The 69265-nt window shown below is 33.6% G+C and overlaps 8 protein-coding genes and 1 long non-coding RNA gene across 15 annotated transcripts; 7 read left to right on the top strand and 2 right to left on the bottom strand.

Moving 5' to 3' along the window:
* The first annotated feature begins 2345 nt into the window (after nucleotides 1–2345).
* On the top strand, nucleotides 2346–3795 carry LOC11435175 (zinc-finger homeodomain protein 2). Its single transcript, XM_003602896.4, has 2 exons — nucleotides 2346–2659; nucleotides 2753–3795. Exon 2 carries the CDS (start codon nucleotides 2765–2767, stop codon nucleotides 3587–3589), a length of 825 nt encoding a protein of 274 aa, XP_003602944.1. The 5' UTR covers nucleotides 2346–2659; nucleotides 2753–2764; the 3' UTR covers nucleotides 3590–3795.
* A 9612-nt stretch (nucleotides 3796–13407) lies between these two features.
* LOC11433379 (protein CutA 1, chloroplastic) lies at nucleotides 13408–16884 on the top strand. 2 transcript variants are annotated; one of them, XM_013606244.3, is made up of 6 exons: nucleotides 13408–13601; nucleotides 13711–13832; nucleotides 13933–13995; nucleotides 15984–16015; nucleotides 16235–16329; nucleotides 16578–16884. In XM_013606244.3, the coding sequence occupies exons 1-6, from the start codon at nucleotides 13471–13473 to the stop codon at nucleotides 16657–16659; spliced, it is 525 nt and encodes a 174-aa protein (XP_013461698.1). In that variant the 5' UTR covers nucleotides 13408–13470; the 3' UTR covers nucleotides 16660–16884. The 2 variants fall into 2 exon arrangements, with proteins under 2 accessions (XP_013461698.1, XP_003602942.2); XM_003602894.4 differs by having other exon boundaries at nucleotides 13412–13625.
* A 1772-nt stretch (nucleotides 16885–18656) lies between these two features.
* On the bottom strand, nucleotides 18657–21224 carry LOC11420882 (14-3-3-like protein B). Its single transcript, XM_003602893.4, has 4 exons — nucleotides 20667–21224; nucleotides 20466–20588; nucleotides 19052–19168; nucleotides 18657–18910 (listed from the first exon to the last, which is right to left on the bottom strand). The coding sequence occupies exons 1-4, from the start codon at nucleotides 21162–21164 to the stop codon at nucleotides 18890–18892; spliced, it is 759 nt and encodes a 252-aa protein (XP_003602941.1). The 5' UTR covers nucleotides 21165–21224; the 3' UTR covers nucleotides 18657–18889.
* Nucleotides 21225–25284: 4060 nt separating this feature from the next.
* Nucleotides 25285–35245, top strand: LOC120579455 (uncharacterized). The gene is made up of 3 exons (XR_005645318.1): nucleotides 25285–25423; nucleotides 32750–33923; nucleotides 34287–35245. It is a non-coding gene; the product is annotated as an uncharacterized lncRNA (long non-coding RNA).
* On the top strand, nucleotides 25418–27507 carry LOC11420881 (pentatricopeptide repeat-containing protein At5g18475). Its single transcript, XM_024779462.2, has one exon. It carries the CDS (start codon nucleotides 25765–25767, stop codon nucleotides 27301–27303), a length of 1539 nt encoding a protein of 512 aa, XP_024635230.1. The 5' UTR covers nucleotides 25418–25764; the 3' UTR covers nucleotides 27304–27507.
* Nucleotides 35246–37422: 2177 nt separating the features above from the next.
* Nucleotides 37423–47785, top strand: LOC11429663 (rho GTPase-activating protein REN1). Of its 6 annotated transcripts, none has more exons than XM_039831769.1 (23): nucleotides 37425–37521; nucleotides 37876–37956; nucleotides 38210–38246; nucleotides 39030–39106; nucleotides 39893–39963; nucleotides 40064–40142; nucleotides 40422–40515; nucleotides 40983–41102; nucleotides 41263–41340; nucleotides 41745–41800; nucleotides 41948–42017; nucleotides 42159–42243; nucleotides 42584–42827; nucleotides 42997–43197; nucleotides 43327–43644; nucleotides 43823–43872; nucleotides 44216–44276; nucleotides 44366–44449; nucleotides 44531–44587; nucleotides 44711–44880; nucleotides 45067–45121; nucleotides 46415–46528; nucleotides 46963–47785. In XM_039831769.1, exons 1-23 carry the CDS (start codon nucleotides 37492–37494, stop codon nucleotides 47347–47349), a joined length of 2619 nt encoding a protein of 872 aa, XP_039687703.1. In that variant the 5' UTR covers nucleotides 37425–37491; the 3' UTR covers nucleotides 47350–47785. The 6 variants fall into 6 exon arrangements, with proteins under 6 accessions (XP_039687706.1, XP_039687705.1, XP_039687703.1 ...); XM_039831768.1 differs by having other exon boundaries at nucleotides 40422–40566; nucleotides 43000–43197; XM_039831770.1 differs by having other exon boundaries at nucleotides 40422–40566; nucleotides 47017–47785.
* Nucleotides 47786–48856: 1071 nt separating this feature from the next.
* LOC11429662 (mitochondrial uncoupling protein 4) lies at nucleotides 48857–50078 on the bottom strand. The gene has a single exon (XM_003602888.4). It carries the CDS (start codon nucleotides 49941–49943, stop codon nucleotides 49002–49004), a length of 942 nt encoding a protein of 313 aa, XP_003602936.1. The 5' UTR covers nucleotides 49944–50078; the 3' UTR covers nucleotides 48857–49001.
* Nucleotides 50079–58375: 8297 nt separating this feature from the next.
* LOC11430603 (uncharacterized) lies at nucleotides 58376–59539 on the top strand. Its single transcript, XM_024777855.2, has one exon. The coding sequence runs from the start codon at nucleotides 58376–58378 to the stop codon at nucleotides 59537–59539; it is 1164 nt and encodes a 387-aa protein (XP_024633623.2).
* A 7635-nt stretch (nucleotides 59540–67174) lies between these two features.
* Nucleotides 67175–67759, top strand: LOC11434232 (serpin-ZXA). The gene has a single exon (XM_024779030.1). The coding sequence runs from the start codon at nucleotides 67175–67177 to the stop codon at nucleotides 67757–67759; it is 585 nt and encodes a 194-aa protein (XP_024634798.1).
* The last annotated feature ends 1506 nt before the right edge of the window (nucleotides 67760–69265 follow it).

Raw genomic sequence — 69265 nt, 5'->3', positions numbered from 1 at the left:
CTAACACGGACAAGTTTTTTTTTTTAGGCATGCTATACATCGCGATGGAATTTCACCCGAAATTTTCCCGATTGTTTTGTATATATTTCTTTCTTCTACATAATAACTTTTTTGATCAATTTTTCTTTATATAGCTACTAAGAAGGAAAAAAAAAAAAAAAAAAAAAAACACGTGCACAGGTGAAATATGTATCTCTATGACTTACGTGGCTTCAAAAGCTTTGAAATATTATGTATTCTTTGCAGGTGATGACACAGAGAATTTAGATTAACAAAATGGAAGCCAGTGCTTCAACATATAAGTTTGCAAGGCACATCCTCTAAAAAAAAGTTTACAGCGCTATTAGCAAGCAAAATTAAAAGTTTACAATGTTCGTGAAATATTCGGGATGAATTTTGTCGCAATATTAAGCATTTCTCTGTTTTTTATTTTATATACATAGCCAAAATTATATATTTCCTCGGTTCCAATTTATAAGAAAAAAATATCAATTCATATTTATTAAGAAAACTAAAACATAGTAATTTAAAATATAATTTTTTATGTTCTTCCTAAAAAAAGTTTCACAAAAAGATGTAAGAACAATTCTTATTAGTTAATGATTTTTGTCAAAAAAAAATTCTTATTGGTTAATGATTATGGAGAAAATAGGAAGAATAACAAATTAAATGCAATTTGCATTTAATTTTTCTTTAGAAAAGACTATTTTTTCCATATTATCCCTTGATGAATTGGGGGCCGTAATTTACCCCAATGACAAGTAGGATTCAATTATAGAACAAAGAAATGGAGATCACATGTTGAATAAAGAAGATGAAGAAGTTTGATGCTCTATAGATAAAAATGATATTTGATTGTAAGAAAATGATGAAAAAAAATAGATTTTTCTTTGATAGGAGTAAATTACTCCCAATTCATCAAGGAATAATGTAGAAAAAACCTGAATACGTATGTTAATTTGTTATTTTTTATGTAATTTACTTCGTCTTTATAATCAAACTCACTGATAATTTACTTGTGAGACTGACCTTGAAAGGGCATTTTCATATTTAAGTGTTTGCCTACGTATGTTGTTAGATATTTTTACTATATTTATTTTCCTTAACTAGGGTCAGATGGCATTGTTAGTAGGTGTGGCGAAACGAGTTTAGCCCGCCGGCCTAGCATGTTTAACCCACTATTTTTTGTGGGTTTAGTCAATGTTTTAAACTCGCTTTCTATAGTTGGCTCATTCGGCGTAACTCGTTGAAAAAACGGGGTGAGCCGTTTAATCTTTTTTTAAGACTTATTTTATCGTTTTAGATTTATTTTGGTTTTTGAATTTTTTTTACGATTTGTTTTATTTTGGCGAATTTTTCTTATTTTGCTATTAAATATGATGTTGAGTTTGGTAATTTGTTGACTACTATATTGTTATTACCCCAAATTTATTTTGTTGCCTATTCTTTTATATTTTTTTTATAATAAAACCAACATAGTTTTTTTGTAACAATTAAGTTGTAACCTATTTGAGTTGGTTTAGTGGCGTTGGTTTGAGACTTTGAAGCGTGCTACTCCTAAAAGTTTCATGTTCAATTTTCCTCGATATTAATTTGGTTGGGCTAATTTAAATTCTTTTAAAAAAATTAAGTTGTAAAAAAGATGCATTAAAAAAATTGTTTTTTCTCTCTAAAAACAAAGTTTTTTTGTTTAGCAAACCGACACGCCAACTCGTCTGTCCAACACTAAACTGAATAAGGTGAGATTTTAAACTCGATTACGTAATTTAACTCAATTCTGATCTCGTTCTATTATAAACACGCATAGACAAGGTGGGTCTAAACGGGGCAAACCGACCCCTAATTGTTAGCATTTGCCAGTAGAAAAATGGTTATGAGAATGACATCATATAATGTCGGAATAGGAGGGCACGTAGCAGCTCCCATAAGTGCCGACAGATTAATTTTCCCGATAATAATAGCAAGTCGGTGTTGGAAATTTATGGTTCCTCCCTCTTCCATTTCTGCAGCTAATATTTCTTGAATTAAGCACCATTCCATTCTTTTTTCTTTGTCCTCCTATTCCATAACACCTTTTTTTTTTAGTCATATATACACATCGGTAAGGTAACAAATGACAATGTAAGAGAGGAAGTAGGTAAATTTGTTAAACAAGTTTATTTTTTCCTGTTTATCTCTTCCATGCAATTATTGCATTATTAAGTTGTTTATGCGTTTCGAATATTACCACGTTAAAGTAAAAGATAAAAAAGGAAATAAAGTACAAGGATGGGGTAGTTAAAGTAAAAAAGTTAATATAAGATATACAATGAAATGTTATTGATGGTAAGTAATTGAGAGGCTTTCCAGAGTGAAACTGACATCTCTCTTTTTTGCAGAAGACGGGTTATTGATGACCACATCCTCTTCCCCTTCTCTTATCTTCAAAGCCATGTTCAAACAAATTAATTAATTATTACTATTATTATCTACACAAAATTAAATAGTAATTATTATGACACAATCTTAACTTGTTATTATCCTCCTATCGGTCAAATTTATCATGCTTTATTATGACTTTATATTTCAACAATTGACTCACCTCACCTCTCAGAGACATTGATTGTAGATCTTCTCTCAAAGTCCTACCTCATCTCTCAAGCAACCAAACTAGCTTAACGTACCCCAAAAACCAAATCCAAATAAAACAGGAAATTTATTTATTTATATATATTTTTATATTAATTTAATTTAATTATTTCTTGTTTAAAAGGTGGAAAGCAAAATGGAATTTGATGAACACGAAGACCTAGAGGAGGAGGAGGAGGAGGAGGAGGAAGAAGAAGAAGAAGAAGAAGAAGAAGAACAAATGGGGTTCCCTGTTACGCCGGTGGCATGTTACGACTCACTTGGAAACTCGGGAGTTAGGTCCAAAAATGGCGGTGGAATCGGTTCAGCGGACGGAGGAGCAGCGACCGCCACAGGCGGTGGTGTCAAAAGTGGGCTAGCAGGAACGGTCAGATACAAAGAATGTCAAAAGAATCACGCCGTCAGCATAGGCGGTCATGCCGTGGATGGATGTTGCGAGTTTTTAGCTGCCGGAGAGGAAGGAACACTGGAAGCGGTGATTTGTGCTGCTTGTGGCTGTCACCGGAACTTCCACCGCAAAGAAATCGACGGTGAATTCACTACCCAGCGGTCTCATCACCCTCAACACCACCACCATCAATTATCACCTTACTACCACCGTGCAGCTTTACCTCCTCCGCCTGGTTTTCACCACCACTCCGTAACTCCACCTATATCACAACATCGTCCATTAGCTTTGCCACCTGCTGCATCGAGTAGGGGATACAGTAGAGAAGAAGATAACGTGTCAAATCCAAGCAGCAGTGGTGGTGGTGGTAGTGGAACGAAGAAAAGGTTTAGAACAAAATTCACGCAGGAACAAAAGGATAAGATGCTTGCATTTGCGGAGAAAATTGGGTGGAGAATTCAGAAGGAAGATGAAGGTGCAATTGAACAATTCTGTGCTGAGAATTTTATCAAGAGACATGTGCTTAAGGTTTGGATGCACAATAACAAGCACACTCTTGGTAAGAAACCCTAACTTTTGTTCTTTCTCTTTCTTTTCTTTCAGTAATTTAATTTTGAGAACATTAATTAATTAATTAATTACTGGATTTCAGTGTCAATAGGACTAGTGTGGAACATGAGTTTATGATTTAATCCAAGAAAAGAACAATTTCATTTGTAATGTAAAATTTATTTATTTTTAATTAATGGAGATCTAGCTAGCTAGGGTTCTTACTCTTACTTCATTCCCTTTTTCCAAATTGAAAAGGAAAACCGAAGAAGATTGAAATTTCATTCATTGATCCATCGATAATGTGCAGATGAGCACAGACAACAAAGTCAAAAGTAATTCGAACTGAACAACGTACATGGCATGCAAAGACAAAGATGTTTTAATTTCAAGTTACATATTGTGTGTGATCATCATTCACATTTGTCATGTTTTCCTGTTTTTTCTCCTCATCACCGCTATTATTAATGTCGCCATTGGAACTCTTTCTCTCAAACCATGATCTTGATTCTAGACACACTCAAGCGTACGCAAGTTAAAATTCAATAACTATTCATTAATGATGAATCAAAGAAATTCATGTAGTATAGTCCAAAAAGAGAAGCTAGCTACACCGTTTTCTTTTGGTCTCATAATTGAGTCATGCATCACATACACTGATACACATAGTTATTTCAATTTTAATTAATTATTCTTCCTATAAATGCGTTGCGTTGGGTCACTGTTCAATTCTTTTTTCAAAGAAAATATCTTCACTTATTATTTAACGTTTCAATGATTAATCCCGTTTGTGTCTGGTATTTAGTTAGGTGTGAAATGAAAAGTGATAAAGTAACAACGTGATAATCAGAAAACAGTAATAATTAAGGGCAAGTATGAGTGGTTATTTCACGCGGCAAACTCGTACACTGTTTAATTATACTGTAGCTACACAGTGTTGCAGAACAGACATGCAGACTTTTTCTGATTTTGATGAAGACTGAACCACGTTAATTCTGCTATCTATCCACCTTTCCTTGTCTTTTTGTTATTACTCCATGTTCTTTCTTTTTCTCATTAACGTCTAATTCTATTTTGAAACACAAACTCATCAACAAATAATGAATGCGATGTATATTCCAGTGTTCTGTGTTCATGAGCACTGAATTAGTTTGCTCTAGCTAACTGCATTTTAGCATGCACTTGTGCTCTTAATTATTTTTTCAGTTGCAGTGTTTGATCCTTGTCCATTATAGTTTGAAAAAGCTCAATATGAAATAACTAGGGATTATTTAAATTGGTGCATTTTTCCTTCTTGATCTTTTCAGTGAAATTTTATCTTTTTGTTTGTGTATTTTATCTTTAATACATGTGCATATACTTACTTTATTCTTCAATCATAATAAAATTCAATTTTGATAACAAAACTAATAACATTAATTAGTTTAGTAATTCTAATAGGGAGTTGTAGCTAAAATGATTTGAGTTGAGAGTTAAGTGAATCGAAGGAGTAATCATTATACCTTGAATATTTTTAGTTTAACTCTCTAAATGAATTGAGAGTTATTTTGAGTTGGGATTCATCATTTGTTTTTGTGTGTCTATTTCTTTAAATGACATCTTCTATGTATTTTGAGAAATTAAAGAGTCTTAACTTGGTGTCTAAATAATGATAAGTCGATGATGTGATAAAAAAGAAATAGATAGAGATAAAATGAGGGCGTAGTGCTCAAGAAAAAAAAAATAGTAACAAACAATGAACCTTTTTCTTTTGTTGTTGAAATAACCGACACTATTGAGTTTTTTTTTTAAGGAAAGGTAAAGAGTGCCTTTAAGGCATTGGTTAAGAGGACAAATTTAGAAACGATGTATTGAAAAATGGTGAAAAATAATTTTGAAAAATAAAAAAATTGTTGAATTCAATGCAAACTTACTATTTTTTTATTTTTTATAAGCCTATTGAGCTTTGACCAATTGTTGATGTGGATTTGCAAACAAATTTGACTGAATAAACCATTGACCTAAACTTCAAAATAATCATTATATTTTCAAATTAATCCGTAATATTATTAATGTAATAAAGAAAAATCCTAACAAATGATTTGCGACACGTGCTAAAAAGTTTGAAATAGAAATTTTATCTTAGTAATTACGTATTTAACATATTGAAACATAAAAGGTATTTTTTTTTTCTACATAAAACTTATCAATTGTTTTCGTTTTTTAATCTTTACAAGTGCATCAAGACACTTTCTAGAATGAACCTATAATAAATAGTTCATAAAGTACAAGTACGAAATATGTCAATTTAGTCCCGAAAGTATATAAAAACATATTCAATTAGTCCTTATTATCATGATAGCAATGACTAAATTGGTGGATTTTATAAAGCTTTAATGTCTGCATATTATATTTATAAAGTTTTGGGACTAAATTGAAGAGAGAATAATCATTTGTGGTCTAAAATGATGGCTTATGATCAATTTGTGCAAATGGTCATGTAAATAGTGAATTTTGTAATGCAGTGGTTGTTGGATTGTTATGCGATAGCACCAAATACATCTATAAGGGTCTTCGTGAGTTTAGCTCAGTTGGTTTGGATAATGCATAATATATGCAATGTCCGAGGTTCAAACCCTGACCACTACAAAAAAAAAATACATCTATAAGGGGGACGAATAGATACTCAAAAAAGTTTTTGATTTTTTTAAAGTTGGTGCAACAAAAAAGTTATTTTTTTAGATTATAAAATTCTATGGTGAAGTCATGAAAATGACTTTTCTGGTGAAGTTAACACTATAACATCAAAAATATAGTGAGTAACACACCACTGTTTGTACAATGGCGTCAAAAGTTCAGTCCCCGTAGTATCATCAATTCATTAGATTAACAAAACTACACTTAATCAAACTTTATCCTACCTTGTTTTAAGTGTAACACCCCACAAAGTGTAACACTTAAGACTATCACATAATATCATCAACTCTGTTTGCATGTTAAAGATTCCAACGATAAAATAGTATTTGTAAGTCCAAGATGTTGCAAGCATTACTAGATGAATTACTATTGATCATTAATTAGTAATCAACAATTTAAAAATGAATCAAACATTAAGATCAAAATTAACTTTTTTAAAAAAGTCAGTTTTTTGACTGCACCGTAGAAGCTCCCTTATACTAATTATTCGAACTAAAAAAATGAAAAGTTGACTACTAATGAAGATCAATGCAAAACATACGATATCGAATAAGCGATAACCAATCAAATTAATCAATTAGATGATAGAGAGAATCACTTAATTTGATGATATTGATGATAAGCCAAAAACATATAATCATTTATTTGAAAAAAGCACTTAAGATTCAATTAGGTAACTAAGATGGTGGATTCTAAAAACCACTTCTCGATGCTCTTGGTTTTAACAAAGAATCAACACTTAATTGAGTTTCTTTTAAAATCAATCAAAGTTAGGTTTTTCAAAACCCACAATTGAATAAATATAAAAAATAAATTTAAAGAGTTAGGGTATATGGAGAAAGAGCACGACGACTTATAGAGGTTCACCCCCACACCTTCCTCGCTAGTGGACTAGTCTTCTCCCAAAGACATGATTTAGTGGAGTTTTGTTGGATTTTGAATACCAATTGTTTGTGAAATTGTTTACACCAGTATTGTTCCTTGAGACTTCAAAAACTTCCACGAACCCTAGTCTTTCAACAATTCTTGATGCAGCCCTTAAACTATGACATCCAAGATTTAAACCTTCAAATCTACTTGATAATCACTCTTTTAAAATAAATCTTAAAGTCACCTCAATCTTCACATGAGCTGCTTCAAAAATTTCTTTGGATCTCCTTCGCACTCAATCTTTGACTATCCTTTGATTGTTGAGAAATCGTCAATTGATCTTGCGATGTTGGATGAAGGAACCCCCCCTCCCCCAACTCCTAAGGTGGTGGAAAATCACTATCTTTCCTTTAAATTTCAATTGCCCCAATTGCAAAATCCTAGAAAATCACAATCTGACGTACAAAGAATTTATATCTAAGTAACTCACATTTTCTCAACTTTCACATTCTAAATCAAAGAGTACAAGAAAAAAGAAGATTTTGTGAAAAATTCATGTGCTTTAAGAAGTGATGAGGTGTTTCACTAATATAGGTTTTTGAATCAAGTGAGAAAATAAAAAAAAATATGTTGTTAAAATATCGGAGTGGATCGATTCATTTTCAGAAGTGAAACAATTTACTTTCAAAATCAAGAAAAATTGCATTTTTAAAACAAATGAAATGATTCACTTTTTGAAAACATGCAAATTTCAAAAACATGAATGCAATGTTTAAAACAATTGAACCTCGATAAGATTGTAAAATAAGATCATGTAAGCATCCTAGGGTACAGAAATTCTACTTACTCCATCCGTCCTAAAATATAAGCAAAAAAGATCAACTTTTATGCTATTTTTATGTTTTTTCAAACAAATCATCTTTTCCGATGTAAAATTAAATGCAAGTTGCATTTAATTTGTTCTCCTTTTTATTTTCTCCATAATTTTTAACCAATGAGAATTATTTTTACATCTTTCCATGAAACTTATTCCAAGGAGAACACAAAAAAATTATACCTCAAATCACTAACCGTTAGTTTTCTTAATAAGTGTGAATTAGTATTTTTTACTTATAAATTAGGACGGAGGGAGTATAAGTTTTGGCATCGATTCAAAATCATCAATTAACCTTAATTACATTAAATCAAACTAAGGATCAAATACACTCTAAAACTATGCAACATTCTTTGCAAAATTAACAGCTCTAGGTTCGAGATAAATTAACAGCTAAGATTAGTTTTTAAGCTTTTAAGGTTATTAATGCACAATTTTTAAAATTAATAAGAGAGAAGTTGAGTATAAACTTAATATTGTTTGGATGAAAAAAAAATGAAGAAAGAAATAGTAATTTTTTCACATGTTTGGATAAATACAAAAATGAATAGAGCTAAATTAATAATAATAGTAAAAGTTAAATTTATCCTTTATAATATAATTTAAATATATAAAATAAGTTGACATTTCAACAAAAATTGATAAACCACAAAATAGTACAACCACAAATAGGACAACTACATGGAATCTGTCACGAAGTTTGTTTCAAGAAAATTAAATTTTGAAAATTAAATTTTTAAACAAGTATGCAAAAAATCATTAAAAAATTTAAAATTTGGGTTAAATATATTTTTGGTCCCTATAAAATTGTGACCTTCTAAGTTTAATCCTTACTTAATTTTAATAGCTTTTTTAATCCCTACAAAAAAAAATTTACTTATAATTTTAGTCCCTCCTAAAATAAATTTTGCTTAATTATCCTTAAACTCTTAAATTTTTTAACGATTCTTTTTATACAAGTTTAGAACACTATGAAAGGTTCATTTACTAAAATCTATAATTTTTTAACATTAAATAAATTAAATATGAATTTTTTAAAACGACAAAAAGTTTAAGATATAAGTAACAAAAATATGGACGTAGAAATCAAATTTTTGCGATATTTTTTTCGGAGGACCTTTTAATAACGTTCTTAACACGTCTGTAAAAATTTGTTGAAAAACTTAAGAGTTTAAGCATAAATTAAACAAATTTGGATTGAGTAAGGACTAATATTGAATGCAGAATTTTTTTGTAAGGATTAAAAAAGCTATTAAAATTAAATAAGGACTAAACTTACAAGATCGCAATTTTGTAGGGACCGAAAACATAATTAACCCTTAAAATTTTAAACATAATTAAACAAATTTTAATTTAACAGGGACTAAAAAGACTAATGGAAAATTTTGTATGGACTAAAAAGTTTGATTTATTTTTATAGGGACTAAAAACAAAACTGCAGATATTTGTAGGGATTAAAAACTTAATTAACCCGTTATTATATAAGAAAAATTTCTTCTTAAAAAAGAGAAATTCTAATTTACCCATGAGCAAAAGGTGGATAGAGTTATCTCTATTGAGTTGACATCAATCAATTCATTTATCTTCAACTATTTATGTAACATAGATAATAGAAAATAGATAAACGATTTTGATTGATGTCGGCTCAACAAAGATAACTATTTTTATCTTTTATTGATGGATAATATAGTTGTCACTATTATATAATAATGACAATTATGATGAACAAGATACATGCTCTTTAAGCAATGAAATAATTCAATAAAAAAGTAAGAATTAGTTAAATGAAAGAAAGTATAATCATCAACTTAATATATACATTTAAAATAGGTAGCTCATTGTTGAGTGAAAACTGAAAAATATTTGGATGTCTTTAGGGCTGGAAATGAGTCGAGTCGAGTCGAACTCGTCTGAGCTCGGCTCGACGCAATAAGAATTGGTTCAGTTCGAAACTCGACTCGAGATTGACACGAACTCTTTTTTTAGCTCGAGTTCAGCTCGTTTAAGGTTCGCGAACAGTTCGGTTCGATTCGTTAGGTTCAGTTCGATTTCTCAACTCACATAAAGTCCAATTTTTTTATCAAAAAAAAAAAAATCAAAATTTATCGATCTTTGACCTAATTTATATTAATTTTTAAAAATAATAATAATTTTGAATTAAAATACAATAATTATAGTGGCATATCTCAGTATTTTCTGTGTAATATTCATCCTATGACATAAATCTTAGCAAGTGAATTAAAAGAAAGGAAAACTCACAATTTAGACGAAGAAAACATGAAAAATCATATTAAATTAAGAATAGAAATACATGTTACTGCATGGGAAATAGTTGATGAAAAACCATCAAGGCCTTTGAAATCTCATATATGAGTTTAACTTCAAACGCATCACTGGCATAATCCTTAGAAACTTGAGGAACCTTTGGAATCTGTTTCCTTACAAAGATGTTATCAGCGTTCAAAGATTTTAACATAAAGTTCATATAAGAGAGACAATCATTCTTAAAATTTGTCAACATGTCAGCAACACAATCATTCTTCAATAAGAGAGACAAACTAAGAAAAGTAACATAAAACAAAAGTATAGCCACAAGAGGAGAGGAATGACTTTATCTTTTGATTGAGCCATGCCCCTTGCTGAATTTGCCTATCGCCATCGGAGAAGAAGAGAAAACGTTTTATATTTTGGTGGAATTGGAAAATGGAATAATTATTAAAGGATTTAAGGAAATGAAGACTTTGGGCAGTTGGACTAATAAGTGAAATTCCTACTCCATAGATAGTGAAACGGATGGGTAAAAGAAAAGGAGAAATGTAACGACAACAATTAAGTAGTTTATATATATATATATATATAAGTCATCTCATGAACCAAACGAATCGAACTATTTATAGTTTAAGTTCAACTCATTTAATTAACGAACTTAATTTTCAGCTCAAGTTCGGCTCATTTGGTTCATGAACCAAATTCAATTGACCAATTGTCAAGTCGAATTTTGAACTATATTCGAGTTGATTCGGTTCATTGTCAGCCCTAGATATCTCGCATCATCGGTTCAAAGGTTATTCCCACTCCCATGGAGGACCTAAAGGTCTAGTTGCCGGGGTTACTTTGAAGAGCCTGTTAGAAATCAAATACCTTAATTAACCTTAATAATGATGATTAGCGAATAAAGTATATACTCTGAAAATCAACTGGATGACAAAACAACATTTTTTTGTTTGTTAAGAAACAACATTTTTATTAAGACAAAACAACATTATATATGCAAGGTTATGGTTCAATGGAGGTATAAAAATATAATTGGTTCATAAATATGAAATTAGAGAGAAAAGGATGTTCATAAATTATAGGTAAAATTATACTTTTAGTCTCTTAATTTAATTTCAGGTAATAGTTTGGTCCTTTATCTTTTTTTCATTTCAATTTGGTCTTTTTTGTCCATTTTCATATGAATTTTTAAGCTTGAAATTCATGATTTTATTTTCTTATGGTCTTTCAATCTTCAAATATATGATCCTCGTCTATGTTTGCATAAGAATATTAGATTTGAAGCTTGAAAATGTATATAAAAATGGACAAAAAGGATCAAATTGAAATGAAAAAAAGATAAAGGACCAAACTGTTACCTGAAATTAAGTTAAGGAACTAAAAGTGTAATTTTGCCTAAATTATACATGCAACATTTTGTTATTTACCTATCACCGGTTGAAATTTTTTTACGTTCAACCACGATTAATATGGAGAGCAAAGGAAGTTAAAACGATGCCAAGTGCAATGAAAAACAAAGTTAGAAAGAAAGAAAAAGAGAGGGAATCATCTTCTATATTGAACAACAAGTTAGTATGAAGGATCACAAATGTCATGTTCATTCTCGCTATAAGTCTCGTCTAGATCCTCTACTATCGTTATCTTCATCTGTCTTTTATGTCTCTATCTCTCTCATTCTCATCTCATCATTTTTCATTTTCAATTTCTCTCTCCTCAGTCGTAAAAAACCACATGGTTGCACTTATGTAGTTGGAGTGGAGGTGATCCAGTTCTGTCCCGCCTCATGAGAAAATACAATTTTTTTTTTTAAATTTTATTCCTCTCTTTTATAAATAAATCTATATATAGTTATATACAAACACAGTGTAAGATCTATTTTTCCTTTGAAGGAAGTGTAAGACAAATTATTTGTTCAATTAAAAGATTTATCACTTTAAAATTGTAGTTCTGTTTTATAATTTTAACATCTTATAATGAAGTTCTTAAAGATAATAAAATGTAACTTATTATAAATTCAAAATTCAAAGAACATGGTTCTACAAGTTAAAATAGATCCGGTAAGTAGGGTGGTTAAACAGCTAAAGTTCATCGTTCCGATCAGTTTAACCTACTATTTTAGATGGAATGAGTCAAAATGTATTGAATATTCGTTAAAAATCAAAGTGGTTACATATGGGGCGGACCTACCTGTGAGTTTTAGTTTTGAAAAACTATTTTATTTAATCGTTTTTATTGGAAAATCATACGAATTACAACATCAAATCATCAATTCATTGCCATTAATCATGTTATTTTAAGAGTTTTTTTGTTGTTGTTAATAACAACAAATCATATGAATAATTAAAAAAAGAAATATGAACTTTTATGATTAATGTGAATAAAAAAAATAGTTTGACGAGTTGGCTTGCTAGCATGCTTAAGATGAGGGGACAATTTAAACTTGACGACCAAAATTATCATGTCTTAGTTTTCGGTTAAATATGTTTTTGATCCATGTAAATATGTTGACTTTTCGTTTTAATCACTTTAAAAAATTTCTTCATCTTTTAGTTCTCAAAAAGTTTTTCATCTTCACTTTTGATCCCTCATTTAAAGTAAACTCATACGTAGAATTCATATTTTTCAATAAAATTTTGCAGAAAAATTTATAATATTATAAGGTTCTTTCCTAAAAAAATTAGAATTTTTTAACAAAACATGAATTAAATATGAAATTTTATCTTTTTGGAGGTTGAAAATTCATATTTAATTTATGTTTTGTTAAAAAGTTATAATTTTTTTTTTGTGGTGATTTTTGCAATATTCTACACGTTTCTGCACAATTTCAATAAAAAATACAAAAATTTACTTAAAAATAGGGATCAAAATAATGATCGAAAATTTTACAGAAACTAAAAGTTGAAGGAAAACTTTCAAAGATTAAAATAAAAAGTTGGTATATTAATAGGAAACTAAAACATATTCAACCCTAAAAGTTATTTATGCTTAAATTGGGTTGGTCTGCTTTATCATCCTACTCGCAAGTACACTCTTCGATCACAAATATAAGCAAAAATCATGTTTTAGATTCTTCTAAAATATGAATTTTTGTTTATATTTGTAATCCGAGGGTGTATGAGGTAAGTGTCACAACAGAGATGAAAAGGAGCGCATCAAGTAAAGGAGCAGAATGAGAGTTAATAGAGAGGCATAACACCTTATTATAATAAAGATGTTCTCAACTAAAATGGCTTCTTCCACTTCCAGAATCTTCTCCTCGCCCTCTACGCTACGACGTCGTTTACCCATTGTAGGCGCGTTTTGCATGCTCACTTTGGGACTCACCAATTTCTACACACCCTTGTATTCCTCTGCCCTCAAAACAGAGTGCGTGCGTGCGTTCAATCTCAAATTCTATTCATTTCTATCTGTCTATATGTTTTGTTGAATTGCTTCTGTTGTTTTGTTTCAGATCCAAATTGAGTAGCAGGTTTTCAACAAAGAGTAGCAATTTCATCAGAATGGAAGGGAATACCAATAACACCACTGTTCCAAGTATCGTTGTATATGTAACTGTTCCCAACAAAGAAGCAGGTCGCGTGATTGTTTTAATATCTTCTAAGCTTTATGTGTTTAATTAATTTAATTGTGTGATTGTTTGTTTGATTTGATGCATGTTATTGGTTTTGTGCAGGTAAGAAATTGGCTGAAAGCATTGTCACTGAGAAACTTGCAGCTTGTGTCAATAGGGTACCAGGTAACAATTCTTACGCCCTTTGTTTTGTTCACTCTAGTTATTACTATTAGAATTAGGTTGATGTTTGTTATAGGTAGTTACAAGTTGGTTAAGATTAGTTGCAAATTACTTAAGCTTTAGTTATGACTTATGATCACTATATAAAGTGTATACACTTGTTACGATCAGCTTTTCTCATTCCATTAATTCCAAATAATCAATCTTTATCTCAAATTATTTTTCTCTTTGTTAGCCAGCCTCTACCATATGCTTATTTTGGCGTGTTAAGTTTCCGAATAATTTGTTATTTTTTTGTTTGTTCTTTTCCATTCCTCATGATTACCAAAAGGAGGATGAACTACAAATAAGATTATATTTGCATTGTGATTCAATGTATCTTGGATTAGGAAGGGGTTATTTCTGCTTTGTAAGACAGGGTGGGAGTTACTTTTCTTGCATGTATGATCTATCTGTATCATGAACATGTTGGCAAATTTTGACCATTCTTTTTTGAATTTTTGTTGGACTTTGTTTACATGATTAACTAGAGTAGAATATGGTTCTATTAATTTAATGGGTTAATTAAGTTTTCAGTTCCTATAAATATTCACAGTTTTGTTTTTAGTCCATACAAAATAAAATCACACTTTTTAGTCCCTGTGACATTTTCCTTAAGCATTTTAGGGACCAAAAATGTTGATGGAAAAATTTTATAGGGACTAAAAATGCTGATGGAACTTAGAACTTGGAAGTTATGGGGACAACCTCTACCATTTCTGAGCATACCGTGTGACTTGGAACTTGGAAGTTATGGGCTCAAATCAATCTTGAAAACAACCTCTGTACTTGTGGGGGCATTTACTCTCGAGACGAATTTACCATTTCTCGATGTACCTTGTGCGTTGGCTACCCTTAACCATTTCTTAACATACAATTGCTAAATCGTAGACGAAAAACGAATTTCCCTTGAGGCATTGTCATAACTGCTTTTTTGCATCCTTTGTCGTGGCTTTGGCCTCATGTGAGCATGCTGTTAACTTAATCTTGAATGAGCTTGATAAGTATTCAAGCCCTTGGGGGGGAAGACCAAGCCATTTAAATACTCCATCGACTATCGAGCATCCCACAACTCAATGTGGGACTTGGGCACCCCATAATATTCAAGACCTTATTATCACACCACCCCTAAGAGCCGACATCCTGGCGGTTGACACTCTACAACACTTTATTCGGCCTTTTCAGTCAGCCCTATATAGGTAGCCCTTTGTGAGTCACCAACAACCATATCTTATACCAATCGGTAAGAATTCATGCCCTTGGGGAACCCTCCCTTAAAAGCTAGCTATTCGGTTGACACTCTACAACACTTTATTTGGCCTTTCCAGTCAGCCCTCTATAGGCAGCCCTTTGTGAGCCACCAACAACCATATTTTATACCAATCGGTAAGAATTCATGCCCTTGGGGAACCCTCCCTTAGGTAGCCCTGGCGGTTGACATTCTACAACACTTTATTCGGCCTTTCCAGTCAGCCCTTTGTGAGCCACCAACAACCATATCTTATACCAATCGGTAACAATTCATGCCCTTGGGGAACCTTCCCTTAAAAGCTAGCTATTCGGTTGACACTCTACTACACTTTATTCGGCCTTTCCAGTCAGCCCTCTATAAGCAGCCCTTTGTGAGCCACCAACAACCATATCTTATACCAATCGGTAAGAATTCATGCCCTTGGGGAACCTTCCCTTAAAAGCTAGCTATTAAGGGAAAAGAACCAAGCCACTTAAATACTCCACCGAGCATCCCATACTAATCGATGTGGGACTTGGACTCCCCTTAATACCCAAGTCCCTATTAGAACTCCACTCATTGACATCTATCTTCACTTTTGAGTTTCTTTTTAACTTATGATGTCACCGCCTCGAGTAATTTGTTTTCTAACAAGTTAATTATATAGTTCTTGCATCCCATGTCTGACTTTAAAAAACTATGTGTATCATGTATTGTGCAGGTATAGAATCAGTATACCAGTGGGAGGGAAAGGTATGGTGTACAATATTCCTGTTGCTGAAGAATTACTAATATGAACTGAAACTTCTGTTTAAAAACGCCACTGTCTTAACAATCTGTTTAAAAACGCCACTGTCCTAACAATAAAAGTTCTTGTTTTCTAGTGCAAGTTAATGACCTTTTGGAGTTGTTTTAAAATTGAAAGTATTGTTGTAGCTTTGACTTTGCCAGATTTGTGTTGCAATCTGACAGATCCAAACTGATTCTGAGGAACTTCTTATAATCAAGACTAGGCAATCCCTTTTGGAAGCACTGACAGACCACGTCAAAGCAAATCATGAATATGAGTAAGCCTGATATACATCTAGAAAACAATCTTGCATGAAATTCAAAATTTGCTTTGCGTAATGTTGTCTGAGTTGCATATTTCACTTGATCATGATAGAAAAGCTTGAAAAAAAAGGAAAACTTAAACTATAAATCTGCCAAGACTCAAGAACTTAGGCACTGAATCCATATTGAAATGAATTGAGGTGTAATTATGGACAACAGGGCATTCACATGGTTCTTACCACTTACTTTTATCCTTTTTCAGTGTGCCAGAGGTGATCTCCTTACCCATCACTGGGGGCAATCTCAAATATTTAGAATGGTTAAAAGAGAGCACAAGGGAGTGACTATCAAGTTTATAACCTGATGGTGGGGTTCAAGTCTCGAGTTCTTCTGCCTTTGTGTGTCAAATAAACCTTGCATGTAATATAACTAGTCAATGGTGTCTGAACATACTAGATAAAGGATGAGAATCAATGTTGTATTACTGCTGATGGCAGCAATGGGATGAATATGATTTGATGTGAGTGGACATTTTGTGATTTTATGCACAAGGGGTCTTTTTTTTCGTAGGTTGGTTTGTGTGTGTGCGTGCGCTTTATTTGAATCAAAACAAATTCAATTCATCTTATTGATAAGTAACTGACCCGGCATTATAGGCATCTGTTTAAAAATATGGGGACTGGCAGAAGAAATAGACGTCCTTGCAAGTGTAAGCTACTCTATTCGCTTGTCTCTGAACATAAACCACAAAGCAACTAATATTTTTTCAAGAAAGCTTCTTACAAGAATCAATAATTAACTCATACTCAGTGAAGTTCAGTGTTGCTATGAATGGCATGAACAACTTGTTGACAGTCTAGCCTCAAACACAAACTTTCTCTTCACCTCTACTCTCTAGAAAGCATCCCATGAATATCTTGTAAGAGAGCAACAACTTCACACCTTTATTTGTGTATATCCGGTTTGGAGCCCGGGATGTTCTCGTGGCAAAAGAACTCCTTGATAGTCTCAAACACAATACCCAACCCTCGACATTAAAATCCTAAAACTATCGATACCAAATTCCTTTACCCATTAATCTTCTTCCTCCTATTTGCCCTTTGTTTGCCGTTTTGGCTTTAAATCTCATTTTATCATTTTTTAGGTATTTACCATATCTAAAATTTAAAGATTTTGAAATTAAATTATGTTCTCCATCATCGTGAAATCTAAAGTTTGGAATAAATTTGTAGCTTTTCTTTACAAATAGTTTTCATAATAAGTGTCCAGGAAATCATTTTTAGATTTTTTGTTTCCTCGTTTTCTGTATATGATTGGCTCTTATTATCTTATATGGTTCACATATCAGTAGAAACAAAATATGATTGGTGGAAAAGACATTGAACATCATGACAAATGGTCACAACATCAAGCATACTTCTTTGGAATTTTTCAAAATAATGTTTGATTACTATAGCACATAATTGATATTTTATGTATGCAAACAAAACATCCATCAGCATCATCATGTACGACAGATATGATATATTGGCCATCATAGTTATTATGAATAATATTTCCTCTATGAGAATAATAACCACACTCCTTACAGGACCACATCCTTGAATGGCGACTGATCAATCCTTTAAAGCAGGACCACTTGTTTTGTATTCTAGTTGTGGCTACTTTCTAGTTGTGACCCTATGTAGTCTAATTGAGAAATTGAGAAGTGACATTTCTGGAAACACATTCAATGTTTATCTGTAGCGTAATGGTTTAATTGTGCGGGGTGGAGGCTACCTTATGCAAGGACTAAGACATAATGGTCACTATAGATTCAATATAAAAGGTATCTACCCTAATCAAAGGTACCTTCATTCCCTATTACCTGTCATAATAAATGAACAGAACAAAATACCAGAAAGCTAGTACCCAATCCCCACTCCACAGTCCAACCAACAGAACAACGTCAACAATTACAAAAAGAAATGTAACTAGTTTGGTCTAAAGTCCCCAAATATATCAACTAACGCATACATTGACACAGTTAAAGCCCGTCAACTCTACCACGAGTCTGGTGGGAAGAGCCCGCTATGGCCGTTGGGCGGAACGCACAACTTATAGTGGAAACATGGCAGAGCTACCTCGACGAGTATCCTGAGACTGATTTTAGCATTAAAGTATCATTTGAAGATACCTTCCCCCGAATCAGTCCCACTGCCACATAGGTCACCCACAATAGTAGATGTACAGGTTCACTCGTGTTTTCCGACGACAACATATTTTTCAAGAAATTACTTTTGACCAGGTATGAGGATTAACCTTTGATGTTGTACTCTATATAAAATTGTCAAGAAAACCGTACGAAAAAAGAAGATTGTACCAGATATAATTTAATTGGATCTCCCATTCAGACAATATATCCAAATCACGAGACATAAAAAACAAACATAAAAAAGTATGGTCCATACGGCACTATATCACAGATTGCCAATCAATTTATAAATTAGGGCGATTCTTAATTGACGCACAAATGACATTCGTAGCCCACCTCCTTCAGAGGAAGAATACGACCCATCAACCTATAAGGGATAATCAAGGCTCATCTAGCTGGTCCTGCAGAATCCAAATATAGCTTAACTCAGATTATGATCAATTTGGAGCAATATTAGGAAGAGAGACCAATGATTATTAATTAAAATGCTTTGACAGAAAAATGTTCTGAAAAGGGCGGCTTTTATATTAAAAACATTTTACCTGGACATCAGAAGTCCAAAGGGTGAGGTTGTCTCTCAAAAGTTGCATTATAAGTGTGCTGTCTTTGTAGGATTCTTCTCCCAATGTGTCCAGTTCAGCAATTGCTTCCTCAAAAGCCTATCCAGAAGGAAAAGAATATTGTTTCAGTTCAGTAGATTTTAGAAAAGAAAAGAGAAACACAGAAGGAATAACTTATGTCAATATTTCTAATAGACAATTTTTGGGGGAAGACAGATCAATATTGGGTTAAACTTAATAAGTATGGTAAACAACTCTTTAGCATTATACAATTAAAAAGAGGGGGGAAAAGGTATAAATTTGTTGCAGATGGATAATCCTTTTTTTTCTAGCAAGTGAACTCGAAGTTATCTATAATATCATTGCAGATAAATAACAATATTTCATCGCCAAAGAGAAAAGAGAGAATTCTTGAGAAAGTATGTTTGTTAAGTTCCTTGCAAATGAATGACAATATCTCAGCACCAAAGAAAAAAAGAGAGAATTCTTGAGAAAGTATGTTTGTTATGTTCCTTCCATGTGCAATTTCCCCGTTCTGAGTTAAATTCACTCATTCAAGTAAAACAATACCCAGCTTCACGAGCAAACTTTTAAAACCAATAGAGATTTATTCAATGCAGCATAACTCTCACCAACACAAACCTTTTTTTTTTACAAGACCAACACAACTTTTTTAAAAAAATTATAAGTTTTCCTCACAATAACTTAACCATGAAACTACCAATATCCAGATATTGGCAGTTAGACTACTATGGGTTCATTGTTCATCCAGGTCAGCTACACCAGCCATGTAAAAGAAAGAAGATATCTATCTTACAGATCTAAATTTTCTGCAGTTAGAATTTCATGCATTCGACGCCAACACAGTGTGTAAATCAAAATCATTGGATAAACATTGTATGATTTATATTTTAAGCTAGGTAACTAAGTTTAAAAGAAAGAAAGAAAAAAAAACTCAGAATTTGAATTGTTAGATCTTCATTCAACTACTATGACAGACCAACTCAACCAAGAAAGATTTTGACAGGAGGGAAACTATAAACATGATTTGTCAAGAACTTCACACCATATATAGGGAAAACAGACTACTACCGCAGAGAGAGAAACACAAAAAATTTCAGCTTTCACAGATCTTTTCATAAGATACATAGACACAAACATCAAAGTCAAACATATTTCTTACTAGTCAAAATCTAGTCCAAACATGTCAATTGACCTAAAATTTTCAATGTAATAAACATATCACAAATTAAAGGAAGCATATAGGTACTAGTAATTTAATATAACTTCATAAATCAGAAAAATTAAATTATGACATTACAGATAATAGTATAACATTCATAACTCAACATGAACGAGTAATTTTAAACCAAAACAAGATCAGATTAACACAAACCTGTTTGGCCATGTCACAAGCTTTGTCAGATTGATTGAGAATTTCGTAATAGAAAACAGAGAAATTGAGAGCCAAACCCAATCTTATAGGATGAGTTGATGGAAGATCCGCAGCAGCAATATCCTTAAACACAAAACAATAACAATTAATTAATCAATCTTTCAAACACAAAATAAAACAAAATAATGAAAAAACAAAAACCTGTGCAGCTTTGTAAGACAACATAGTATCCTCAGCAGCAGATTTTTTCTCATCACCAATCTTAAACTCAGCCAAATACCTATGATAATCACCTTTCATCTTATAATAAAAAACCTTACTTTCACTCGAAGAAGCTGAAGGTATAAGATTCGAATCCAACAACTCCAGAATACTACCACAAACATTCGTCAACTCTGATTCAACTTTGGATCTGTAATCCTTCACAAGCACAACATGATCTTCATTCTTTCTACCTTCTTCCTTCTGTTCAATCGAAGAAACGATTCTCCACGCAGCACGTAGCGATCCGATCACGTTCTTGTAAGCGACGGATATGAGGTTCCTCTCTTCGACGCTAAGCTCTGATGATGGTGTGGACCCCACTACAAGCTTCTGCATGAAGGAGACCATCTCCTCGTAGCGTTCAGCTTGTTCTGCGAGTTTTGCTAGGTACACATACTGTTCTCTGTTTAGGTTTTCTGGAATCGCACCACCCATGATTCTTTTTCTCTTTTCTGTTTTGTTGTTTTGTTCTTTCAGTGTTTGTGTCAATGTTTGAGTCACGATGCTGATATTTATACTCGACTGAGTGAACAGAAATCCAATAATTTTTCGTATTAGATAAATTTTTATTTGAATAACATATTTAATTCACTTTTTTTAAAATCAATAAGTGCGTAGATCAATTTTTATTTTTAATAACTTAGTAGATAGAATTCACATTTTTTTAAGATGAATAAGTGCGGTGTTGGGAGTTCAAACCCCGACCTCTATATAATAATGCATGTCCTTACCAACTGAACTATGCTCATGAGAATAAATAAATATTTATTAAAAGGAAAAAACAATTATAAGATAATATAATTTGGTTTTTTAATATGTGATATACTCAACAATCATGTGAAGAACAAAACAATCATGTGTGGGATTGAGCTGTTCCTTTTAGTTTCTTAAGTTTTTGAATATTGTTTGTAAGTTTTTTTATTTGTTTTTAGAGAACTTAAATTGACGAACATATTCTAACTGGTATTTAACTATCACTTACTTGTCTACGATAGTTAAATATCGTGGCTAGAATAATAGTTAATTCTCTTATGCATCTACAGTAGTTATCTATCAATTCCAAGGAGAAAACACATTTTCAAGTAAGAACACAAACAAACAGGTATTCAAATACCATTTAATGCATTTTTAAATTACATGGACAAAGGGGTATTCAGAGATGAAATAATGCTTCTAATCAAAATTGAATAATACCACTCGATGTTCATGCAAAACAACAACAAGAACATACATTTGACATAATTTCAACAACATAATCCATCAACGTAAAACAACATAATAGACTATGGATCTACCAAATTAATTTCTCCATCTAGTTCCTCCATGTAAGCCCTTATTTCTTCGTCGGTACTGGGTTGAATCAAACTTTTCTGAATATCTTCAAAAAGATATGACTAAGGAAGCATCCAACTCGATTGCTCCTTTGGTATTGTACTGACCAAATATCGAGAACATGATTCTCATGTCATCGTTGTTCCTAAGCTTCATCTGGGTTAGCTGAAGGTTGCCATCTGAGTCGGCCCATGGACAACTATCTCAACATTGACCACTGTCATCGTGTCTCTATGATTGAGTCGACGGTTAATTTGGTCCAGTTGATCATTCAAGCCAAAGAGTGTGACATCAACCTGAACCTGTAACAAATTGGGTTTTCCCACTTTTGTAGTAAATTGCAGCTAACTTGGTTTTCACTCATCTACTAGATAAACGTACATGGTTCTTTGTTGTGTTTTACAGCAAATGAACCAGACATCGTCAATTTATATAAGTTTTCGTGCTTCGAGGATAACAAAAATTGTCGATGAAACCTGAACCACACAAAAAATCCCTGCAACAACAGTTAATTGTTGCTCCTATCAATTACAGAGGCTAAACTACACATTTTGCCAAAAACTTGATTTTATGTTTTTTTTTTCATTACTTTATTCAATGATACATTTAATCATTAATACATAAAATCAAACACAATCTATTGAAAAGCAAGTACGTTCATTCATAAATTGTTTAGGTATCAGTGACATTAAACCAGATGCAAATGCAACCAAATAAAAAACAAATTCATCATTTACAACTAAACTAAATAAAAACAATGATCTCAGTCACAGTGCTCGGTGCTCTGGACTGCCTTAACTGCCTCCTTCTTTTGGAAATCATGTATGTAGTGGTTGGGAACATCTCATCCCTAATATCCAATAAAACATTATGCACGTATTCGTATGTTTGACCATCATGCAACCCCGCATCCACCATGTTTATGCAACTTTTGATGATCATCAATGAATTAGGACTACGTCTAGCATGTTCATGCTCAATGATTACCTCTTCATTAGCTATATTATGGGACTCTCCCTCGATAGGTCATAGTACCTTCAGGTGAGATACCTGATAGAACCATACCCACGTATCCTGGTGCATAATGCCATGTATCCCTCACATATAGACCCCTACCAATCTCATGTATGATGTGCAGTAAAAATTCTAAGAAAACCTAAGCTACCTGGGCCACACCAAGAGCAGACATATCTGATAGATGTCTGGAAATGTCATGCACATGTTCATATTGCCTCTTCACCAATCTTGCAAGTGGTGGTACACCTCCCCTCATTCACACATAATTTAACTCTAGTACCGACATATCTTCTCGAATGGCATGGTATCCCAATGATCGTCGTAGGGGTTGAATTTTACGCCGACCACATCCATGCGATCAAGGATTAATTTGTATGCAACATGGCCCCTCCCAAGAACGAAGCGAGAAGCGTGTGGCATGTTTGGGGTATAATATATATGCATCTTATATGGAGATATGCCTATGAAATGATTCATAGCCCAGACCTGAAGAGAGAGAAAAAAACACAATTATAACATATTGTAATTAGAAATATAAAATCAAAAACATAAAGATAAAGATCAATTAAATTATTAAAGTATAATTAATTACATATAGTAGGGTCATGTATTCGTTCAAGAGAGAAACACGACCTTGATCTTTTTCATGACTTTCATACACATTCAATATGCCAAGATTTGTGCAAATGAATAGTGTACAATGTAGTATAAAGAAAAAAAAGTGTATTTTTGTGCTATCACTCAATGGTGCTCGCAAAATTCAATTTCAAATGAATCATTTTGAAAAAAATTAGACCTAATGATTTTAATATTGATCGGAGAATGATCCAAGAAGAAAATTCATGATCATATGGTTTGAGACTCTATCATAAAATACTTATGATGGTCCAAGAATCCTCTATCACTATTCAAGATATGATTTGGAGAACAAAAATCAATCAAAGGAATTTTGACTTTGAGAAAAGTTTCTCATGTTCCTACAAATATCATTTTGGTCATACAAAGTGAAGAAAACATCATAATTTGATGTTTTAAAAGATAACAAAAATATTACAATTATTATTTTGTTATCTACTAGTGTGTTTTGTGAGAAATGTTTCATGAGAATGTTCTTGTTAAGGAGAAGAACATTCTAAGATTACAAGTGAAGTTGAAAACGTCCTTATCAAATCAAATAAGCAAAAGGACATAAATGAACTTTGTGGTACAAATTCAAAAAGAACAAAATATTCTCTATGTCTCCCCAAAAGAATATACTTTGATATATGACATAAATGGAAAGAATATCACATGATTACATAAAGGCTTTGCATATAAAGAAATATTGAAAAAGCATGTGCCTTAAAGAAAGAAGAAAAATAATTTTACAAACAAAGAATGTTCTTGAGAACATTATGGTGAAACTACAAAGGGATAAGGATGATGTCATTATGTCTCATCCATCTAATACAAGATCACAACCGAATTATTACATCATGTGTTCTTAAAGAAAGAAGAAAAAATTGTTCTACAAAGAAAAAATGTTCTTGAGAACATTCTGGTGAAACTACAAAGAGATAAGGGTGACATCCAGGGGCGGATTTACCACCCAGCTAGCCTGGGCACGCGCCTGGGCTCAACCCATACTTTCTTTGCATCGCTACAAGAAATTTGACTTTTAGTTACGGCCAAAATTCGTCACTATAGGGCAAATTTCTGTAGCTAAATCCGTCTTTCATTGCCAAATAGTTATTATTGCATGTTTTCCACCTTTACCTACGGAAAAAATCGTAGGTAATTCTAAGGAGACCATTTTAAAAATATTATGGACCTATACCTACGGTTGTGACTGTCACTAAACCTTATCATTGTTTTATTTTGCCCAAGCTCTATAAATTTTTTGGCTCCGTCACTGATGACATCATTATGTTCCATTCATTTACAACTAATCATAGCTGGTATTATTACAAACTCGTGTGGGTTGTCTCAAAAGGCTTGGAAAGAAAGAATGTTCTTCAAAACATTCTTCACTTGGAATAACACATTTTTTGCAACAAAGCAAATGCACATGGGTTGTTTTGGAACCTCTGTTGTTAATAGCGGCCGCTCCCGGCACGATCGCGGCGCGGAGTGGCAAAAACAGCCTAAAAGTAATTATTAATTATTATGATTATTATTAATTTATTTATTATTGAATGAACCAAGTGATAACAAACCTTATTCACTCAAAAAAAAAAAAAAAAACATAACAAAATCGCAAACGGCAAGCAGCAGGACCAAACTGAAATCGCAAACCTGAACAAAGAGAATGAACAAGAAGCAAGAAACGGCAACACCAAAATCGCAAATCGCAAGCATGAAGAGAAGTAAGTAAAAAAGATAAGATTCAGATTTGAGATGCCTGACTTTTCTGTACAAAAGATAAGACTCAGATTCCTTCTTCTCCTGTTCTGTGCTTTTTTTTTTTAAATATGAGATTCGATTCCTTTTCTCCTGTTCAAATTTCTGAATTTTCAAGTCTGTAACGGAGTCCGTAACAGTGTTTAGCGGCCGTAACGGCGATTTTCCTGTGATTTTTGTTCTCGACGTGAAAAGGTCCAAAAACGGTCACGTTGGCTGCTGATACCGTTTTGTAACGGCCGCAATCCCGGTACCGGTCCGTTTTTTTAAACCTCGTGTGTAATAATCAATCATTGAATTGGATTTCATGAAATTCTCAGCAATTCACTGCTGCAGGCACATGCAACCTTACCGTGTGCCTTCAGCTTCTTCATTGCCATGGATATCACCTCTTAACTTTACAAAACCTTTAGAACCTAAACTAGATCCACCTCCTGAAATCGTTGTTGCGGAAACGAGGAAGAAGAGTAAATATATTACTCATGATGTTGCTATTAATTTGATCAAACGAGAGAAAGATCCGCAACACGCGTTGAAAATATTTAACATGGTATCTGAACAAAAGGGTTTTAATCACAACAATGCTACTTATGCGACGATTTTACAAAAGCTTGCTCAGTTTAAGAAGTTTCAAGCCGTTGATCGAGTTTTGCATCAGATGACGTATGAAGCTTGTAAGTTTCATGAGGGTGTATTTATTAATCTCATGAAGCATTACTCGAAATGTGGTTTTCATGAGAAAGTGTTTGATGCGTTTTTATCTATTCAGACAATTGTTCGTGAAAAGCCATCTCCTAAAGCTATCAGCTCTTGTCTCAATCTATTGGTTGATTCGAATCAGGTTGATTTGGTGCGGAAATTGCTGTTGTATGCCAAGAGGAGTCTAGTTTATAAGCCAAATGTATGCATTTTCAATATCTTGGTGAAGTACCATTGCAGAAGGGGGGATATTGATTCTGCTTTTGAAGTTGTCAAAGAAATGAGGAACTCTAAGTATTCATATCCTAATGTAATTACCTACTCAACATTGATGGATGGACTTTGTCGAAATGGAAGACTCAAAGAAGCTTTTGAACTTTTTGAGGAAATGGTCTCGAAGGATCAGATTGTGCCTGATCCGCTTACTTACAATGTTTTGATTAATGGATTTTGCCGTGAAGGGAAAGCTGATCGCGCTAGAAATGTTATTGAATTTATGAAAAATAATGGTTGCTGTCCTAACGTATTCAATTACTCAGCCCTGGTGGATGGATTATGTAAAGCGGGGAAACTGCAAGATGCGAAAGGGGTTTTGGCTGAGATGAAGAGTTCTGGTTTGAAACCTGATGCAATTACCTACACTTCTTTGATCAATTTCTTCTCTAGGAATGGACAAATTGACGAGGCTATAGAGTTGCTTACAGAAATGAAGGAAAATGATTGTCAGGCTGATACTGTTACATTCAATGTGATACTTGGAGGCTTGTGCAGAGAAGGTAGATTTGATGAGGCTTTGGATATGATTGAGAAACTCCCACAACAAGGTGTGTATTTGAACAAAGGTAGTTACAGGATTGTACTAAATTCCTTAACTCAAAACTGTGAGCTGAGGAAGGCAAATAAGTTATTAGGGCTGATGCTAAGTAGAGGGTTTGTACCCCATTATGCTACCTCCAATGAATTATTGGTTCGTCTTTGTAAAGAAGGGATGGCCAACGATGCTGCTACGGCTCTATTTGACTTGGTGGATATGGGGTTCCAGCCACAACATGATTCTTGGGAACTTTTAATTGACTTAATCTGCAGAGACAGAAAATTATTGTATGTTTTTGAGTTACTTGATGAATTAGTGACATCAAATTCGTGATATCTGCTTTGCAAAATGATATATTTGGTTTGTCGAGCAATTTCTACGTGGAATCCTTCGCCTGAGGCAAAGGATGACACAAAGGTGTATTCAGATAAATTGCAATGGAATTAAAAATCACACTCAATGTGGTAACAACAGACTACTTTGGATGTAATTTTGTTTTCTCAATCTTTAACAGCTTTTGGATTGTTTTAGTAGCAACATATATATCTCAATCATCACCATCTGCATCTCTTAACCCATGTAAATGATCTTTGAGATTGTGCTCAAACTGTTAACAGAACTAAGAACAATAAAGAATTTTGAATTGAGAAAGCAATAACATAGCATGCATTACTTTTTTTTTTTGAATAAAAGACAAAATTATTATTAAGAAATAATATCTGAAAAATACAAAGAGCTGGCATCAGATGGAACATCCTCCATACAAACCTTATCAGGTCCATACAAACCTTATCAGGATCTCTGGTTGCTAATTGGGCCAAAAAATGTGCCAATGCATTGCCAGTTCTTTTTGTGTGAGAAAAAATACATTGGCTAAAGTGAGACCGTAAAGAAAGAATACTATCAATAATAGATCCCAAGTAAAGTCTATTAACTTCTTCAGTTCCATTGAGCATCTGAATCACTCTTTCATTATCACTTTCAAATTGAACCTTTGAAAAACCATATTCTCCTGCAAAAATCATAGCTTGGTATATACCCCAAGCTTCCGCCGTTGTTGCACTCGGAAATCCAAAACGAAACCAAGTTCCAGAGGCCATCGCGAATCCTTCATCATTTCTCGCGACCACTCCAATCCCCCAAAGGTCAGTGCTAGATAAATTAGCATCACTATTCAGTTTTATAATATCCTTCTCAGGTTTCTTCCACTTCACATGTTTAGGAACACTCACCCTGTGCTGAGTTGAAGACGGGAGGGAGCTATCAATGGAATTTGGATCTGCTAGCTGAGCTTTTCTATAGTTGCAGATGCTAGAGTCAGCACGTTGAATCACTATCTCGCCAGGTACGTCAATGTTGTCGAATTTTTTTTGATTACGAGCTTGCCATATACTATATAGGAGCGCTGCTATGTTGATGATGCTGTCTGAATCGTTATTAAGGATAAAATACATAAGCCAATCAGTAAAATCTGAAATTTCAGATGATTGAAAGTTTATCCCCAGTTTGGATCCAAACCACTCTTTCTTAGTAATATCACAATGGATAAAGAGATGGTTAATATTTTCTATACCAGACTCACATCTAGGACACAGGAGGGGACACCTGATGCCTTTTTTGTAAAGTTCATCCCTGACTGGGAGAGCCTTATGCAAGAGGCGCCATAGAAAAACCTTATGTCTAGGAATAGTTTCAATCCCCCACACTCTTTTCCAAACTTGGTCCATTGACCCAGTGTTAGAGGAACCTTGGTCCATGTTGTGCTTCCATATTTGAATGGCTTGATACCCTGTTTTTACAGTATAGTCACCTGTCTCTGAGAAAGTCCACATTAGAGTATTTTCCTTGTCCTTGTAGGTTATGGGAATTTGTTGGATTTGGACTCTATCTATAGGAAGGAAGGTTGCTTCAATGAGAGATTTATTCCATTTAGGAGGAGTACCTTCTAAAAGGTCTTTGACCAGTACAATATTGGGATTGTTGATATTTTGGGAAATAATTTTCAGGCCATTATGGGTTGGAAGCCAGTTATCACCCCAAATTTTAATTTTTTGACCATTCCCTACTCTCCAACAACACCCTTTATTTAAGATCCAAATAGATTGTTGCATACTTCGCGAGGCATAACTAGGATTTACTCCAATGGGTGCCTGAAGAACATTTGTAGTAGGATAATATTTTGCTTTGAAGCATTTGGCTATAAGAGAATTAGGATTATTGTGAAGCCTCCAAATTTGTTTAGCCAGCATGGCTAAATTGAAGTCTCTAAGACTTCTGAAGCCTAGCCCACCTTCAGTTGTAGATTTAAAGAGTTTCTCCTTTCTGACCCAATGTATAGATCTGTTCTCCCCTTTACTACCCCACCAAAATCTGCACACAGCACTTTCAATTCTGTGACAAATTTCTTGGGGTAGAAGGAAGCAGCTCATAACAAAGACAGGGATGGCTTGAACAACAGCCTTTATTAGAACACTTCTACCAGCAAAAGATAATTTGCGCTCTTTCCACCCTTTAAGCTTTTTGATTATTTTATCCATAATGTAGTTAAAATCTTGTACTTTAGATCTACCAAACTGAGTAGGAAGCCCCAAATACTTAGAGATATTATTGGAAGTACTGATGGGCAGCTGATCTTGAAAACCCTTCTTGATGTCTGGACTGAGTTTAGGATTAAAGACCATTTCTGATTTGTCTAGGTTGACCTTCTGCCCTGAAATATTTTGATACAGCTGAAGGGTATCCATGATAAATTTGGCTTCTTGAGTCTCAGCCCTACAAAAGAACAGGCTGTCAGCAGCAAAAAAAAAGGTGTGAAATAGCAGGGGCTGTGTTAGTTATCTGAATTCCATGTATATGTCCATCAGCTTGCCCTTTAGCAATAAGACCAGATAGAACTTCTGCACAAATGATAAAAAGATAAGGAGACAGGGGATCACCCTGCCTTAGGCCTCTGTGAGGGGTAAAATCATTAGAGGGTTGGCCATTTATAAGAATAGAGAAAGAGACAGTAGAAACACATCTCATAATGGTGTTAACAAGATTAATAGGAAAGCCCATAGCAATAAGGGTATTATTAAGAAAGCTCCACTCAATTCTATCATAAGCTTTAGCCATATCTATCTTAATACCAACAAAACCTTTTTTGAAATTTTTTGACATGTGAAGTTTATGAAAAGCTTCAAAAGCTATTAAGATATTGGTAATAAGTCTGTTAGATAGAAAGGCACTTTGATGTTCAGAGATAATAAGGGGAAGCACTTTCTTTACCCTATTGGCTATAGCTTTAGTGATGATTTTAAGAATGACATTGCATAGACTAATAGGTCTATAATCAGAGGGGAGGGTGGGGGACTTAATTTTGGGAATAAGAGCAATATAAGTGTGATTAATACAACTGGGATCACCCTCATGGTTAAGGATGCTGAGAGTTAACTGAAGAACATCCTGCCCGATGATATGCCAGTAATTTTGAAAGAAGAGAGCTGGCATTCCATCAGTGTCAGGAGAGGATGTACGCTTCATGGATTTCATAGCATTAATAACTCTCTTTAGCAGATGTAAATCACAATTTGGTGATCTACCTAACAAAATAAATCTCATACAAACTCATCTTGGATTGCTTAAAGACCAGATTCCATCTAAAGATATTATCTCTCAAATTAAGATTGTAGAAAAAGACCTCTCTAATATTTTGATGCAGGAAGAAGTTTGGTGGGCTCAAAGAGCCAAAATGCAATGGCTTAAGTCATGATAAAGAGAGTTTTAATTTTGTTAGGTAGATCACCATCTGCTAAGCTGGTGTAAAGTAGCTTGAATTTTGACAATACTATCCCCATTAGTCATATTCCAAATATTTTTAACAATATTAAAACTCTCTTTATCATGACTCCACACCTCTTCAAACCTTTGGATTTTCTGCCTTTTAAATCTATGGCCCCTGCATTCACTCTTGTCCCAAAATTCAAGTAAAATAGGAGAATGATCAGAGGAGTATCTAAGTAAATGATAATCAGTGTATCTAGGAAATTGATTAATCCAAGATTCACTAGCACAATATCTGTCAAGCCTTTCTTTGATGTGATTAGAGCATTCTTGGTTATTAGCCCATGTGAACTTGTTACCATGGTAACCAAGGTCAAACAAACCACAGTTGTTAAGAGTCTTTTGAAAAAGAGTAAAAAGGTTCTGATTAGTATGGTTTCCCCCTTGTTTTTCAGAGCTGCTCAGGTGTAAGTTGAAATCACCAAATAAAATCCATTTTTCTGCTTGTTTACTATTAAAGAGATTATTAATAGTGTCACAAGTTAAGTGTTTTTGAGATTGTTAGGGGAAACCATACATACCAGTAGCATTCCAAATCTCATTATTTAAAGGGTCCAAAACATAAAAATCAATCAACATTTTATTATAAGCAATAATGTGAAGATTTACATCATTATGCCAAATAAGAGCAAGACCACCTGACCTACCTCCACCTCCAGTCTCACAATCCACAATTAAGTGGTTCTGAAGGTGGTTATGACACAACTTACTTGAGACTTTAGAATCTGACTGCTTGAGTTTTGTTTCCATTAGGAAAATGATATCTGGACTCTTAGACCTAAGGAGACTTTTATAGGCTCGAACTGCAGCTGGGTTACCTAACCCTCTGCAGTTCCAAGATAGGATCCTCATATTCCTTGGCTGGCCTTGTTGTCAAGGCCTGCCATTATAACATCTCTATCCTTAATCTCCTCAAAATTTAAACTGGTACCACTAGCTGCTGCATTTTTCCTTTTGAGCTTAATTGTTTGTAGTGTGATATCTGGATTTGTCCAACTATTGTGCTGTTCATTCCTTGCTTGTCCTATGTGTTTAGAAGTGGTTTCCTGCAGATTATCCTCTTGTACAGTCAGATCCTCCATCATGTCAGATAAGCCTTTAGGAATGGGGCTAAACTGACCCCCACTTAGAGAATTCCTAACATTGCTCCTGAAAGTTTTCTCCTTTCTTTCAACAAGTCTTCTGCCATAGTTGTTTGAGCGTAACCAAGCACCCCTTGGATTGGTTCCTTCCTTTTCATTATCAGGATTTTCTTCCCTTTTCTGTGAACAGATTTCCTCCGTGTGACCAACTAACCCACAATAAAAGCAAAACATAGGGAGATTTTCATAGCGAAAATCAACCCAGTTGATACCATCTACTTTGTTACCAATGTACAAACCAGCCCTTATGGGATTGTTGATATTGAATTGCACTTTAATCTTCACAAAATTTGCCTTGTCTGGCATCTCATATACTGCAGAGTCAATAACTTCTCCTATTTGTTCACCTATGGCTGTCCCCATCTTAGCAGACCTACAATGCATAGGCAGTCCCCATAATTGAATCCAGAGGGGGACATTAGAAAAATCTAATTCCTTAGGCAGCTTCTTCCTGTCCCATGAATGCAACACAAGCCAAATATTTCTCACAATCCATGGGCTCCCCTTCAAAATTCTCCGAGTATCTTCTGCTTTTTCCATTAAAAATTGGTAAGTTTTCCCTTCCAATTCTACAATCTTGAATCCCACTGGTTTTCCCCAAATCCCATTCAGAGTGTTTTGAATTTGTTGAAGAGGAATTATCTTATTAGAAAGAAACTTACCAATTACACTGTTTTGGCAATTTTTAATGCTTTCTTTGACATAGCTTTCCTGGTAATAGAAGAAAGGCTCCTCTTGAGAGTTTCTTTGAGGAGTCTGTTGGTGCTCAGTAGTGTTGGAGAAAGCCTGATTGTGTGTTTGTTGTTTTCTAACAGGACTGGATTGCTTTGAGTGGCCACCACTGCAAGAGCTTGCACCTTGCTGGTTGATATTTTCCTGATACTGCAGCACAGGTACCATAAGAGGAGTTTGAAGTTTCTGAATCTTGAATGGTCTCATAATATCATTGCCAGTGGGTTGTGTTGAAGGACTCTGTGAATCTTGGATAATTTCTTTGCCGTTACGGGTACTCATGGTTCAAGAATAAGCAGATTTTGACAAGGTGAGAATAATGGAGAGAAAGGTTAAAATTCTCAGAGATAGAACAAGATGGGGCAAAAGGTAGATGATAACAGAATTGAAAAACAATCAAAAACGGAGGAGAACCGAGCAATTAGCTCCACCAAGAACAGTTAAAGTAAAAACTGGAAATAACCAGCAATCATCCAAAGATGCAACCTAAAATACAACTACCCAGAAACACAAGGATTCAGGGAGGAAAACGAGGGATCAAATAACGAGGAAAGGATAGGATGAGGAAAAAGGGGTCACAGAATCTAGCGAGGAGAGATTGAAATTCAAGAAAAAGAAGAGAAGAGGAAGACTAGGTTAAGAACAGAGTGGAGAGACTCATGGTTCCAATCCTAAAGAAGAATGAGAAAAAAGCGATGAAGGTGGATCTTGATTTGAGATACCAGAATCTTGGAGCCTTGAACTAAGAATTTGAGGTTAATCCCATAGCATGCATTACTTGAAAGCGCCAAGTCCAGCTGAGTTTTTTTTTTTTTTTTTTACCAAAAGTCCAGCTGAGTTAAAAGTTGATTTCATGACAGTAAAGATCATGAATATTGGCACCAAAGTATTTAGTTACATCAATTTGGTCCCATACTGTGCAAATTAGCTTTGATGTTGCTTTTAACGTGTCATAATGAAGACCAACAAAATTAAAGAATAAACACAAGGTAGGGAAATCAAAAACCTGTTTGGCCTCATCAGTTTGTAAGCTCACATGCTCTTCTGTTATTGCATTGATCTCTTTGTTCTTGGAAACCCAAATAAACTTACACACCATCACCTCTCTTAGTAATCCTTTCAACCAATTCACTTCTAGAAATAAAGCCTCAGTTCTAGAAATAAAGCCTGCACATGGCATAGACTAAACTTCATACTAAATACCAAATCTTGCATAAGCATACTTGGATGCAAAATCAGAATCAACTATGTCCACAGGTATTTGCAGCATTTTTTTTAGATAAGAGTAGTGTTTTCTTTGACAAGTTAAAAAAGTTTAAAAGGAGTCTATACTAATGATTAGGCTTTTATCTCCCATTTGGTTGATTAATCGAATGCTGTAAGTATATGAACATGTTACATATTCAATATAATCTCATTGCGGTATGAGATGACAACAAGCATTTACTAGTTTCACTTTCATGTGACAGATAATGAATACCTAGTGTGTTATATTATCTCTCATATAGTTTGTTTTATCCAGCATTTGGAATAACAAGAGAAAGTAATTTAAAATCCATTTCATGCTCATTTTAGCTAGATAATGGTTATATTTATCATTTACAGCCGACTTTCTTGCAGGATTTATCAAATTAAACCATGTCATCCTTGGTGCTGCTACTAAAGCATTCTGGAGTTTTTGCAATGTTGTATCAAAGCTTCTGGGAGTAATGTTTGTGATGTATTTCCTCTCTCAAATACAAGTAAAATTAGCTAAAGGCACACTGATTTGGGTTGATATTAATCATTGCAAGCTTGTCACGGTGGCTTGACACAAAGTTACACTTATTGATGAAGGAGGTCTAGGCACCTCACGATATATAAATGAAGCTGCTGCTCTGAAGATTTGTTCGGAGCTGGTTACTTCAGACCATCAATGGGCTGTTTTACTCAATGCTGGATTATGGGATCACATAGTCCTATCTCCTATTGCATTGACTCTTCAATATGGTCTGCTCTTGGTGAATATGGTCATTTCAAGTGTCTTCATGATTGGTATTTACACTACTGTATGCAGGAGTTTATCCTCAAAACCTTCTCGGAAACCAGTCATCCCCCATAACTCCCTCCACTAAAGAGGTGACTTGGCATTCTCCTATTGCTCCCTGGATCAAGTGCAATATGGATGGTACGAAAGTATGGATGGCATCGATAGGGACAAAGATACAACTACTATGGGTTGATTTGCAGTTAATTTAGGTAACTTTTATGTTCTTCATGCTGAGCTTACAGGTGCAACTGTAGCTATTGAAATTGCCTCTAAAAAAGGTTGAAATTACCTTTGGCCAGAGTAGCCCCCCACCCCACCTCAGTAAATGATTCTTGTTATCTAGGGTTCCAATATTGTTGATATATATTAGATAGCATTGTGATGCCTTTGCACCCCTCCCTTACTTATTTTTTATTTTTTTTAGTTAATTTCATTTTAATCTCTTGATGTAATTAAAAAGATAGTTGTATTTTATAAACTATTGCGACCTTAATGTGTAGGTCTGCTGCAACTTGCATTAAAGCTTGCTAATATGTGATAATGAATCTGATGGGTCTGTCGTACTGGTTATTCTATAGGGGTTTTAAAAAAGCATTCCAAAATAACCACATAGATTAAAACAAAGTTAACTGCAGCATATATTATTATTGATTGATTACATTTTTACAATTCTCAGTTTACTCTCTTTTCTGTAGAGTTCTCTCAGCTCCAAAACGAGTCCCCTTCTTTTGCAGATCATTCATTCATTTAGCTTAGCTTAAATAATTATTCAGGAACAAAATTAACTTAAATAGCTAGCTACAAATACTACTAGTAAAAAAATGAATAAATATCGTTATTTGGTTTGCACTACACATTACGTACCAACCATTTACGCTAAACCCTCATGGTATCATCCTCCGCCTTAAGCAGGATTCCATACAAAAGTTACTCGGAATCCTTCTAAAAGTGGTGTTTTTTTTAAATGTTTTTTTCCTTAAAAAAAAAAAAAACTGTGACAGGCCCCTAATAGTTTAATGATTATCTAGTGCTAAAACTTTGTCTTGCTTTGCACTTTGCAGCATGACTGAGTAACCTCAACCTCTGCTAAGACAAAATTTACAGACAATTTCAGGCAGTATGCTCATTAAGGCATGATATGGACTCTACTGCATACTCCTCAACATTAGCATATAAAAATGTTTTTTTTTTTGAAAAATCTAAGGAATGCAAACACAATGACAAGGTGCGAAAAGGTTTGCAAAACAACAGCATATCGGAGTACAAAGTATCCTATCACTAAATCTAAAGAAAAAACATATCCTCGTCACAAAGAACCTGACACATATCAAATTACAAAGCAACTACTCAAATCTATTAAAATTGCAAGGTATGAAAGTTAGCTAAGAAATCATGAATCGATCCTGATCACAATTCTCCTCTAAGCCAACAAAACCAGATACTGACTACAAATGAACTCCCATCAAGTAGCCACTCACAACTAGAATTTCAACATTGTTGCAGAACAGGATAGAAACGCCTCCTGCATACTTGAAGAAGGAAATGATAGAAATTACCACACCCCACAGGGGAATTTTAAGATCACTTCTTGATAAAATTTAACTTTTTCTAACACAAGGTGAAATGGTGCCTAAGCGACACATTCATAACTAATGACACAAAGTCTAAGTTACCTGGTGTTTAGTTACACACAAAAACTAAACTTGATTTCTAATTAAAAGTACGATTATTGCATCCCAAAATGTCTCTAGTTAATTCTATGGCCTAGAGAGGTTATTGTAAGAAAGTTAACAACTTGGTTCTTCTTCAATCGTGTCTTTAGCTTCCCATCCTTTCCTCTACGCCCTTCAACACCTAGCTACTTATCCTTCATGTAGAGTTGGTCTTCATCATTCACTCCCTTTTAAGAGAATTTGTTCTCAAATTTAATGACCAGACAACACATTGATCCTCATCATATTTTTTTCTTTAATTACTTAATTCTTACAAAAAAAACTTAAGACAAGACTTATTTTAGGAGCGATGGATTATTATTTTTGTTGTCGCCGTCGTTATTATCATTAAAAAAATAATATTATTATTGTTATTTTACACTTATTTAAGGATTTAATTTATATTTATATTTCATATATTACAATTTAAAAAGAATTAGAGTGAACAAGAGATCAAAGGTTGTAATAAGCAAAGTAAACACTTGTTCCATCTTAAGACATATAATTTAGTTTTTTTTTTTTAAGGACATAGAATTTAGTTTGTTAGACAAAGTTATTAAAAAAGACACTAGCTTGTTCATTCGTTGGACCTAGTGTTGTGTTTATTTTCCCTCCATCACGGTGGTTTGTTTTTTAAGGTTGACATGCACAAATGACACATATGTTGGAAAGAAGGAACAAGACCCGCTCTAAATTGAAGAGATGATTTTGGATCCAAACATTTCTCACATTACATTCCATTTTGAGAAGAAAGAGAAACCACATTATCCAACACACTCTTTTCTCTTCCACTTTCACGTTCCTCATTCTCTCTTCCTTCCTTTTTTCTTTTTCCTCTTCTCTCTCTCTTAATACATTTCTTTTCTTTCATTCTTTTACTTCACCAGGTATATACCACTATTCATATTCATATAAGAATGATTATGTTTTTCCCATTTACGTATATGTTTTTATTGATGTCAATCATGCATTGAACTGCATTGTCGTTTTGATGAACATGTTGATGCAGGTATTGATTGCGGTTTTGATTTCCGCTCCGCTGGTGAATCATTTCAGATAGTTCTGTGATTTTTGGATCACAGATATGACCAACACAAATGCCGAATTGTCTCAGGTTAATTATAACATCTTTTTATTTATTATTCACTTTCATAACTTACTTTTCATGCACATAATCTATTGGTTGTAAAAATAGTACATCATATACATATTATGGTACATACATGAGTTTTTATTTGATAATTGAAGAACGAGGATGGTGCTTCTGTCTGTAGTTATTATTAATGAGGGGAAGAGTCACGTGGTTATTATATATTCTATGTAACACTGACATCTCAAATTGAAGGTGTGTCCGGTGTCTGACACATGTTAGTGTCGGCCAATGTGATTATCTATAACAATGTGTCAATGACGTGTTTGATGTCCATGCATGTGTAAGTGCTTCATATGTTATGTGTCTATTTTGCAGGGAAATAATGGTGGTCCCCCTCCTAATCCCCAATCTGGACCACCAGAGCATCAGAATTCTCGTGGTTCCAACAACAATGCGGTAATTCTTTTCCTTTGATTCCAAACATGAAAATTTCTGTAAATTTGGATCAATGTGCCATTATCATCACCAATTCCATATTGGCAATTGTTCTCAATTTTTTTATTTTATCACTCTGCTTAAATCATGTAATACAAGCGTGCAAATTGTAAAGAAAAGTCTTCACTGTTAAATTTAGATAACTTAAACTCAATACATTTTCCATTTCTCTTTTATACCTCATCTTGAATTCATGTAATTCTACATATTGCAGATTTTCAAGAGTGGACCACTTTTTTTGTCTTCCAAAGGTGTGTTTCACTCCACCACCTTACATGTTTTCTTCAAGAATCTGTATACAATTTACTTAATTTGTAATGCGACGAGTAAGTGTAGATATTGTGTCTTTCTATCTTTTTAACCAGTGAAACAATGCATTTACTTCAATATCATCTGGTTTCCCATACATTTTGCATCTATGTCAACCTCTCTTTCTCCTCTATATCGCAAACATCTAAAAGCTTCTTTTATATTTATATAATGCACTATAATTAAATCCATCATCCATTCGACCATTCCTACCAATTGATTTCTCAAAGCAAGCGCTCATGGATATTTTCTGGTGAATTTCATTCATACTTTTGGTGCAACTTAATTTAAATGTTCAATTTGCTATCTGACCATTTGGATTGAATGCATTCTACAAATTGTCTGAAATAGAATTTGAGTATGAACAAGAAAGCCATTTAACCTAAAACATTCACGAGTTAATGACTCAACTGACAATTTCGCTAGAAATTAATGGCAACATTGTAGTCAATGTAAACTACAGTAGAAGAGAGAATAAATTTGTTATGTCTGATCCTTAAATATATATTGAACTTGGAAGAGAAATCTTTGATCAGAACCAATATTTGACAAGTAGGACATAAAGAAATAATTAAGTTAAACATCAATATTTTTTTTTTTTGTTGCTATTCAGGCATATCCACAGTGTCAAATTGAAATATATATCTATGTTGATTCTTTTTTTAGTTCTTCTATCATTTTGTGGAGTTATTATTATTGCATAGTTTTTATTACTTGATGTGTAGGAATTGGATGGACATCTTGGAAGAAAAGGTGGTTTATTTTAACACAAACTTCTCTTGTTTTCTTCAGAAGTGATCCAGTAAGTAATTTTTTTTTTTTTGGCATTTGAAAGAAAGTAGAAATATTCGTATATCTGTCTGGAGTCTGGAGTCAGTACTAGATTTTTTTTTATGACTCTGTGAATAATTACGACTATATCTAATAATGAACTCATCATTATCATTTAGGGACCAAAATCATGTTCAACTATTTACTGATGAAAAGGCCACATAGCCAGAATTTTTGACATAATGAGTTGGCATACTAATTAAATTTTAGATGAATGAGAGATCATTGTCATTTTATAGTATCCTTCAACCATCCATGGATCTAGATTTAACTTAGAAAAGTTATGGCTAATATTTTAATTTCTTGATTACAAACAAACATAATATCTGCTCGCGTTTGAGGTTGGAGCTTTTTTTTTTAAATAGGAGGTTGAGGTTGGTGCTGATTCGGAGACAAGAGAAAGAATGTTAGGAACTGGAAATATAAACATAATATAAACTAACCATGTGCAAGGCATGAATTTGCAGCTTCCTCGCTATATCCCCTTAGATGTCGGGAAAACAATTTTGATTTTTCAATACGAAATTGTCTTCTAAAGAGAGATTATGAACATAGATACATTGCTCAAATAGATTCTTTACCGACTACTTTCATCATATCGGCTTTAGTTACACAATGTCAGATAAAAGAAACCTTAGCAACACTTGCACATACACACAGAAACACCTGTGACGCTAATGGGTCTACTTGTTTCATATACTGTGGATCTACAAACTTATTATCATAAAGTCTTCTATTACCATTTGATGCTTTTCAGAATGCCATCTCTCCGAAGGGAAATGAAGTGAATTTGACCCTTGGCGGCATCGACCTCAACAATTCAGGCAGGTTGGCTTGTTTTCCCTCAACTACAAGTTACTATCATTTGCGGGATTGGGACCTTTCACTTTCATTACTTCTTGTAACTTGTGTTGTTTAAATTTTGTAGTGTTATTGTTAAAGCAGATAAGAAACTTTTGACTGTACAGTTTCCCGATGGTCATGAGGGACGGGCTTTCACACTTAAGGTACTTAAATCTTCTTTTACATATCCTATATTTCAAGAGATGCCTTTCTCATAAAGATGTTAGAATTGGTATTATGTAAAATTGTATTTCAGCCCATATTGTTTATTCAATCCTCTAACTCTAGTTTCTTTATCTTCTTTCCCAAGACCTGGATTCTCTATCTGCATGATATAAATTTCATTGGTTCGACATATGTACATATACATATTGTTACAAAATGGAGAACATGATAATTGTAATCCAGCAGCTAACACGTCATTTAATCTGTTGATGTTGTAGGCTGAAACTACAGAGGACTTATACGAGTGGAAGATTGCACTGGAGAAAGCTTTGGAAAAAGCACCAAGTGCTGCCAACGGGATGGAGCAAAATGGTATCTTTAGGAACGATCAAACTGATTCAATTGATATTTCTTTGGACCAGTGTATGCTCTTGTTATAATTGTGTTTTACACATGTCACTTTACCTCACAGTTTGGACATAGTCGTGCATACACTATAAATGTTGTTCATGGTCGATTTACAATGTTTCTCGTAACAACTTAAATGTCAGAACGTAAATAACTTTTGAAATAATGATTGTTAAAACTGTAGCTTTTCTGATTTGTATAATGACACTTGAGAGTGGTAATGGTTACAAATTTGTACCGTCGTCTGATATGATGTCTCTTTCTGTATAAATGTGTACCTGGTTTTTTCTCTCTCTTCTTTTTGCCCCCCTAATTTAGAGTTATGACATTTGCAAAATACATTTGTTGTGAAATTTGATGTGATTATACTTATATTTAATCTAATGCTATAAAAGTCAATAAATTTTCTTTCCTTTGAATGATTTCTTCAGTGCATGAAAAAGAACCAGCCAAATCTACTGTAATTGGTCTACCAATTTTACTTGCTTTGGAGGATGTTGATGGAAGTCCTACATTTTTGGAGAAAGCATTGACATTCATAGAAGAGCATGGTGGGTTTTCTTACACATACACGTGTGGGTATTGGGAAGGACTTGCATTAGTTACTTAGAAGCAATACTGAGCCTGAATGGCTCTTTATGTAGCAAAAATTATTAATGTGTTTCACATGGAATACAAATCTAATTGAATTTAATAAATATTACAAAATAGGAGCCCGAGTAGAAGGGATCTTGCGACAAGCAGCTGATGTTGATGATGTTGAGCGTCGAGTTCGGGAATATGAACAAGGTTTGTGCTTCTGCTCTTTAATTTTTTGGCTTTCCTTTGCCTCCATTTTGATTATATTGCATATGCTAAAATAATTTTTACATGTCTAGCCATGAAAAAATGTAACAATATTTCATGCTTTGCCACGGAAATACTCTGATAAATATGGTGTTGTTTATCAAAAATAATTCCTTATCACATAGACCAACTTATAGATCTTTATTATGAATTAGTGGAATTTCCTTATATCTTCGAATGAATTTGATATGCAAAAGACATTCTTTCCAACATAATAACATGGCTGAAGATTATGAAATTTTGTAGTTTTCAAAGTGTACTTTTTGTTTTGCCTTTTTTTTTTGGGTCAAAGTTACTTGGCATGTTTCAGAGAGTTTTATGTTCTTGAATATTTCACATGGTTGCAGGAAAAGTTGATTTTGCTCCGAATGAAGATGCACATGTCATTGGTGATTGTATTAAGGTATCTTCATTATCTATATAGCACCAATACTTTTCTGTGTTTGTGTCATGTCCAACGTCCATGTGCATAGTTGATGATAAACGAATGTGATGTTTCCTTCAGGTAGCTCATACATTATTATAACTTCATATTTCTATAAATTTTCAGCATGTTCTTAGGGGATTGCTATCTTCTCCAGTCCCTGCATCTTGCTGTAAGGCACTGTTAGAAGCTTGCCGTAAGTTTCATTCCAAATTTTCATATTTATCTACTTTAAAAGAAATCTAGGAACAGGCAACCCAAAATTTATGTCTTTTAATCAAAGTTCATTTTCCATGAAATTTAACTCTCTATTGTTGAAAATTGGCACAACTATTAGGAACTGATCGCAGTGTTAGGGTTGCTTCTATGCGTGCAGCAATAAATGACACTTTCCCTGAACCAAATCGCCGCTTATTGCAAAGGTATTCGAGCAATAATTTTCTCTTTCCCATTTTTTTCCTTTTGGATAACTTATTGATGGCTATCTTTTTCATGCCCATAAGTTATTTTCAGCATATTTCAATATGCCTCCCCCATGAGGATAGCATTTAAAACAACTTACAGTTTATGTGAAAACCGTTTAACCAACCTCTTTGATTGTAGAAATAGCTTATACATAAGCTCTTGTACGATAAACAGTTAATTAATAAGCGCTTGATTAAGTTGTTTACCTAAATGCACGGGCTCTTTTGCAGGATGCCTTGACATTACTCAAATCATGTTTTTTTGGCAGTCTATATTAACGATCTCGTTCTTGTGCAGAATACTGTTGATGATGCAAACTGTGGCTTCACACAAAGCTGTAAACAGAATGAGTTCTTCAGCTGTGGCAGCTTGCATGGCACCATTACTTCTCCGTCCCCTTCTAGCTGGAGAGTGCGAGATCGATAATGATTTTGATGTAGGAGGAGATGGTTCTATTCAACTTTTACAAGCAGCTGCAGCTGCTAACCATGCCCAAGCAATTGTTATAACTTTATTAGAAGAATATAACAGCATATTTGGGGTAATTAGATCTCTTGATTTTACTTTTTGCATGGCGCCCATTCATAAAATGAAACCATGATGCATGCATCTGTTAGACTCTTGCATGCATCTGAATGGGATTATTTTTTATTATTGTTATTGCTATTTTATAAGCATCTCTTCAGAATCCTAACTTGTTAGTGTTGTAGCAGGAAGGCTCTGTGTCCCCTGATATATACACCGACACAGAAGAGAGTGGGTCTGAGAGTGAGGAAGGTACTGATGATGATCTATCCTATGATGAGGATTATGACGATGAATCAATACATGAGTCTGATGAGGATGAAGAAGATGATCTTGTCAGCGAATCCTACACTGAAACTGGAGATTCTGAAGATTACAATGACAAGGTAAATGCTTTTTCATTTTTCAGTATTCACTGCCCTTGCTTAACTGCTCTTAGTTTTTATTTTACCCTTTGTGTATTGTACAAGCTATCCCCTTACCCTATCTAATTCAATTTTTTTTGTAATGGACAGGATCATGACCATTCTAATTCAAGTACAAAATCTTCAGAAGCGGGTGAAGAAAACAAAGTCAATCAAATGTCACTGAAGTCACGTGAAGGCTCACCGACTCAACATGAAAATACCGAAAGCAGTGAAAATCTCATGAGTCCAAAGAAGACTGCTTATGTAGACCAGTCCAATAAGGCTGCTGATATGGTTGGAGAAGTTTCCACTGTTCTAGCTAGTAAGCGTGATTCATCTTCTCGTAGCCCTTCACATATGAAAAAATCTGCAACCATGTCTAATGTCCCAGCACCTCGGCACCGAACCATGTTGGGGCGCACCTCTGTGAGTAAATCTTTTCAAAATTAACAATGCAATTCTTCATATTGTCAGCTCTGTATTTGTCGCTTGCCCTAAATTGGCTAAAGCTTATGCCATTAATGTTTCTTTTCTACTTTCTTTGAGAGCTAAATTGATTATGTACTAAAGAGTTAGTGGTTTTATGTCTTCATTTTTTATCTAGGCAAGGAAGAACCTCTCCATGGAATCCATTGATTTTCCTATTGAAGAGGAGTAAGTAATTGACATCTATCAACTTTGTGTAATTCTCTAAGCCTCAAGTTGTTTCTTGATACTATTACCCAAGGTGAACATGGATTAGTTGTAAAATGTTTTTTATTCACCGAACAATACTAGAGATAAACTGAAAGAAGTAAAATTTCTCTCTAACTCTAATGGTCCCTACAGCTGCAGCACCATACTGCAGCAGTAGAGGATGCAATTTCTGTTGTCCTTACCCTGCCTTAATGGTTCTAAATGTCAACAAGACCTAGCAGTGATTTGATATGGAGGGTGTACAATGCTGCTATTAGTTTCTTCATGTTTCTCTGTCCACTAATTTTATGTTTAACTATAGAGATGAAATTGAAAAGCTCGAAGCTACCAAGACACAACTACAAAACGAAATTGCAGATGAGGTATCTGTTTACTTCCTCTATGATTAACCTTGTTTATGTGTTTGAATTATTTTATTCGAAGTCAATAGCCATTCTACTTGCTGTTGTAGGTGAAAGCAAATGAAAAGCTGCAATCTAAGATAAATGAACGGAAGAAAGACTTGCAAGAGCGGCGATTGGCCCTTGAGCAAGATGTATGTTCATTGCGAAATGGATTTCCCTCTTTCTCGTAAAAATAAATTTAAGATTGTTTCTCTAAAATTTTCTCTTCACAGGTGGCTAAACTACAGGAACAATTGCACAAGGAGAAGAGTTCTCGGGCAACTCTTGAGGTAGGACTTTAGTTTCTGATTTAACTAATGTTGGTATTGATGAAGAGTGCTGTCAAATTCACTCAAAGGTGGTTAATAATGTGTTTTGATCATTCAACTAATTAATCTCCACAATTTATACAGACCAGGGCAGAACTTGAGGAATTAGCTCTAGTAGAAGTGGACCTTTCCAACTTAGAGCGGATGGTTGAGGAGCTTGGGAAGCGGCTCAATGTTAAACTTGAGCATAATTTTGGATCTACTTCAGATATCAGTAATCCATCGCGGCAGTTATCAAATAAAGAAAGAAAACAGTATGTTTTTTGTATCGCTACCCATGAGCTTGTTACTGCATTCTTTTCTTCTTTTATCCTGTATCTTTGTACTAGCCCTTTTGGCCTCTTGACTGTGAATATTACCTTCTTCGGTGTTTCTTTTTGGTCGATTGATTCTTTCAGTGGTAATTAAATTTTACTCTTCATGGGGAATCTTTTTGACAGGAAATATAAGGGAGATGCCGAAGTTGCTGCTGCATCACAATCTGAAAGATCAAAGGTAAATCTAATAAGGCTTTGTTCCTTAGTGCAATCACTCCCTTATATTCTCTCCCTCAAATAAATTTTATAATGATATTCTTAGAATTTGGATTGGGCCTAACTCAACCTCTCAAAATCAGCCTGTAAGGCGAATGGGATACTTCTCACTTATAAACATTTCTTAGGCAATATCACATGCAGTGTGATACTCAAGACACGCCCTGATATCTAAGATTGGACATCCAGAGCGTAACTCAAATGGTCCGATTATGAGTGGCCCAACGAATCTAAAACTAGATTTGAGAGGGATGCCTCCCACTTATATAGGCCATATCACATCTGTGAAACTCTAAATTGATGAATGAATTACACAGAACTGCAGTTAACTTGACAACTTACCCATTATCGCTTTATATCATAAGACATTAAAGTTATATACTACTATAAATTAAAGTTTTACATCTGTTGCAATGCTGCATCCCACTTTCTACATTTATAACAAGTCTATTTTTATCCGTCCATATGTTAGCAGGGAGATAAAAAAAGCTGAGAAAGATTTAAAACAATATAATAATAGGGGTAAATTACCCCCAATTCATCAAGGGGTAATGTAGGTCTCACCATATAATAATAGTAATAATCATGAATAAAACACGACTCTAGCATGCGCAAGAGGCTAGGTATTAGGATATTTTAAGTTTGAACAAAGAAGCATTCTCTTCTTGTTATAAAAATCCTATAAAATTTATTTAGTAATAGGCCTCCTATCATTATGACTTATGTTAGAAAGAAGCAGAGAAATCAAATTAGTGTTGGGGTAGAAGTTATGTATTATCAGTTAGGCGGTTTATTTTATTATTATTCGATGTTGTGTGTGCACTAACTGCTATGTAACTTCTGTAGGAAGCCAGGAACTGCAGTAGAGAGTTAGAATAATAAATATAGGCTGAAAGGGAAAAGGGAGGGCATTCGGTTGTTTTATGTTTGGTTGGTTGTAAGAGACTAGGCTCTCTAATTTCTAGAGGTTGGATTATTGTATTGCTTCTTCTTGTAACCAACTCTGCAGAATGTTATTCCAGAGTGTTGTTGATTATAATATAAGTTATATTTAGTTTATACTATCCCTCACTTGGCCGTAAATTATTTTCTATAGTTTATACTTGCTGCAAGAAAACAAATATCATAGTTTCTCAAGCTTTGTGCGGTTAAAAACCAAAGGTTGATAATGCCAAAAAAATAATAAAACAAAGGTTGATAATAATTTTCAATCTAACATTTCTTAAACCATGGATGATTGGAATTGTCGCGACAGGATGCCTATCTTAGTGGAGCAGAAAGTGATACCGAGAGAAAGCCAGAGTCAACACCTTTACCAAACAAACAGCCACCAACTAGTTCCAACAAGAGATCTAGTTCAAAGGGTGAGGTAGGTATCAAAAAACTCACTATGAATTTACATAAAATTAAGTACCTTCTTCAAATTTTATATATAAAAACAAAAAAAGAACGGTTACCAGATACCACTGATCTATCCAAAAATCGACAACAATACCAAGGTTTTTCATGATCTTTACTTTCAAATTGATTCTAGCTATTCTAACATTTCATAAAAAAATGTCTTAGTTTCTTTATCAATGTTATTTTTATCCTTGTTGCATCGCCTTCACTTACATAATATTGCTTAGTAATGGGGTGAAGAAATCAAATCACTCCATGCACGGTGAAATTTGCTGTTTGTATTTTAACATAGCTAACTAATTTCTTTTTGTGTTCCAATAAGAAAAATCACATAAGTCATGATAAAACATGATAGGACTAGTGGAGTAGATAGACTTATTTATTTAAATGCTTTCACAACAGGGAGCAAATACTTCTGCATTCACAAAACTGACATCCAGGCTGAACTTTTTGAAGGTGGGACGAAGTCAAGCTGTTAATGAACTACATAACACAGATAGAGGCCGAGAGTCGAGTAACTCTTCGCGCAACCAGGATAAAGGAAAAGGATCTGAACGTCGAGGATCTGATGTGATAAACCCAGAAAAGGGTAGAGTTATGGACAATTCCCATTCACTCTCGGAAAAAAGATCGAGCAAAAGTAAATCACATCAAAATTCAGAGAAACTAAAAAAGTCAGATAGTCAGCCAGGCTACCACTCAGAAGGATGGGATCAGCACCCAGCATACTTGGAAAGAGGAAGATCAGAAGGACATCATCAATCTTATAATGTAGATAAAGGTCGATGATTACTACGCCAGGTTTTTGTTACACATGAATTTCAGATGGTACTGGGCTATTGAAATCAGTCATTGTTTTTTCTTTTCCACGTAGCAGCATTGTTCATGTCTTCAACAATGTTTTGCGAGAAGAACCCTTCTTTGTTAAGGTTGGCACAAGAGCCTCTATTCAAATGAGAGCAGCACCGAAGTTCATTTACTACCCCAAAAAAAAAGGATGTGCGAAGATTACATAAACTGAACTGTTTGAAGCCTAAAATGCTGGTTTTTAATGACTCAGTAAACAGCATGATGATTTTGCAATTACATTATCGTATTTGTAACTGTGATAGCATTCAGTAGTTTGGCATAAGCTGGCAAAGCATTATTAGGCAGATGACCTTGTCCAAGTTTCTTTGTTCTGACATATTTTTTAGCAAGTAATTCTCATTATGTCTTCATATAATCAGATTCTTATATTTAAAGCTCTATGACTCACACACAGATACAAAAATGGCCATGAAGCTCCAATTTGGTGAATTACTGCTAATTGGTACTAGGCAGTTGGCAAGATATGATAATATGAACTTGTATTAAAGAAACCACTTAGAAGAACCTGCCACTACAAGTGACATGAAGTTAGAAAACTATTATACAGTACTACTAATTGAATTTTTTTTTTAATCAAAAAACTTAATTCATTTCATTAATCAAATGTGCAGAAATACAAGGATGAACAAAATCAAAACTTTGTATATGTACGTGTACAATACCTGTTAACAATGTCACTGGCGAAAATTATAGCTTGATCCACCATAGTCTGAAAAAGCCCCAAACTCAAAGCACTTGAAGAGCTATTTATATATTATCCAATACGAAAAGTTACTTTGACACAACAATTGATACCAGATATCAGATATTTGATACAGTTTTCCACTGTAACAGGGTTTTCATTTCTTTGTTATTATTTTCCATCTCCACAGTATATTGATATGCACGCATAGGCTAACTCAAATGTATTTATTTCGGTGTCCAACATTTTCCATTGTCAAAATAGCATTTCTCTTAAATCCAAAATAGAATTGATTTTGGATGATTTCGGACACAAAGTTTGACATCAAACATCATATAAACATAAGATTTTTGTTTTTTATTAGTATTTCTTCTCTACTCAGATGATGATGAGAAAAGGACAATAGCTCTGGGTGTATTTTATCCGGTGTCAATTTGTGTCCAATTTTAGTTTTTTATTAGTATTCCTTCTCTCTTCGGATGATGATGAGAAAAAGACATTGGCTTCGACTGTATTTTATATTGTGTCCAAATAACAACTCTACATCCGATATCCATCAGCAAAGTCCTCGTATGATCGTATCTTCAGTAGTTTTCGAACTCTTGGGATCAAAACCAACCTACATTGGACAAGTTATGTGAAGTTTTGTCCCATGAAGTTTACATGAATTCTAGTGTAAAGATATTAGCTAAAACATAAGAGATAAATAAACAAATGAAAATGTAAAGTGAAGAAGATGGCCTTTCAAAAGTTTGAGAATAGTATAAATTATAATCAGTGTAAAATATTGTGAACATCAAAATATCCTAACTTATACTAATCCCTACATAAAATAGAACTTATTCATCAGTTAATCATCTTAGAAAATTAATAATGAATAAAAGATTCATCAAAAATCCTTAAGCAGCTTCCTAAGTTGTTCAAGCGTGACAAAAAGAACAACAGTAAAAGGACCCTGTCTTGAAATTGTAGGAATAAAACCCTTATAAAGAGCCATAACCCCTTCAGCACGTACAGTCTTAACAGCACAATCAAGTGCACCTTTATACGGTGCACCCTCCCCACCAGATCCCACCTTCATACTCATAACCCTAGTCTTTATCACATCAATTGGATTCGACGCAACCGCCGCCAAAAAACCCGCCGCAAAACTCGCTACCACGTGGGTCCCAAACCCATCTTTCATCCATCCTTTCTCCAAAATCATCTCCTTGAATGTATCATACGAAGCTAATTGCGAAGCCGTTACGATCATCGCGCGGTTCACCGTAAGCGCTGAACCTCGCCACAGAGAACCAATCCCTTCTTGATTCGCCATTCTCCGAATCGCATCAAACACGCCTTTGTAATCCCGTCGCTGATTCACCGGAAGTCTGCCGTCAGCTTGCATACGAACCATCGCCACGTCAGCAGGATTCCCCACGGCGGCGCCGATTCCACCGGCGATTAAACCTGCTGTAATCTTTTTCGTTACCGGCATTGTTCCGATTTCTGGATCGGTCCAGTTTTGTTTGAGAACATCGTAGAGACCCATACGTGTGGTGGAATAGAGTGTTTGACGGAGGACGGTGGCGGATACGCCGGAGAAAAGAGCGGTGATACCTTCAGATTGAACAATGCGGATTCCGACGGAGATGGGTCCTGAAACAGAGGGTTTAGGGTGAAAGATTGGCGGAGAATGTGAAGAGTGATGAAAAGCATAAGCGGGGCGAAGAGGGAGATTCTTCTCGCCTTGAAGCTGCATTCGGACTTTGATTAGGTCGAGTGGGTGAGTGGTGCTTCCGGCGACGATGGAAGCAATGCCACCTTCAAGAAATGCTTTGACACCCATTATAGTTGATGTGAGAGTGGTTTGGTTCCGGCGAGGGATTGGAGAAGAAAACGCGCCGCAACGGCGTTTTCCAAGTTTTGAGGAAATGGGAAGTGATGTTGGGAAAGTATATATAGCCTGCTGTAGGAGTGGGTGGGACCCCAAAGAAACCTTTTTTGTATTTTTTGGACAAATATTTTCTTTGGTCAAGTTTGGACAAATATTTTTATTCAGATAAAATTACATTGATAAATCTGTGTAAGTTTCCCCCTAAAAAAAAAAAAAAAGTGTAAGTTTTAGCGATTTCCTCTTCAAACTATAACAGATATTTTTTAATTTTTTTTATTGTCTTGGTGAGCCTAGTTCAGCTGGTATGGACAATGCATAGTATATGCAAGGTCTGAGGTTCGAACCCTAACACCACAAAAAAAAAATAACAGATTTTTCTAGAGGATAAAAAATCAAATTATTAATTCGATCAAAAAAAAGATAATACAATTTTTTTTTTGAGGAGTGTTATTTGAACAACCATGATTGACAACTTTTGGGACAACCATAATTTACAAAGAAAATGTTGGTATTTGCACGAAAACCAAAGCAATAGAGAGATAAAGTAAAAAGTAATGTGAGTATGAGAGAAAAAATTGTTGCAAAAGTTGTCGTAAAATGGATGTTCAAATATCATTTGTCATTTTTTTTAAAAACAACAAACAAAATATTTTCTTTAACATAATCAATTAGGGGGTGTTTCTGGTGCGCTTTGGTTTGGTTTTGAGAATAAAAGACATCTGAACCGCAAAATAAATAAGTATTCGATTTTGTTTGGTTCGGTTGGCTTTTAAAATAAATTCCAAACCAAACCAATGTGGTTTGAATTGAATCAGTTGGTGCATTTTTTTAAACAGTAATTTTTTTCTAACATTAAAATCAAATTAAAAAGTTAAACATATTTTCAGCAATGTTTTAAATTTTATAAAACGTTATAATTTTATTTTCATCCAACATTGTTTCCAACTAAATAGAGCGAGTTTAAACATAGAAAAATATTAATCCTATTTTATAAGAAATAAGGCTAAATTTTTTATCATTCTCTAAGAGTTCAAGTACTACATAAATACATTTTTAAAAGAAAAAGTAAAGATATTAGCTAAAAAAGAGAAACAATGTCATTTTATTAAAGTTTTCATTGAGTTTCTATGAGTATTGGTCCAAGTGATATATATATATATTTAATTAGTGTTTTTCTTATATTGCGGTTTGGTTTGGTTTGCTTCGGTTAGTAAAATTAAAACCGCAAACCGAACCAAACCATACGGTTGAATAAAAAATTGATCTGAATACATCCGAATCAAATGCGGTTTTTTGCAATTTCAATTTGGATTGATTCGATTTACAGTTTTTCTATTTGATTAGTTCGGTTTTGAACAACCCTATAATCAATAATAAATTAACTAACTGATTGACTTCACTGGTTAAATAGAGATTACAATGAATAGGGTCTGGGTATGGTACTATAGTACATGTTCCATATTAGCAATTTGAAAATAAAAAATACTTGTATATGTGCCTAAGCAACAATACATGCACACTCCGCCCATTACCCTAATTTCTACTCTAAAAAATTGATCAATCATAAAATATCATTTCATTTTAACACAATTAAAACTTGGAAGATGATCTGTCCATATAGGAGGCAAAAGGATTATGTCTAGTCGAGCTTTGATATGACTATTATCATTTTGATTGTTGGACCAGTACCTTAACATGATTTGATTACTCATCATTTGTTTTATATGTTTGACGTTTTTGATGGTGCACATTGTTTCATAAGCCACACGTTGATCAGAGTCTTGAAGTCTCCTTTAGAGTCATCTTGAAGATTTTAATGTTAATTATATGAGTTAACATTCTTACTTGATCGACAAATTATTGATATTCTTTATTAATGCATCGTGAGTTTGAAAGAAGAAGTTAGATAATACTATTATAGTTGTTTTATTATAACTACATGAATGTAGTTTAGGGGATGTATTGGATTGAGATTTTAAATGATTTTAAAAGATTTTTTTGTTTTAAACAAGTCTCGTGGTATTCAATTAAGATTTTTAAGGAATGCAAAATATTTTTGTGGTATTCAATTAGGATTTTCAAGATTTTTTAATGAGTCCAATGAAATCCAGTGGTATTCAATTGAGATTTTGCATAACTTAAAAATTGTCTGCTGGTATTCAAAACTTTACGGATTTTAATGGATTGTTGTGAGTAATGGATTTTGTGAGATTGTTTAGTGTAAAATGTACCTACTAACAATCTCACACCTAGCCTTGAGACTTTTCTGTCTCCCACACATAAGCTCGAGATTTTTTTAGTTTTTATATTATTGCTCTAAAAAAATGTTATTTTGTATCCAGTCAAGAAAAAAAAATGGTGTCCACTTTGCATACTAAAAACCATCGCAGTCGTTCTCTAAAAAAAAAAAAAATATTGCTGCCGTGTCGAAATCGAATGTACCTTGTTCATGTGGAGCATTTCACCTTATATTTCACTATTGCAGTTTCATAAGTGTAATTTTGTTAAGTCAATTTGTTTTTCTAATTTATAATAATTATTTGATTTTTAGCAGATAATTTTTGTTGACAACCTTATGTTATTTTGTTGTTAACCAACAATTATTAGTATTATTTTATCATCAGTCAATTTCATAAAAAAAATCATTCACTCGGCTAATATTGAATTTTTCTCTAATTTAAATATAATTATTTGATTTTTAGCAGATAATTTTTGTTGACAGCGTTATGTTATTTTGTTGTTAACCAACAATTATTAGTATTATTTTATCATTAGTCAATTTCATAAAAAAATCATTCACTCCGCTAATATTGAATTTTTCTTAAGAATCATACAAACTTTTCAAATCTTTAAAATCTCATAAAATCCTTTGAAATCTTAAAGTTTATGTTACAAATCTATTCAAATCTTGATTTGAAATTCCTGATTGTGAAATAAAGTCTTTTAAAATCTCAAAAAGCCAATACAATCACACAAAGTCTTTTAAAATCTTTAAGATTTTTTTGCCAAAACAATCCTTCAAAATCTCAATTCAATACACCCGTAGTCTTTTCTAGCATTTATGTTGTATTGTAACCTTTACTCTTTAAGTTATGGTCATCATATGATTGATACCCTAAGCTAAATGGTGTTCTCTTCTTCTTCATCTCTATTTTTATATGTTCATTATTATTGTTAACCGACTTTAACGGTAGGGATTAAAGCTACGTGCAAGAAAATTTAATAGGAACAACAAAGTGTCACTTTTTATGGAGTCGAATGACAAAAATTGATAATTTTATATGAAAAAAGAATATGTTTAATTCTATATTTTATTATGGATAGAGTAGTTTGCAAACTGTAATGAAATGCCATGTAGTTGGATTTTTCCGGTGACAAAGTATGTTGTAGGGCAGGAGAGGCTAGGGTTATTTTTTGGCAACACGATGATCCATGACATCTCAGTTATTTTTTTGGCTTTGGCTGAATCTAACAAATGAAGGTCTCTAGTTATTATCACTTTTATGATCCACCCAACTGTCTGGTGGGAAGAGTCCTCATAATACGCGGCAAAAAAACTGCTTAAACAAATTGAATTGACTATTAATTTAGTAGTATTTTGGTCCCGTTTCGGAGCTACCGCGATCTACACACTCTTTTCTAACAGTAATCTGGATGGTTATCGTCTGGGTTATTTGAAAGGAAAAAAACAACAAGATTTTTAATAAGAAGATTGACACTTTGGATGTTAAATTTATGTCTTATTATTGACCGGTGGCGACACCCTTTACTTTGCATGGGTGTTTTAATGTAGTTCTATTTGTTGTCTTTCTTCAGGTGTGCTATTGTACGACATCGGAATTTTAACTGTATTTTTTGGTGGGTGGTTCTCTTTTGCACGCCTTGTGTGAGATGAACTACTCTTTGTGTTATATAACATTCTATTTTGGCTTGTTAAAAAAAAGTATTTTGGTCTGTTTGTTTAAGAATTTTTTTTTTAAAAAAAAAAAACACTTTTTTCATTTTTAGGTGTTTGTTTATGATTTTTAGAAAAATCATTTTATCAAAAAAAATCTATTTTGACCATAAAATGAAAAGCTATTAGGATTACCTTTTCTCAAAATCTATTTTTTTCAAAAACAAGGAGGTAGCTCATGTACAAGTTAAAACTCATTTAAAGAAAAAAAGATATTTATGGGTAGTAGGCAAACAAAAATAACTTCAATTTTTTTTTTAAAATCCTAAAAAAAATCTCTAAATTCTTTTAACACAATTATTTATTTATTTTTTAAAAGTTGAAACAAACGCACCCATTATTAGCCATACAAATTGATTTTTTTAAGGGACAAATTGAATTGTTAATTAGTAAAAAAAATTAATTATTAAACTATTTTTCCTGACTTTTTATTTGGTAATGTCACATAGATAGAGATACATATATTACACCAAAGTAAAAAAAAAAAAAGATACATATATACAAACAACAAAGGAAAAATAAAATGAGACAAACAAAGGAATTTAGATTGTGTTCAAGGATTCTGCAATACTCCTTGAATTTTGAAAAAAATTGTATCACATGAAAAATTCTCAACTGTGTCTTATTGAGGAAAGAAAGGAGCATAAGAAGAAATGAAGAATCACGCGATGCACGTCAAAATAAAGGATCGGACTAATTTGAGTAAATTGAATACATTGATCAATTTAATCATTCCACCAAAATATCTATATTTTTTTTAAGAAATCAAAATGATATATATTAACAGCGGCAATGAAAATTTCTCAATACAAGATGTACTAGAGAACTCACCCTCAACAAGAATTGTTTAACAAAATGAGTACGGTAAAAAGGTCAGTCGATACCCAAACAAAGTAAAGGGTCCGACCACCATCTTTGGGAACCGTACACAAAATTGGTGTTATTAACTTTTAACCACCATAACGAATGATATTTTGCTTTTTCTAACAGTTGTATGATATGTGTTTCTATGTTCTTGAACAACCTGTTATTACGTTCATTCCAAATCAACCAAACACAAAGTAGCCATATTAGTTGTAAAAAGACCGATGTGCCTTCGAGTGACCTGTAAAGTGAGTAAATTGATGGAAATGCTCACTAATGTTTTGAGGATGTGCTCCAGCCATGCCAATCCAAGATCTGATGTGCTGCCATAAAGAACCAAAAACTTTGTAATGGGAGGCGGTTTCTTCCATGCCATAACATGATAAACATGTGGTGTCTGTAGCAGCAAGGATACCGCGCCTTTGAAGATTGCTTCGAGTTGGTAACCTGTCTTTCATTAAACGCCAGGCAAGGATGGAAACCTTCAATGGAACATGATTGTGCCAAACAAGCTCTTCTCCTCCGTCAACTGTGGCTAATTCCGTAGATGTCAATGACTGATATGCACCTCTCACTGTATAGCCTTTGTGAGGATCTGAATCCTACTGCCACCTGTCATAAACATTAGATTGCACAACAACATTGTCAAGTAAAGCCCTACACTCCCCTAACAAGTCTTCCTCCCATGCCCACAGGCGTTTCCTCCAACTCCTCGCCTCTCCCTCTTCCTCCCAATCGAGCATACACATGTCAGCGACCGTGCTAAACTTGTTTGTTGCGAGATCAAATAAGTGAGCAAATCTCAAACGCAAAGGAAATCCAGGAAATTTTTTTGTTATCCTCACTCCCTCCCCATTTTTTTTTTTTTGTAAAAATAGAATCAACGAGAGAAATGATATCTGACGGAGTTTTGAAGAAGGAAAATGTATAGACAGAGAAGCGCGGTCAGGACAGATTTAAGAAGTATCTCTTGTAGTAGATGATGATGGAAATCAGAGTAAAAGAGGTGACCAAAATATTTATATTAAAAAACATTCACCAAAGTCCAAAACTACTGAAAGATATGTACTATATTATATTATATGTCTTCATTAGTCTTTTATCGTTTTATTATTTTATTTTATCGGAGAAGACTACATGAAGAGTTAAGACCCACTTTCTGGTAGCAACAGTATAGGATATATGAAATTAAAGTCATAAATTTGAACATGAGTGAGTAAATTAATTGACTTTCTTCAACTTAGAGACTACAATATATAAACCTCGATCGATTAAGGGTTTGTTTGGGAAACCCAAAAAAGAGCTTTTAGTTTTTAGCTTATAGCTTATAAGCTCGTTTGACAAAAAAAGCTCTGTTTGGTAACACTTTTTCACCATGAGCTTATAGCTTATTTCACGAGCTTATAAGCTATTTTTCAGAAGCTATTCCAAGTAACGTTTGAGCTTATAGCTTCTCACTTTTTCTTCCAATTTTACCCTTATTATTTCATTTAAATTGTATTTTTATCCATTATAATTTTTATAATAAGCTACGTAATAAAGACTACAATCCCTTTATTCCAATTTTTGTATATATATCAGCTGACTTTTTAAAAAAATATATATATATATCTATATATATATATATATATATATATATATATATATATATATATACCTTCGTTTTTTTTTACGAAACAAAATACTATTATTCTATTAGTGTTACTTTTTATTTTATTTTTTTGAGGTAAGTGTTATTTTCTTTATTCTCTATTATTAGTATTACTCTATTAGTGCTACCTTTTTTTTTGTTTTTGAGGTAAATGTTATTTTCTTTATAAAGTGGAAACACTTAAATGATAATAAATATAAGATAAAATTTTAGTGAATAAAATTTAATTTAATTTATAATACATAGGATATATTAAATTAATAAATTTAAAGTATTTTTTTAAAGAAAAATTAGTTTACAAAATTACAAATACTTAAATTAATGATATAATTTTTATTATGAATTAAGAATACCCTTTATGTCATTTTACATTTTTTTTTTTTTTGGTCAAGTAGCCTAGTGGCAGAGAAATTCACCTTAAAGATGAATAAGAAGTGGGGTGTCTGGGGTTCGAACCCCAGCCCCTGCACAAATTGTGCATTATCCCTTACCAAATGAGCTAAGCTCATGGGGACTATCATTTTACATTTATCAGCTAGTTGAACCGCTATTTTTACCAAACACTTCAGTTAGCTTATCAGCTAAAAGCTATCAGCTAGCTTATCAGCTAAAATAATGCAAAATTGTGGTTAATTCATTTGAATATATGGTCAATTTATTTATTTTTTGACAAAAATAAATGGTCAATTTATAATTGTATAATATATGGTCAATTTATTTATTTTTTGACAAAAATAAATGGTCAATTTATAATTGTATATCATGTTGCAAATTGTGCAATTATGGTTAGTTAGGTAGTTGAATTAACCACAATTTTAACTGTGAATTAAATTAATCATATCTACGTACCATTACTCATTGATGAACATGATTAACTGAATATAAATTTATGTTACATATTTTATTTTATTTAACGTATGACTCATGACACATCTTACAAAAATAAGATAAGATTTCTATCTGAGTTATGTTATGGATTGATTACGAAACATACAAGATTTTTCTTCCTATATATGACTTTTTTAATCAACTACTTCAGCTCAAAACTAACAACGTTGTATATTTAGCAAGAGTGTATATAAAGCAAGTATATAAGGTGATCTGTAAAATCTATTCATTTCCATCGTCACTGGCCATTGATCCATTTATAGTATACCCTATTGTAATTCTTAGTTATAACAAGCAAGTCAATGCAATTACCAAATACCAACCCAAATTTACATTATTTCCAGATTTTTGATAGGACCGATTTCCACCCCATACAATGGAAATCCAAAAAAAGGTACAATTTCATCTAATGAGAAAAATCTTTAGCCAAATAGTGAATGATTTAACCCAAATTTCGTGATGCCAACCTTTTTTCCCTCAAAAAAACAAAATTCATCATCTATTCTAATCCACTCCTATATAACCCTTCACATTCCCATACAACCTTTTCATTCCACCAAAATTCATATCAATTCCTCCCAAAACTTCGAACCTCAAAAAAAAAAAAAAAAAAAAAATCCCAAAACCTTCATACATTGCGTGATATCCAGCACTTTGTCCCAACCGTGTCACTAACACGGAGGGATAATCATATCATATCACAACAAAACCCTAAAATGAAATAATTCCAAAAAACATCATCGAATTGGGCCCCACTTTGAATAAAATGGAGTTTCAACGTATGAAGGAGTTAATGACACTTTGGTCTTCTTTGCAAATTAATCGTGTTGCTCTTGTGGGTGGAAACCACACTGCCTCTAGATTTTGCACTCGCTAAAATTCCCTTTTTACCCTCACTCTCTCTCTCTCAGCCTCTCCCACAATTCCCTCTCTTTTTCTTCTCTACCATACACATAATAGTTCATCTAAATTCTCTACATAATATTCCTTTTTTTAAAAATTAAATTAAATACATATCTAAGCAATATGGCTATAGACCTTGTTGATGTTATCTTAGAAAAATGCTATTGCAATAACAAATGCAATAAGCCACTTCCTATATGTCATCGCTTATTGCTTGTAATTTTAACTTTAGCTTCCTTTCAACTCATAATCAATGCAGAAAGAATCACTTCTTCAAATTCAATTGATACAGAGGAAACATTGTCCATTCTATTCAATGACTTAAAAAATGAAGGTCTCTTGAAGAAAACACAACATAAAATGGTTTTTGTCGCAACTGAACAGTCTTCTAAGGTTTTAACTGATTACAACAATGAAATAGAATATGTTCCATTAAATGACATTGAGAAACAAAACTCTGTCGTTGATAACACCGTTGATTTTATCATCACAACCAACTTTCCTGAAGCTTCTAGATTCATTGAGAGGGTTCTAAAAACTGAAGGTATTGTAACAGTTCTTATAAACAACAACAATCCAACAACGTCGTTTTATAAATTACCCAAAAATTACAAAATTGTTTATGTGAGACAGTTTGACTCTGTAGTGGTGGCAATGAAGAAATCTGCCACCGCTATTAATGTCAAACGGAACCATGCTGCACCGCGAAAGCTCTTCGGTTATGCATCAGACGCAAAGAAAATTGCATTACAGAATCTGGAAGATGTTTTGTTAGAGCCACCAAGAGCTGCATCGGGAAAATCACGAAAGTATTTGAAGCGAACAAGGTATTTACCTGATTTGATGGGAGATTCACTTGAAAGTTACACTCGCCGTGTTTTCATCGACGTAGGGTTACCGGAGAAAGAAGGAGGAAGTGGAACAGATTGGTTTTCAAAGAATTATCCAACTAGGAACAAGAATTTCGAGATGTATAAGATAGAGACAAGGGTGATGACGGAGGAGGAGTCTTCAAGGAAAGAAGCGTCATCGAAAATTGGAATGTCAGATTGGTTGAATAAGAATGTTAAAGAGGAAGAGTATGTTGTGATGAAAGCTGAAGCCGAAGTTGTTGAAGAAATGATGAGAAGTAACAATATTGGTTTGGTTGATGAACTTTTCTTGGAATGCAAGCCACGACATGGTTTTAAAATTGAGAATAAAAATAGAAGGGCTTATTGGGAGTGTTTGGCTTTGTATGGCAAATTAAGGGATGAAGGTGTTGCAGTGCACCAATGGTGGGGTTAATGTCTCAAATAGGATTAGTTCCGGAACATGTGAAAAGAATAAAGAATATGATGTGTTAAGTGTTAAGAGACGTAGATTATATATGTGGTGTGTTCATATGTAGGTTTAATTAAGAGAAAGATTTGAAAAGAGATTGGGATTTCAAAGACAGAGAGGACCGAGAGTGTATTGGTCCAGACATAAAAAAGAACAAATTTCTTAATTTTTTTTTTTTTTTTTTATATTTAATTTCATGGGTTGTTGTAATTTTGCATTTGTTTAATCATATTATATCAGTTTTTTTGTGTGTTTGTTTGTCGAGGGAGATTATTATATGGGTGATGCTATATAAACACCTCATCCACCCCATCTACATCTCGGATGGGTCTCACATTCTCACTCTCCAAAACACAACAGAGATATGAGAAATCAAGAGAGAGAGAAAAGGTGTGTATTGGATGGGTGTGGTGTCTATTAATATTTTCTCTTATGAAAAAGAATGAGTTAAACGATTATCACAATGTTGCAATGGAGGGATGTATTCAAAGGAAATTGTTTTGTATGCACCCTTAAGAGTATATACAACTTAAAATAATGAAAGAGAAAAAGAAAATGATGTAATTAGTTTAGTGATGTGATAGGGAGATTGAGAAAGAAAAAAAAGTGATGTTAATGGTGTAGAAAAAATAAAGAGGGTCTATTTATCATAGTTCGTGTTTAAGTAGACGTGATATTCGACAAATGAATAAATGTTAAAGAATAAAAATAGGGTTGATAGTTTCCTTTATATCATTGTCACTTTTTGTTACAATTCAAAACATATAGTAGACATTTTTTTTTAGGGAGTTAGAAGCCATCATAGATAGAAAAAAATGTTAAAATCATGTTTTAAAATGTAAAATCGTCAAATTTTACGGTTTTTATGTTTTATGTGTGAATTTCGTGTCAAATTAGTGATGAAATTGCTATTTAAATCAATTTTACATCGAATTAACTCATGTAAAATCGATGATTAAAAGGGTGTGAATAGTGTTTTTCCCCCTCGTAATATATGCCATTTCCAGTTTTCACCCTTATGAAATTTTTCGTCTGATTTGTATCCTTGTAAATTTTTTTTTTTTCCGGCTCACCACCCTCCACCCTCCAACTCACTAAATGAGCTTATGTGGCGCTGACATGGATTTTTCTTTTAATATTTATTTATTTTTTCACTTGCCACGTTTGAAAATTGGTTTTTTATTTAAATTTGTTAACTTTTATTTTTGTATTTTTAAAACTCAATATTAATAATAATAATTCATAAAACCTCAAAATTACAAATATAAAACTGGAATTCATCCCACTTTCTCCTTCATCCTCTTCTTCTCCTTCGTACCTGCTCTTCTTCACCATTATCACCCTATTTCGATTTCTTCATGTCCTTAAACCCAATCCTAGAAATTTGAAAAATTTCTTCCTATTTGTATTCGTATTCGTATTCCTCATCTTTGTCTTACTATTAGGGTTTCTGAAATGGGAGGAAGCAAAGCTTCAGATGTTGGCTACCCAGTTGGACGAAATCTACCGAAGTGTGGCTGTAATGAGGTGATGAAATTGTGGGTATCAAATACTGATGAAAATCCAAAGAGGAAATTTTGGAGATGTCGAAACTTTTGGGAGGTAAGTGATTTGAAATCTGATTTGTATGTAATTGGTCAAAAAAAATCGAAAAAATATATTCTAATGTAAGAAATTTGATTTTTTTTTGTGTGTAGAATGATTACCATTGCAAATTGTTCATATGGGATGATGAGCTTCATTCACCTAGAGTTAAAGCCATGCTTAAAAAACTGGCTGCAAAGAACAGTGAAGGTGATGGTGGTTTGAGCAACATTGGTTCTAGTAGCTTTCAAAATGTGTCCTCAAAGAATGATTGTTCCTCAAATAATGATGTAGTTGGGTGTGAAAATTGTTTAGTGATATCTGATTACTTAAAGCAATTTGGGAAAGAGATTGGGAAAGAAATTGGGAAGGAAATTGGAATTGAATTTGGAAATGAATTGAGCAAGGATTATATGAAGGAAAGTGTCTCTAGCAAGCATGTCAAAACTAAGCAGAAGTTACAGAATGAAAGAAAGAAAACTTCTATCCTTGAGTTTGCACTTGTGTTGTCATGGATTTTTTTTGCTGTTGTATTGAAGTTTATTTGAGACATAAACTTTAGTTTATGTTGTACGTTTTAGTTTATGTAAGTTTTTCAAGTGTATCAGTTGATGTAATTTGCTCTAATTTATCAGTTCATGTAACGTATTGTACTTGTTGTATTGTTCCATGAATTTATCAGTTGATTTCAATTACATAGCACAAAATTCACACTTCAATTAAACTGATAATAGATAGCACATAATAGTGAGGATATATTACATAATCATGCACATAAAGTGCTTCAAGTCATTACAACATAGTACCAAAAGATTGCACATTAAGTGCATAAACTTGTAAAAGTCAGAAACCAAAAGAGTGCACATTAAGTGCATAAACTTCTAATTGTCAGAAGCCAAAAGATTGCACATAAAAGTGTAGGTCTTCTAAAAGACATAAACCAAAATAAGAGCTTCAAGTCATTACAACATAGTACCATAAAGTGCTAACTAACAGTCATTACAAACAAAATGCAAAATTTAGATTGCAGTCAATTCTTCTTTTCTTCTTGTGTAAGCACTCCTTCTTCAGTTTCATCCAACAGAAATGGCTCATCAACACTAGCACCTGGACCAATAATTGCTTTTGTCTTCAACTTCCTTAACCTGTTACTGCTTCTCTTCTTCAACTTAGGTCCATCATTCAGCTTAGGTCCATTACCCATTGTTGGTCCACCCATCATTCTTGGTCCATTAATCATCCTTGGTCCACCCATCATTCTTGGTCCATTCATCATCCTTGGTCTATCTGCAACATCAACATTGACATTCTCAACTTGAATTAGTTCTGCCACTTCATTTTGTTGTGGTACTTCAGTTTCAGTGGGCTGGATTTCAGGCATAGAAGCAAAAACCTCATCTGGTATATCACCAAATAGGTTTTGGTCAATTTCAGAAGGTTGTCCTTGTTGACCTGTGTTGACAGTTTCAATATTGCCATCAATATGAGTGTTCCCTGCTTCTCCAGACTCATTGTTAACTACATGTCCATCATGACTAGTGCTTGCACCACCACTATTCTTCTTGGAAGGTTTCCTCTGAAACATTCAATCCAAAATTAGATTAAAGTAAATTCTTGAATTAAAAAAGGAAAATTAAAACACATATTATAAGTTACCTGTCTCTTAGCAGCTTCTGGGTCTTGGAAAGCACTTTTGCATTTGCGTTTGTTATGACCTATTTTGTCACATTTGGTACATCTATAAGCTACTGCAGGCCTTCTCATCCTACCTCCATGTTCATCAAATTCCCTAATCCTAAGTTTTTTAGGCCTTCCTGGACCTCTTCTGTAGTGAGGTGGCATGATTTGCTCAGATTCAACTTCAGGCCACATCTCAGGACCATTAATTGCACTGATAGCATGTTCATAACACAATTCATATGACCTTCTTGAGTAACATGGATCAACAAAGTCCTCAGGATTTTGCATTCTATATCCTAATGCAGCAACTGCATGCCTACATGGGATCCCAACCAACTCCCAAAAGCCACATGCACATGTTCTCTTATCAGTGTTCACAATGAATTGCTGCTGATTATAGCTATGGGTTACTTGCCACTCATCACCTATTGACCAATTTGGTGTCCATTGCCCACTCATAAAAACTTCCTTATCTAATCTCTTCCTAGGCATGGGCATAATGTTATGATGCCATCTCTCAAGCTTAACTCTACATGTTGACATCCTATTCATCAAGTAATTCCTAATCCACTCACACATAGTCAGAAAAGGTTTATCCCTAGCAACTAAGATTGTAGCATTAAATGACTCAGACAGGTTATTCATCAGAACATCACATTTAGAGTAGTAGCTAAAGGCATGCTTACACCAGCATTTAGTTGGTTGGCCCATCAACCATTCCCATGCACCTGCATCAACCTTCTTAATCTCATCCATCTTTGCCTTCCAACCTTGAAAATATGTAGCTTTAGCAGCTCCCATCATCAAGTCCCTTATAAGAGTACCTCCACCAAATTTCTTCTTGAAGTTAGCATACAAATGTCTTAGGCAGAACCTGTGCTCAACAGTCTCAAACATCTCTTCAAACACACTCATTAGTCCCTGAAATATTCAACACCAATAATGTTACAATATTAATCTATGATCTATATATTAATTAAATACATGAAATAGACTGACAACATTTACCTTCTGCTGATCTGATATGAATACATATCTTTTATCTTTCCCAATGTCATCCAACAGCAACTCCATGAACCACTTCCAGCTTGCCCTGCACTCAGTTTCAACAATGCCAAATGCAAGAGGAAAGTACTGGTCATTTGGGTCTCTACCAACAGCAATGAGCAGTTGACCCCCATACTTTGTCTTTAGATGACAACCATCAACCCCAATAAATGGCCTACATCCATTTGTAAACCCTTTTTTGCAACCATCAAAACAAAAGTAAAAAGATCCAAACCTGGGTTGTAATCCTGGATCTGGCCTATCAACATTGATACTCACACTATTTCCAGGACACACTCTTTTAAGTTCAGCAGCATATCTCCTTATCATTGAGTATTGACAATCAGCATCACCCTCAACAATTTTCTGAGCTATCTGTTTAGCTTTCCACGCCCTACCTTTGGTGATACCCACTGCATGATTCGTCCTCATGTCATCCATGATGTCCTCTATGGTTACCTTCTTATTTGTTTGCAGCTTCTTAACCACAGCAAAGTTAGCCACCCACCTAGAACAAGCAGATTTGTTTTTTGTTTTCCTTGCACAAGTGTGGTCTCTATCCAAAGACTTTATTTGATAAGTGTGACTGGTCCCCACTCTAGAGCAAAAGACCATATAACCACATTGTTGTTTGCAAATTACCCTTACCCTACCAGGTTCATTTTTTGGCATCTTTATTTCATGCCCATTCAGCACATTCCACTCAATTATTGCATCCTTGAATTCTCTAAGTGAATTAAACTCCATACCTAACTTAAACTCATACTTTTCATTTAATTGCTCCTTTCTAAACTTTGCATATTTGGGCCCATTCTCATGGTCAGAGTTATCAGGGTCTGAGCTATATAGTTCATCACTATGGTACTCTTCTGCTTCATCATCAACTTTATTCCCTTTATGTGTAAGTATCTTCACTTTCATTTTTTTCTTAGGAGTATTGCTCTTCAATGGTGATTTTGAAGCACAAGTCTTAATCCTCAAAGACTTCCCACCAACATCTACTCTATTAGTTCCACTCACAGGTGCATCCACTTCAACATAGGCAAACCCATCATTAAGTGCAGTAGCCCTCTCATCCTCACTGTCATCAAACTTCAAACCTTTGGCACCACCATCATCACTGGAATACATCATCAAATTGTCTTCATCTTCCCCACTAGACTCATTCAAATCCACAAAGTTAGGCATATCAACCTTGACAGACATATTAGTAACATTATGCTCAACAAAAATTTGTCCATCAATTCCTTCACCCACAGCATAGATGGCAATCTCATCTGCAATGTTGTCTAGATCAACTTGAACAAAGTCATTCTCAATCCTATCCATTTTACACCACAGCCTAATCTCATGGTCTTGATAACCCCAGCTACAAACAAGTTGCCTAATAACACCTACTTTCCAAGCATCTGGAACTAAGTCAGACACAAGGGTTTGAACCCCACCTCTGTAGAATATGGTTTCTTCCCTGACAAACTCTCCCCCATGGTGAAAAATGCAGTTGAACTTGGTGTTGTCCTGCACTCAAAAAATTGGACCAATAACATTAAGACACGTGTCTTTAACGACCCCACACACAGACCCCACATACCACAATAGACAAACAACATAACAAGTTCACATCAATTAAAAACCCTAAAAAATTCACAACATCTTTAACGTTTTCCTCCTTTTCCTCGTTAACAGTACCACAACAAGAATAAACAAAGAAATAGCATGCATATTCATAGGAGTAAACAGAGGAAAGTAAAGGGATTCACATAATAGACAACTTACATCAGCAACTGGAGCTCCAACGTTTTTCATAACCGTCGATTGTCCTTCGATCGTTTCATGCATCTTCTTCGCAACTTCGTTCGTCTTCTCTCCTTCTTTCCGCGTCACCTTCGTTTCTTTCGCGACCTTCTTCTTCTTTCGTAGGGTTTTTGTTTTGTTCTTCGCACCTTTCGCCACCATCTTCTTCTTTCGTCACCTTCGTTTCTGGGTTACGATTTTCTGGGTTTCGATTTCTATAGGGTTTGTGTTACAGAACTTAGTGTTTCGATTTCAATTTTTGGGTTTCTTTGTCTGAATGTCTGATGTTCAAGTTCAAAAAACGTTACATATTCCCTTTCCATTCCAGTTTTATATTTGTAATTTTGAGGTTTTATGAATTATTATTATTAATATTGAGTTTTAAAAATACAAAAATAAAAGTTAACAAATTTAAATAAAAAACCAATTTTCAAACATGGCAAGTGAAAAAATAAATAAATATTAAAAGAAAAATCCATGTCAGCGCCACATAAGCTCATTTAGTGAGTTGGAGGGTGGAGGGTGGTGAGCCGAAAAAAAAAAATTTACAAGGATACAAATCAGACGAAAAATTTCATAAGGGTGAAAACTGGAAATGACATATATTACGAGGGGGAAAAACACTATTCACCCTGATTAAAATTTATGTTAACCGGTAAAATACTTCCAAGACATTTGATTATCATTCATAAATATCTATTTTCAACTAAGTAGTAACCAGGGGCAAAAGTTATGGTGCATAAGTTATTTCCTTATGCACCGTGCATAAACACATCACAACCATCAGATTTCTTTTATTTTGAATAAAAATGGTTTTGGCTCACTTTGGGGGAGTATGAAGCAATTATGTTGGGATTTATGCACGGTGTATAAGGATTTCCTTATGCACCATAACCACTCCCGTAACCAGGCACGGCATCGGTACGGTAAAAAAATGTAAAATCGGTTAACTTTAAACAATTTTAGAATCTTATGAATCTCTTTTTTTTATATATTACCTTTTGGATTTTTAATGATTTGGTAGGGTGATTTATGTATTTTAATACAAGGTTATGTGCATCACACTTTATTATAGTTGTCTGGTATATTTTGAACTTATAGTTAAGTCAATATTTTGACTTATTAAAGTATTTATAATATTGTATTAGAGCATGACCTTATTATGATTTTGTGGGATAATTTATGTATTTTAATACAAGTTTATGAACATGATAGTTTATTATGGTGATTTGATATATTTTAGCTTTATGATTAAGTTAATATTTTGAATTATTATATATGTTATTTATTTATACTATACTATATATAAAAGAGAATGAGAAGTGTTAGCAACACTCTCTTTTGAGCACTCTCTCTAGCAATCACTCTTTTATTGGATGAAATCAATGTATGTCCCACCACTTTATGTGGGTTCCATTTCTAAAATGTAGGTCCTACATTGATTTCATCCAATAAAATAGGTGAGTGGTAACCAAACTCATATTTGCAAATGCAATGTACTTTAAAGGAATATGGAATGAGAAGTTTGATACTTCGGTAACGAAAGACAGTGACTGTTACCTTTTAAATGGTAGCTCCGTCAAAGTTCCCTTCATGACCTCCTATAAGAAACGGTATATTGGAGATTTTGATGGTTATAAAGTTCTTTATCTTCCTTATAATCAAGGCAAAGATGAGTGTCAATTCTCTATGTATATTTTTCTTCCAGATGCAAAAGATGGGTTGTCAACCTTGGTTGAGAAGCTGGCTTCTGAATTTGAGTTACCAGAACACAATCTTCCTCTCATTAAAAAAGTGGCGGTAGGTGAGTTCAAGATTCCAAGATTCAATATTTCGTTTGGAATTGAAACTACTAATACGATGAAGGAGTTAGGAGTGATTTTACCTTTCTCTGCTGGAGGTTTTACAAAAATTGTGGATTCTTCTTTTGAGGGTGAAAACCTATATGTTTCCAACATATTTCACAAATCTTTCATTGAAGTAAATGAAGAAGGCACTGAAGTTGCTGCATTCACTACTTATAAAAAAAAGCAAAGTACACAGAAAGAAATGTATACATCGAGAAGACTTTGTAGCTGATCACCCTTTCCTATTTCTAATTAGAGAAGTTTCGACCGGAACAATCCTCTTTGCTGGACAGGTGCTCAATCCTGTTGTTGGATGATCTTAACTTGTCATACACCAATTAATAAGCATTAATCTGACAAACTTATAAAAATATATGGTGTCGGTCTCTATTTAGACTTGCAAGCTTAAACTTCTTCGGTTCTTCTCATTACACACATTGCAAGCGAAAATTCTATTTTCCTTTATTATGACTCAACTATTAGTTTAAACTCTACTATTAGATCTTTGTGATAAACTTACTACTTTTTTTTTTAATAATCTTTTTTGGTAGTTAGAAAGATGAAGAAGGAAGGAAGCAGGTTTGAATCAAATGATAAAATATCCGGCACAACAAAAACAAGGAAAAAATTCAATTTTGAAGGACAATAAAGATAAAGTGATAGATTATTTGGAAATTTCAAATAAAGTGTGGGAACTAGGCACATGTCCGTGCGTGGGAAGAGAAATATTTATTTAGGAGTTTGGAAGAGATGGAAAGAGAGTTTTGGGGTTGAAAATAATATAGAAAAAATTTGAGAATTTTTTCACAATTTTGAGAAAGTATTTTTTTAAAGAATGGTAAACTAGTGCTTATAATTAATATATTTTTAGTTTTAATAATATTGCAACAACATAAATTAAATTTGAAGAACTTTCCTCCAAAATTCTTCTCCAATATAATTTTTTAGTTCTTCGACATGAGGAGAATTTGTTATTATGATGAAAAATCTCTTTCCTTTCAATATCCTTTATTTATTCCACTTGATGAGAGATAAATATCATCTCCATTTGTTTAAAATAAATGAAGAAATGAATATGACACGAAGAGAAGTTGAAAAGAGAGGAATAGGTAAGAGAGAGTTTGTGAAGAGAGAAAGTGATGAGAAATAGAGAATATTTAATGTATTGTTTGGTATAAGAGAAAGAAGAGAGAAATAGAAGAGAAAGAAATGTTATTATTTTTAAAAAGACAAAAATATCCTTGATAAGACATCATTATAATTTATGATTAATTAAAAAACCAATGGCATAATAGACTTTTTTGTCTTCTTCCCTCTTTCTTCTCATTTTTGAAGAGAAACAAAAAGGGTATGGGGCCCATCATTTATTCTTCTCTCTTCTCAATTTCTTTTCTTGCCAAACAAGAGAAATCTCCAACTTCTCTTCTCTTTCTCTCTTCTATATATCTCTCTCCTCTATTTCTCTCATACCAAACAAAGGCTAAATAAAAAGGATTCTAACTCTCACTCCCTTCCAAACTCACAAACAAAGTCTAAAAAGTTTTATATTACCGATTTTCTCGAAGTCAATTCTCTTAATTTTATACATAATATGTGTTGGACATGTTTTGTCCGACACTCATTATACGTGTTCAAATGAGTGTCCTAAAATAAACTTTTCATTCACTTCAACACCTATACTCTTCGAACATACTTCCTAAACAACTACATTAAAAGTTGACACGTGTTCTAGTTTAAA

Source organism: Medicago truncatula, chromosome 3 (assembly GCF_003473485.1).
Source record: "Medicago truncatula cultivar Jemalong A17 chromosome 3, MtrunA17r5.0-ANR, whole genome shotgun sequence".
NCBI lineage: Eukaryota > Viridiplantae > Streptophyta > Magnoliopsida > Fabales > Fabaceae > Medicago > Medicago truncatula.
The sequence above is the reverse complement of the archived record's forward strand: the minus strand, read 5'-3'. Positions and strand labels throughout refer to the sequence as shown.

Excerpts from the sequence above, each read along its gene's own strand:
- LOC11435175 (XM_003602896.4), top strand. The coding sequence starts at position 2,765 with ATGGAATTTGATGAACACGAAGACCTAGAGGAGGAGGAGGAGGAGGAG.
- LOC11433379 (XM_003602894.4), top strand. The coding sequence starts at position 13,471 with ATGTTCTCAACTAAAATGGCTTCTTCCACTTCCAGAATCTTCTCCTCG. Across the intron at positions 13,996-15,983 it reads TTGTGTCAATAGGGTACCAG|GTATAGAATCAGTATACCAG; the intron begins GTAACAATTCTT and ends TGTATTGTGCAG. Across the intron at positions 16,330-16,577 it reads AAAGCAAATCATGAATATGA|TGTGCCAGAGGTGATCTCCT; the intron begins GTAAGCCTGATA and ends ATCCTTTTTCAG.
- LOC11420882 (XM_003602893.4), bottom strand. The coding sequence starts at position 21,164 with ATGGGTGGTGCGATTCCAGAAAACCTAAACAGAGAACAGTATGTGTAC. Across the intron at positions 19,169-20,465 it reads CTTGTGACATGGCCAAACAG|GCTTTTGAGGAAGCAATTGC; the intron begins GTTTGTGTTAAT and ends CCTTCTGGATAG. Across the intron at positions 18,911-19,051 it reads TTTGGACTTCTGATGTCCAG|GACCAGCTAGATGAGCCTTG; the intron begins GTAAAATGTTTT and ends TGGATTCTGCAG.
- LOC11420881 (XM_024779462.2), top strand. The coding sequence starts at position 25,765 with ATGAAATTCTCAGCAATTCACTGCTGCAGGCACATGCAACCTTACCGT.
- LOC11429663 (XM_039831767.1), top strand. The coding sequence starts at position 37,492 with ATGACCAACACAAATGCCGAATTGTCTCAG. Across the intron at positions 37,957-38,209 it reads GTGGTTCCAACAACAATGCG|ATTTTCAAGAGTGGACCACT; the intron begins GTAATTCTTTTC and ends TACATATTGCAG. Across the intron at positions 44,277-44,365 it reads AAAACGAAATTGCAGATGAG|GTGAAAGCAAATGAAAAGCT; the intron begins GTATCTGTTTAC and ends TTGCTGTTGTAG.
- LOC11429662 (XM_003602888.4), bottom strand. The coding sequence starts at position 49,943 with ATGGGTGTCAAAGCATTTCTTGAAGGTGGCATTGCTTCCATCGTCGCC.
- LOC11430603 (XM_024777855.2), top strand. The coding sequence starts at position 58,376 with ATGGCTATAGACCTTGTTGATGTTATCTTAGAAAAATGCTATTGCAAT.
- LOC11434232 (XM_024779030.1), top strand. The coding sequence starts at position 67,175 with ATGTACTTTAAAGGAATATGGAATGAGAAGTTTGATACTTCGGTAACG.